General features: G+C 53.2%; 17 long non-coding RNA genes across 30 annotated transcripts; 10 read left to right on the top strand and 7 right to left on the bottom strand.

Moving 5' to 3' along the window:
- Positions 1-11,732: 11,732 nt before the first annotated feature.
- Positions 11,733-12,620, top strand: LOC136305109 (uncharacterized). Its single transcript, XR_010725050.1, has 3 exons — positions 11,733-11,799; positions 11,910-12,054; positions 12,463-12,620. It is a non-coding gene; the product is annotated as an uncharacterized lncRNA (long non-coding RNA).
- Positions 12,621-15,579: 2,959 nt separating this feature from the next.
- On the bottom strand, positions 15,580-23,144 carry LOC136305103 (uncharacterized). Of its 2 annotated transcripts, XR_010725038.1 has the most exons (14): positions 23,062-23,144; positions 21,789-22,984; positions 21,559-21,698; positions 21,372-21,450; positions 20,217-21,294; positions 20,099-20,140; positions 19,869-20,008; positions 19,682-19,760; positions 18,409-19,604; positions 18,179-18,318; positions 17,992-18,070; positions 16,820-17,914; positions 15,985-16,207; positions 15,580-15,823 (listed from the first exon to the last, which is right to left on the bottom strand). It is a non-coding gene; the product is annotated as an uncharacterized lncRNA (long non-coding RNA). The 2 variants fall into 2 exon arrangements; XR_010725037.1 differs by having other exon boundaries at positions 20,099-21,294.
- Positions 23,145-23,289: 145 nt separating this feature from the next.
- Positions 23,290-24,834, bottom strand: LOC136305102 (uncharacterized). Its single transcript, XR_010725036.1, has 3 exons — positions 24,752-24,834; positions 23,479-24,674; positions 23,290-23,388 (listed from the first exon to the last, which is right to left on the bottom strand). It is a non-coding gene; the product is annotated as an uncharacterized lncRNA (long non-coding RNA).
- Positions 24,835-25,192: 358 nt separating this feature from the next.
- Positions 25,193-29,172, bottom strand: LOC136305100 (uncharacterized). The gene is made up of 7 exons (XR_010725034.1): positions 28,549-29,172; positions 28,319-28,458; positions 28,132-28,210; positions 26,859-28,054; positions 26,629-26,768; positions 26,442-26,520; positions 25,193-26,364 (listed from the first exon to the last, which is right to left on the bottom strand). It is a non-coding gene; the product is annotated as an uncharacterized lncRNA (long non-coding RNA).
- A 31-nt stretch (positions 29,173-29,203) lies between these two features.
- Positions 29,204-30,109, bottom strand: LOC136305099 (uncharacterized). The gene is made up of 3 exons (XR_010725033.1): positions 30,009-30,109; positions 29,822-29,900; positions 29,204-29,744 (listed from the first exon to the last, which is right to left on the bottom strand). It is a non-coding gene; the product is annotated as an uncharacterized lncRNA (long non-coding RNA).
- On the bottom strand, positions 30,104-32,552 carry LOC136305098 (uncharacterized). Its single transcript, XR_010725032.1, has 5 exons — positions 31,929-32,552; positions 31,699-31,838; positions 31,512-31,590; positions 30,239-31,434; positions 30,104-30,148 (listed from the first exon to the last, which is right to left on the bottom strand). It is a non-coding gene; the product is annotated as an uncharacterized lncRNA (long non-coding RNA).
- Positions 32,553-32,583: 31 nt separating this feature from the next.
- Positions 32,584-33,489, bottom strand: LOC136305096 (uncharacterized). Its single transcript, XR_010725030.1, has 3 exons — positions 33,389-33,489; positions 33,202-33,280; positions 32,584-33,124 (listed from the first exon to the last, which is right to left on the bottom strand). It is a non-coding gene; the product is annotated as an uncharacterized lncRNA (long non-coding RNA).
- A 2,165-nt stretch (positions 33,490-35,654) lies between these two features.
- LOC136305097 (uncharacterized) lies at positions 35,655-36,850 on the bottom strand. The gene is made up of 3 exons (XR_010725031.1): positions 36,696-36,850; positions 36,521-36,597; positions 35,655-36,360 (listed from the first exon to the last, which is right to left on the bottom strand). It is a non-coding gene; the product is annotated as an uncharacterized lncRNA (long non-coding RNA).
- Positions 36,851-40,377: 3,527 nt separating this feature from the next.
- Positions 40,378-45,616, top strand: LOC136305106 (uncharacterized). The gene is made up of 5 exons (XR_010725047.1): positions 40,378-40,425; positions 44,238-44,377; positions 44,635-44,821; positions 45,117-45,392; positions 45,534-45,616. It is a non-coding gene; the product is annotated as an uncharacterized lncRNA (long non-coding RNA).
- A 918-nt stretch (positions 45,617-46,534) lies between these two features.
- LOC136305104 (uncharacterized) lies at positions 46,535-49,366 on the top strand. 4 transcript variants are annotated; one of them, XR_010725042.1, is made up of 4 exons: positions 46,535-47,211; positions 47,713-47,841; positions 47,937-48,144; positions 48,307-49,366. It is a non-coding gene; the product is annotated as an uncharacterized lncRNA (long non-coding RNA). The 4 variants fall into 4 exon arrangements; XR_010725041.1 differs by having other exon boundaries at positions 47,546-47,841; XR_010725040.1 differs by having other exon boundaries at positions 46,535-47,618.
- Positions 49,367-49,642: 276 nt separating this feature from the next.
- LOC136305107 (uncharacterized) lies at positions 49,643-50,622 on the top strand. The gene is made up of 3 exons (XR_010725048.1): positions 49,643-49,823; positions 50,119-50,394; positions 50,536-50,622. It is a non-coding gene; the product is annotated as an uncharacterized lncRNA (long non-coding RNA).
- A 914-nt stretch (positions 50,623-51,536) lies between these two features.
- LOC136305105 (uncharacterized) lies at positions 51,537-53,481 on the top strand. Of its 4 annotated transcripts, none has more exons than XR_010725046.1 (4): positions 51,537-52,213; positions 52,715-52,843; positions 52,939-53,146; positions 53,309-53,481. It is a non-coding gene; the product is annotated as an uncharacterized lncRNA (long non-coding RNA). The 4 variants fall into 4 exon arrangements; XR_010725045.1 differs by having other exon boundaries at positions 52,548-52,843; XR_010725044.1 differs by having other exon boundaries at positions 51,537-52,620.
- Positions 53,482-54,068: 587 nt separating this feature from the next.
- Positions 54,069-55,620, top strand: LOC136305092 (uncharacterized). Its single transcript, XR_010725023.1, has 4 exons — positions 54,069-54,381; positions 54,639-54,825; positions 55,121-55,396; positions 55,538-55,620. It is a non-coding gene; the product is annotated as an uncharacterized lncRNA (long non-coding RNA).
- Positions 55,621-56,538: 918 nt separating this feature from the next.
- On the top strand, positions 56,539-58,483 carry LOC136305090 (uncharacterized). Of its 4 annotated transcripts, none has more exons than XR_010725022.1 (4): positions 56,539-57,215; positions 57,717-57,845; positions 57,941-58,148; positions 58,311-58,483. It is a non-coding gene; the product is annotated as an uncharacterized lncRNA (long non-coding RNA). The 4 variants fall into 4 exon arrangements; XR_010725021.1 differs by having other exon boundaries at positions 57,550-57,845; XR_010725020.1 differs by having other exon boundaries at positions 56,539-57,622.
- A 587-nt stretch (positions 58,484-59,070) lies between these two features.
- LOC136305094 (uncharacterized) lies at positions 59,071-60,622 on the top strand. Its single transcript, XR_010725028.1, has 4 exons — positions 59,071-59,383; positions 59,641-59,827; positions 60,123-60,398; positions 60,540-60,622. It is a non-coding gene; the product is annotated as an uncharacterized lncRNA (long non-coding RNA).
- A 918-nt stretch (positions 60,623-61,540) lies between these two features.
- LOC136305093 (uncharacterized) lies at positions 61,541-63,485 on the top strand. Of its 4 annotated transcripts, none has more exons than XR_010725027.1 (4): positions 61,541-62,217; positions 62,719-62,847; positions 62,943-63,150; positions 63,313-63,485. It is a non-coding gene; the product is annotated as an uncharacterized lncRNA (long non-coding RNA). The 4 variants fall into 4 exon arrangements; XR_010725026.1 differs by having other exon boundaries at positions 62,552-62,847; XR_010725025.1 differs by having other exon boundaries at positions 61,541-62,624.
- Positions 63,486-64,078: 593 nt separating this feature from the next.
- On the top strand, positions 64,079-65,638 carry LOC136305101 (uncharacterized). The gene is made up of 4 exons (XR_010725035.1): positions 64,079-64,385; positions 64,643-64,829; positions 65,125-65,400; positions 65,542-65,638. It is a non-coding gene; the product is annotated as an uncharacterized lncRNA (long non-coding RNA).
- The last annotated feature ends 893 nt before the right edge of the window (positions 65,639-66,531 follow it).

Raw genomic sequence — 66,531 nt, 5'->3', positions numbered from 1 at the left:
ATAGCTTTCCACAGAAGAGAGCCACTCTTCCTGCACAGAGCTCTGTGCCCGGGAGTGGGCTTCTGCCACTTAGAATTCTGAACAGTGTACTTACTCCCACAACCAAGCTGCCATGGAGCTGAAACCCTAGCTGCCCTTCGACTGCCAAACACCCCCTGCAAACTGACATCAGGAACTTGGAGGGGTGAGTTTAGCTTTCCACAGAAAAGACCCACCGTTCCTGCACAGAACTCTCGGCCACGGAGTGGGCTGCTAACTGATAAAAATAAGTTCAGCACAGGACTTCTGCCAGATCCAAGCATCCAGAAGCTGGAACCCTTACTGTCCTGCGAGTGCCAAATCTCTCCTACAGCCTGACATCAGGAACCTGCTGGGGTGAGTTTAGTTTCCCACAGAAAAGACGCACCGTTCCTGCACAGAGCTCTGTGCCCTGGAGTGGGCTTCTGCCACTTAGAATTCTAAACACTGCTGCACTTCTCCCATAGCCAAGCTCCCAGAAGCTGGAACCCTAACTGTCCTGCGAGTGCCAAATGTCTCCTACAACCTGACATTAGGAACTTCGGGGGGTGAGTATAGCTTCCCACAGAAGAGAGCCACAGTTCCTGCACAGAGCTCTGTGCCCCGGAGTGGGCTTCTGCCACTTAGAATTCTGAACAGTGTACTTACTCCCACAACCAAGCTGCCATGAAGCTGAAACCCTAGCTGCCCTTAGACTGCCAAACATCCCCTGCAAACTGACATCAGGAACTTGGAGGGGTGAGTTTAGCTTTCCACAGAAAAGACCCACCGTTCCTGCACAGAACTCTCGGCCACGGAGTGGGCTGCTAACTGATAAACATAAGTTCAGCACAGGACTTCTGCCAGATCCAAGCATGCAGAAGCTGGAACCCTAACTGTCCTGCGAGTGCCAAATGTCTCCTACAGCCTGACATCAGGAATCTGCTGGGGTGAGTTTAGTTTCCCACAGGAAAGACCCACAGTTCCTGCACAGAACTCTGTGCCCGGGAGTGGGCTTCTGCCACTTAGAATTCTGAACACTGCTGCACTTCTCCCATATCCAAGCTGCCATGAAGCTGGAACCCTAACTGTCCTTGGAGTGCCCAATGTCTCCTACAACCTGACATTAGGAACTTCGGGGGGTGAGTTTAGCTTCCCACAGAAGAGAGCCACTCTTCCTGCACAGAGCTCTGTGCCTGGGAGTGGGCTTCTGCCACTTAGAATTCTGAACAGTGTACTTACTCCCACAACCAAGCTGCCATGAAGCTGGAACCCTTACTGTCCTTGGAGTGCCAAATGTCTCCTACAGCCTGACATCAGGAACCTGCTGGGGTGAGTTTAGTTTCCCACAGAAAAGACCCACCGTTCCTGCACAGAGCTCTCTGCCTCGGAGTGGGCTTCTGCCACTTAGAATTCTGAACAGTGCACATTACTCCCAGAACCAAGCTGTCAGAAGCTGGAACCCTAACTGTCCTGCGAGTGCCAAATGTCTCCTACAGCCTGACATCAGGAACTTCAGGGGGTGAGTTTAGCTTCCCACAGAAGAGAGCCACTGTTCCTGCACAGAGCTCTGTGCCCGGGAATGGGCTTCTGCCACTTAGAATTCTGAACACTGCTGCACTTCTCCCATATCCAAGCTCCCAGAAGCTGGAACCCTAACTGTCCTTGGAGTGTCAAATGTCTCCTACAACCTGACATTAGGAACCTGATGCAGTGAGTCCAGATCCCACAGAAAAGGGGCGACGCTTCCTGCACAGAGCCCTCTGACCCAGAGAGGGCTACTGCCTGCTGAAAAAAAATTCAGCGCAGGATATCTGTCAGATCCAAGCTCACAGAAACTGGAACACTTACTATCCTGCGAGTGCCAAATCTATCCTATAAACTGACATCAGGAGCCTGATGGGGGGAGTTTAGGTTCCCAAGAAAGACAGCCACCGTTCCTGCACAGAGCTCTGTGCCCCGGAGTGGGCTTCTGCCACTTAGAATTCTGAACACTGCTGCACTTCTCCCGTATCCAAGCTCCCAGAAGCTGGAACCCTAACTGTCCTGCGAGTGCCAAATGTCTCCTACAGCCTGACATCAGGAACCTGCTGGGGTGAGTTTAGTTTCCCACAGAAAAGACCCACAGTTCCTGCACAGAGCTCTGTGCCCCGGAGTGGGCTTCTGCCACTTAGAATTCTGAACACTGCTGCACTTCTTCCATAGCCAAGCTCCCAGAAGCTGGAAACCTAACTGTCCTTGGAGTGCCAAATGTCTCCTACAACCTGACATTAGGAACCTGATGCGGTGAGTCCAGATTCCCACAGAAAAGGAGCAACGCTTCCTGCACAGAGCCCTCTGACCCAGAGAGGGCGACTGCCTGCTAAAAATAAATTCAGCACAGGATATCTGCCAGATCCAAGCTCCCAGAAGCTGGAACCCTAACTGTCCTGCCAGTGCCAAATGTCTCCTACGACCTGACATTAGGAACTTCGGGGGGTGAGTTTAGCTTCCCACAGAAGAGAGCCACAGTTCCTGCACAGAGCTCTGTGCCCTGGAGTGGGCTTCTGCCACTTAGAATTCTGAACACTGCTGCACTTCTCCCATATCCAAGCTCCCAGAAGCTGGAACCCTAACTGTCCTTGGAGTGCCCAATGTCTCCTACAACCTGACATTAGGAACTTAGTCGGTGAGTTTAGCTTCCCACAGAAGAGAGCCACTGTTCCTGCACAGAGCTCTGTGCCCCGGAGTGGGCTTCTGCCACTTAGAATTCTGAACAGTGTACTTACTCCCACAACCAAGCTGCCATGAAGCTGAAACCCTAGCTGCCCTTAGACTGCCAAACATCCCCTGCAAACTGACATCAGGAACTTGGAGGGGTGAGTTTAGCTTTCCACAGAAAAGACCCACCGTTCCTGCACAGAACTCTCGGCCACGGAGTGGGCTGCTAACTGATAAACATAAGTTCAGCACAGGACTTCTGCCAGATCCAAGCATGCTGAAGCTGGAACCCTAACTGTCCTGCGAGTGCCAAATGTCTCCTACAGCCTGACATCAGGAACCTGCTGGGGTGAGTTTAGTTTCCCACAGAAAAGACCCACCGTTCCTGCACAGAGCTCTCTGCCTCGGAGTGGGCTTCTGCCACTTAGAATTCTGAACAGTGCACATTACTCCCAGAACCAAGCTGTCAGAAGCTGGAACCCTAACTGTCCTGCGAGTGCCAAATGTCTCCTACAGCCTGACATCAGGAACTTCAGGGGGTGAGTTTAGCTTCCCACAGAAGAGAGCCACTGTTCCTGCACAGAGCTCTGTGCCAGGGAATGGGCTTCTGCCACTTAGAATTCTGAACACTGCTGCACTTCTCCCATATCCAAGCTCCCAGAAGCTGGAACCCTAACTGTCCTTGGAGTGTCAAATGTCTCCTACAACCTGACATTAGGAACCTGATGCAGTGAGTCCAGATCCCACAGAAAAGGGGCGACGCTTCCTGCACAGAGCCCTCTGACCCAGAGAGGGCTACTGCCTGATGAAAAAAAATTCAGCGCAGGATATCTGTCAGATCCAAGCTCACAGAAACTGGAACCCTTACTATCCTGCGAGTGCCAAATCTATCCTATAAACTGACATCAGGAGCCTGATGGGGGGAGTTTAGGTTCCCAAGAAAGACAGCCACCGTTCCTGCACAGAGCTCTGTGCCCCGGAGTGGGCTTCTGCCACTTAGAATTCTGAACACTGCTGCACTTCTCCCATATCCAAGCTCCCAGAAGCTGGAACCCTAACTGTCCTGCGAGTGCCAAATGTCTCCGACGACCTGACATTAGGAACTTCGGGGGGTGAGTTTAGCTTCCCACAGAAGAGACCCACAGTTCCTGCACAGAGCCCTGTGCCCTGGAGTGGGCTTCTGCCACTTAGAATTCTGAACAGTGTACTTACTCCCACAACCAAGCTGCCATGAAGCTGAAACCCTAGCTGCCCTTAGACTGCCAAACATCCCCTGCAAACTGACATCAGGAACTTGGAGGGGTGAGTTTAGCTTTCCACAGAAAAGACCCACCGTTCCTGCAGAGAACTCTCGGCCACGGAGTGGGCTGCTAACTGATAAAAATAAGTTCAGCACAGGACTTCTGCCAGATCCAAGCATCCAGAAGCTGGAACCCTTACTGTCCTTGGAGTGCCAAATGTCTCCTACAGCCTGACATCAGGAACCTGCTGGGGTGAGTTTAGTTTCCCACAGAAAAGACCCACAGTTCCTGCACAGAGCTCTCTGCCTCGGAGTGGGCTTCTGCCACTTAGAATTCTGAACAGTGCACATTACTCCCAGAACCAAGCTGTCAGAAGCTGGAACCCTAACTGTCCTGCGAGTGCCAAATGTCTCCTACAGCCTGACATCAGGAACTTCAGGGGGTGAGTTTAGCTTCCCACAGAAGAGAGCCACTGTTCCTGCACAGAGCTCTGTGCCCGGGAATGGGCTTCTGCCACTTAGAATTCTGAACACTGCTGCACTTCTCCCATATCCAAGCTCCCAGAAGCTGGAACCCTAACTGTCCTTGGAGTGTCAAATGTCTCCTACAACCTGACATTAGGAACCTGATGCAGTGAGTCCAGATCCCACAGAAAAGGGGCGACGCTTCCTGCACAGAGCCCTCTGACCCAGAGAGGGCTACTGCCTGATGAAAAAAAATTCAGCACAGGATATCTGTCAGATCCAAGCTCACAGAAACTGGAACCCTTACTATCCTGCGAGTGCCAAATCTATCCTATAAACTGACATCAGGAGCCTGATGGGGGGAGTTTAGGTTCCCAAGAAAGACAGCCACCGTTCCTGCACAGAGCTCTGTGCCGGGGAGTGGGCTTCTGCCACTTAGAATTCTGAACACTGCTGCACTTCTCCCATAGCCAAGCTCCCAGAAGCTGGAACCCTAACTGTCCTGCGAGTGCCAAATGTCTCCTACAACCTGACATTAGGAACTTCGGGGGGTGAGTTTAGCTTCCCACAGAAGAGACCCACCGTTCCTGCACAGAGCTCTGTGCCCGGGAGTGGGCTTCTGCCACTTAGAATTCTGAACAGTGTACTTACTCCCACAACCAAGCTGCCATGAAGCTGAAACCCTAGCTGCCCTTAGACTGCCAAACACCCCCTGCAAACTGACATCAGGAACTTGGAGGGGTGAGTTTAGCTTTCCACAGAAAAGACCCACCGTTCCTGCAGAGAACTCTCGGCCACGGAGTGGGCTGCTAACTGATAAACATAAGTTCAGCACAGGACTTCTGCCAGATCCAAGCATGCAGAAGCTGGAACCCTAACTGTCCTGCGAGTGCCAAATGTCTCCTACAGCCTGACATCAGGAACCTGCTGGGGTGAGTTTAGTTTCCCACAGAAAAGACCCACCGTTCCTGCACAGAGCTCTCTGCCTCGGAGTGGGCTTCTGCCACTTAGAATTCTGAACAGTGCACATTACTCCCAGAACCAAGCTGTCAGAAGCTGGAACCCTAACTGTCCTTGGAGTGCCCAATGTCTCCTACAGCCTGACATCAGGAACTTCAGGGGGTGAGTTTAGCTTCCCACAGAAGAGAGCCACTGTTCCTGCACAGAGCTCTGTGCCCGGGAATGGGCTTCTGCCACTTAGAATTCTGAACACTGCTGCACTTCTCCCATATCCAAGCTCCCAGAAGCTGGAACCCTAACTGTCCTTGGAGTGTCAAATGTCTCCTACAACCTGACATTAGGAACCTGATGCAGTGAGTCCAGATCCCACAGAAAAGGGGCGACGCTTCCTGCACAGAGCCCTCTGACCCAGAGAGGGCTACTGCCTGCTGAAAAAAAATTCAGCACAGGATATCTGTCAGATCCAAGCTCACAGAAACTGGAACCCTTACTATCCTGCGAGTGCCAAATCTATCCTATAAACTGACATCAGGAGCCTGATGGGGGGAGTTTAGGTTCCCAAGAAAGACAGCCACCGTTCCTGCACATAGCTCTGTGCCCCGGAGTGGGCTTCTGCCACTTAGAATTCTGAACACTGCTGCACTTCTCCCATATCTAAGCTCCCAGAAGCTGGAACCCTAACTGTCCTGCGAGTGCCAAATGTCTCCGACGACCTGACATTAGGAACTTCGGGGGGTGAGTATAGCTTCCCACAGAAGAGACCCACAGTTCCTGCACAGAGCCCTGTGCCCTGGAGTGGGCTTCTGCCACTTAGAATTCTGAACAGTGCACATTACTCCCAGAACCAAGCTGTCAGAAGCTGGAACCCTAACTGTCCTTCGAGTGCCCAATGTCTCCTACAACCTGACATTAGGAACTTCGGGGGGTGAGTTTAGCTTCCCACAGAAGAGACCCATAGTTCCTGCACAGAGCTCTGTGCCCGGGAGTGGGCTTCTGCCACTTAGAATTCTGAACAGTGTACTTACTCCCACAACCAAGCTGCCATGAAGCTGAAACCCTAGCTGCCCTTAGACTGCCAAACATCCCCTGCAAACTGACATCAGGAACTTGGAGGGGTGAGTTTAGCTTTCCACAGAAAAGACCCACCGTTCCTGCACAGAACTCTCGGCCACGGAGTGGGCTGCTAACTGATAAAAATAAGTTCAGCACAGGACTTCTACCAGATCCAAGCATCCAGAAGCTGGAACCCTTACTGTCCTTGGAGTGCCAAATGTCTCCTACAGCCTGACATCAGGAACCTGCTGGGGTGAGTTTAGTTTCCCACAGAAAAGACCCACCGTTCCTGCACAGAGCTCTGTGCCCCGGAGTGGGCTTCTGCCACTTAGAATTCTGAACACTGCTGCACTTCTCCCGTAGCCAAGCTCCCAGAAGCTGGAACCCTAACTGTCCTGCGAGTGCCAAATGTCTCCTACAACCTGACATTAGGAACTTCGGGGGGTGAGTTTAGCTTCCCACAGAAGAGAGCCACTCTTCCTGCACAGAGCTCTGTGCCCGGGAGTGGGCTTCTGCCACTTAGAATTCTGAACAGTGTACTTACTCCCACAACCAAGCTGCCATGAAGCTGGAACCCTTACTGTCCTTGGAGTGCCAAATGTCTCCTACAGCCTGACATCAGGAACCTGCTGGGGTGAGTTTAGTTTCCCACAGAAAAGACCCACCGTTCCTGCATAGAGCTCTCTGCCTCGGAGTGGGCTTCTGCCACTTAGAATTCTGAACAGTGCACATTACTCCCAGAACCAAGCTGTCAGAAGCTGGAACCCTAACTGTCCTTGGAGTGCCCAATGTCTCCTACAGCCTGACATCAGGAACTTCAGGGGGTGAGTTTAGCTTCCCACAGAAGAGAGCCACTGTTCCTGCACAGAGCTCTGTGCCCGGGAATGGGCTTCTGCCACTTAGAATTCTGAACACTGCTGCACTTCTCCCATATCCAAGCTCCCAGAAGCTGGAACCCTAACTGTCCTTGGAGTGTCAAATGTCTCCTACAACCTGACATTAGGAACCTGATGCAGTGAGTCCAGATCCCACAGAAAAGGGGCGACGCTTCCTGCACAGAGCCCTCTGACCCAGAGAGGGCTACTGCCTGCTGAAAAAAAATTCAGCACAGGATATCTGTCAGATCCAAGCTCACAGAAACTGGAACCCTTACTATCCTGCGAGTGCCAAATCTATCCTATAAACTGACATCAGGAGCCTGATGGGGGGAGTTTAGGTTCCCAAGAAAGACAGCCACCGTTCCTGCACAGAGCTCTGTGCCCCGGAGTGGGCTTCTGCCACTTAGAATTCTGAACACTGCTGCACTTCTCCCATATCCAAGCTCCCAGAAGCTGGAACCCTAACTGTCCTGCGAGTGCCAAATGTCTCCTACAACCTGACATTAGGAACTTCGGGGGGTGAGTTTAGCTTCCCACAGAAGAGACCCACAGTTCCTGCACAGAGCTCTGTGCCCCGGAGTGGGCTTCTGCCACTTAGAATTCTGAACACTGCTGCACTTCTCCCATATCCAAGCTCCCAGAAGCTGGAAACCTAACTGTCCTTGGAGTGCCAAATGTCTCCTACAACCTGACATTAGGAACCTGATGCAGTGAGTCCAGATTCCCACAGAAAAGGAGCAACGCTTCCTGCACAGAGCCCTCTGACCCAGAGAGGGCGACTGCCTGCTAAAAATAAATTCAGCACAGGATATCTGCCAGATCCAAGCTCCCAGAAGCTGGAACCCTAACTGTCCTTGGAGTGCCCAATGTCTCCTACAACCTGACATTAGGAACTTAGTCGGTGAGTATAGCTTTCCACAGAAGAGAGCCACTGTTCCTGCACAGAGCTCTGTGCCCGGGAGTGGGCTTCTGCCACTTAGAATTCTGAACAGTGTACTTACTCCCACAACCAAGCTGCCATGAAGCTGAAACCCTAGCTGCCCTTCGACTGCCAAACACCCCCTGCAAACTGACATCAGGAACTTGGAGGGGTGAGTTTAGCTTTCCACAGAAAAGACCCACCGTTCCACTCGGCCACGGAGTGGGCTGCTAACTGATAAAAATAAGTTCAGCACAGGACTTCTGCCAGATCCAAGCATCCAGAAGCTGGAACCCTAACTGTCCTTGGAGTGCCAAATGTCTCCTACAGCCTGACATCAGGAACCTGCTGGGGTGAGTTTAGTTTCCCACAGAAAAGACCCACCATTCCTGCACAGAGCTCTGTGCCCGGGAGTGGGCGTCTGCCACTTAGAATTCTGAACACTGCTGCACTTCTCCCATATCCAAGCTCCCAGAAGCTGGAACCCTAACTGTCCTGCGAGTGCCAAATGTCTCCTACGACCTGACATTAGGAACTTCGGGGGGTGAGTTTCGCTTCCCACAGAAGAGACCCACAGTTCCTGCACAGAACTCTCGGCCACGGAGTGGGCTTCTGCCACTTAGAATTCTGAACAGTGCACATTACTCCCAGAACCAAGCTGTCAGAAGCTGGAACCCTAACTGTCCTTGGAGTGCCCAATGTCTCCTACAACCTGACATTAGGAACTTCGGGGGGTGAGTTTAGCTTCCCACAGAAGAGACCCACCATTCCTGCACAGAGCTCTGTGCCCCGGAGTGGGCTTCTGCCACTTAGAATTCTGAACACTGCTGCACTTCTCCCATATCCAAGCTGCCATGAAGCTGGAACCCTAACTGTCCTTGGAGTGCCCAATGTCTCCTACAACCTGACATTAGGAACTTAGTCGGTGAGTATAGCTTCCCACAGAAGAGAGCCACTGTTCCTGCACAGAGCTCTGTGCCCCGGAGTGGGCTTCTGCCACTTAGAATTCTGAACAGTGTACTTACTCCCACAACCAAGCTGCCATGAAGCTGAAACCCTAGCTGCCCTTAGACTGCCAAACATCCCCTGCAAACTGACATCAGGAACTTGGAGGGGTGAGTTTAGCTTTCCACAGAAAAGACCCACCGTTCCTGCACAGAGCTCTCTGCCTCGGAGTGGGCTTCTGCCACTTAGAATTCTGAACAGTGCACATTACTCCCAGAACCAAGCTGTCAGAAGCTGGAACCCTAACTGTCCTGCGAGTGCCAAATGTCTCCTACAGCCTGACATCAGGAACTTCAGGGGGTGAGTTTAGCTTCCCACAGAAGAGAGCCACTGTTCCTGCACAGAGCTCTGTGCCCGGGAATGGGCTTCTGCCACTTAGAATTCTGAACACTGCTGCACTTCTCCCATATCCAAGCTCCCAGAAGCTGGAACCCTAACTGTCCTTGGAGTGTCAAATGTCTCCTACAACCTGACATTAGGAACCTGATGCAGTGAGTCCAGATCCCACAGAAAAGGGGCGACGCTTCCTGCACAGAGCCCTCTGACCCAGAGAGGGCTACTGCCTGCTGAAAAAAAATTCAGCACAGGATATCTGTCAGATCCAAGCTCACAGAAACTGGAACCCTTACTATCCTGCGAGTGCCAAATCTATCCTATAAACTGACATCAGGAGCCTGATGGGGGGAGTTTAGGTTCCCAAGAAAGACAGCCACCGTTCCTGCACAGAGCTCTGTGCCGGGGAGTGGGCTTCTGCCACTTAGAATTCTGAACACTGCTGCACTTCTCCCATATCCAAGCTCCCAGAAGCTGGAACCCTAACTGTCCTGCGAGTGCCAAAAGTCTCCTACAACCTGACATTAGGAACTTCGGGGGGTGAGTTTAGCTTCCCACAGAAGAGACCCACAGTTCCTGCACAGAGCTCTGTGCCCTGGAGTGGGCTTCTGCCACTTAGAATTCTGAACAGTGCACATTACTCCCAGAACTAAGCTGTCAGAAGCTGGAACCCTAACTGTCCTTGGAGTGCCCAATGTCTCCTACAACCTGACATTAGGAACTTCGGGGGGTGAGTTTAGCTTCCCACAGAAGAGAGCCACTGTTCCTGCACAGAGCTCTGTGCCCCGGAGTGGGCTTCTGCCACTTAGAATTCTGAACAGTGTACTTACTCCCACAACCAAGCTGCCATGAAGCTGAAACCCTAGCTGCCCTTAGACTGCCAAACACCCCCTGCAAACTCACATCAGGAACTTGGAGGGGTGAGTTTAGCTTTCCACAGAAAAGACCCACCGTTCCTGCACAGAACTCTCGGCCACGGAGTGGGCTGCTAACTGATAAAAATAAGTTCAGCACAGGACTTCTGCCAGATCCAAGCATCCAGAAGCTGGAACCCTAACTGTCCTTGGAGTGCCCAATGTCTCCTACAACCTGACATCAGGAACTTGGAGGGGTGAGTTTAGGTTCCCACAGAAGAGAGCCACTGTTCCTGCACAGAGCTCTGTGCCCGGGAGTGGGCTTCTGCCACTTAGAATTCTGAACAGTGCACATTACTCCCAGAACCAAGCTGTCAGAAGCTGGAACCCTAACTGTCCTTGGAGTGCCAAATGTCTCCTACAACCTGACATTAGGAACCTGATGCGGTGAGTCCAGATCCCACAGAAAAGGGGCGACGCTTCCTGCACAGAGCATTCTGACCCAGAGAGGGCTACTGCCTGCTAAAAAAAAATTCAGCACAGGATATCTGCCAGATCCAAGCTCCCAGAAGCTGGAACCCTTACTGTCCTGCGAGTGCCAAATCTATCCTATAAACTGACATCAGGAGCCTGATGGGGGGAGTTTAGGTTCCCAAGAAAGACAGCCACCGTTCCTGCACAGAGCTCTGTGCCAGGGAGTGGGCTTCTGCCTGCTGAAAATAAGTCCAGCACAGGATATCTGCCAGATCCAAGCTGCCAGAAGCTGAAACACTAACTGTCCTTGGAGTGCCCAATGTCTCCTACAACCTGACATTAGGAACTTCGGGGGGTGAGTTTAGCTTCCCACAGAAGAGACCCACAGTTCCTGCACAGAGCTCTGTGCCCCGGAGTGGGCTTCTGCCACTTAGAATTCTGAACAGTGCACATTACTCCCAGAACCGAGCTGTCAGAAGCTGGAACCCTAACTGTCCTTGGAGTGCCAAATGTCTCCTACAACCTGACATTAGGAACTTCGGGGGGTGAGTTTAGCTTCCCACAGAAGAGACCCACTGTTCCTGCACAGAGCTGTGTGCCCCGGAGTGGGCTTCTGCCACTTAGAATTCTGAACAGTGCACATTACTCCCAGATCCACGCTGTCAGTAGCTGGAAGCCTGGCTCCCCTTAGACTGCCAAATGGCTCCTTAGAACTGACAATCGGATCCAGGGAGGTGTGTTTAGTTTCCCCAGAAAAGGGGTCCCCGTTCCTGCACAGAGGTCTGTGCCCCGGAGTGAGCTTCTGCCACTTACAATTCTGAACAGTGCACATTACTCCCATAACCAAGCTGCCAGAAGCTGAAACCCTGGCTGCCCTTAGACTGCCAAACACCTGCAAACTGACATCAGGAACTTGGAGGGGTGAGTTTAGCTTCCCACAGAAGAGACCCACCGTTCCTGCACAGAGCTCTGTGCCCCAGAGTGGGCTTCTGCCACTTTCAATTCTGAACACTGCCGCACTTTACTCCCAGGTCCAAGCTGTCAGTAGCTGCAACCTTGACTCCCCTTAGACTGCAAAATGACTGCAACCGATTTGCACATAGTGAACAGCACAGAAAAATGAAACAACACGGATGTGAACGTCCAGAAAATCTAACTGTTAAGTAAGAACCATCTGTAAGCATCACTGTTTATTAACTATCGCTACCATTGTCTGTATACAGCTGTATGTTGCTTCTATAAAGACATAAGTGTGTGGAATGTATGTGTTCCTAGAGTTAGAATTCAATTTGTTTTGGTAAGTTTATGATATGGGGATAAGACATAGAATGCCCTAGGGTGAGTTTATGCCGCTTGTATCCCCAGTCGCTTGTTCTGGACCTTTAAGACTGATTTTGAGAGCTAAGCAAGGAAAGAAAATGGGTGCAGTTTGTTTTAAGAAAACGACTTTCACTCCTCTGAATACCCTCTCCCATATATTCAGCTCAAGCACAGACAGACTGCAGCACAAAGATGTGCTTTGCTCTTAGTTTCAGCTAGTTAGGGCAGAGAAGTTCCCTCGCTATTTGTTTTCCTTTTTCTTAGGACTGTTTAAACCTGCTGCAGACTGAAAAACCCAGAGCAGCGCCGAGAGCTGGCACCTGCAGCCCACGGGGCCTGCACCTGAGCATTTTATCAACACCAGAACAGCTGATAAGAGACCAAAAGAGCTCAGCTACAGCCCACAGCAAAGACTTTCTGAAGTTACCATCTCGCTTCAAAATAACAAAAAGTGTTATTATTTCATATTATTCATTCTTTATGCTTGCGACCACTTTGTTTGTTAAACAAATAGTTTTTCCCACTTTTCTCCAAAGAAATTCTTTGCAAAAGCAGTTTAAAAGAAAGAGACTGTTTAGGTTTACTTTCCAGAAGAACCCCATTCAAAGGTTTTCTCTCAAATTTACCCTAAACCCCGACAGCAACAAACAAATCAAACTACACAACAAAGAAGTCACAAATAAATTTCAATTAAAAACACCAAAACAAATCATTCCTAACTCAAGAAACCCATAAACCTCAAACCATCAAAACAAAAATACCACTTATAAATACACACAAAACCAAAAAAATCAATGTAACTATAAACAATACCTTTCAAATGATCCATAAGTATAAAACATATACTGCAATCAAACAAGCCAAATAAATTAACCCCTATACTATAATAAACAATAATCCAATTACAAATATTAGGAAACACAAAAAATTACCTACATTCCACTACCTCAACCCACCAAAACAAACACTACATACTCACCATGATAAAAGCCACCGCTAAATAAATAACCTCCCCTATACCTCACCCTACAGCCACTTCCACCATTGTAAACCTTAAAAAACATTTCCTTTAAAAATACAATATCTCACCAAAAAAAAATATTTCAACAATAAAACTCAGTTCAAAAACAATCTGATCGACATGTAAACCAAGAAACCTACCACCAAATAAATAGACCGTATCCCTTAGCATACACCATCTACAAACAAAATAAAACTACACAAAAAAATATTGAAAACCACCTTAAAACAACTAAACAGAAAAAAACTTTTAAAAATATTAAAATTGCATCTAACAAAACCTCCACCGGCCAGGCTGGCCCTAGGTAATCTGAATCCCTACATACAATAAACAAAAACAAAACCCCAATCGCACGTATCAGAAGCCTATTTAAAAAAAAAAAAAAGTTACTTAAATTAATTCTACCTCAAATACAAACAAACCCATCCATACAGTTACCTTCGCTCAAAAACCAAATTACAGGCAATAAATAATACCAAAAAATAAAACAAAACACTATGTACCACCAAAGAATGCAATATTGAATAAAAGCACCATATAAGTAATAAAGTAATACAAGCACCGCATAGAAGTACCACTATTTATTAAAATCCCAGGTGAAGGGGGATTCCCCCAGTTTGAACACAGACAATAAAAGGAGTTTCTTTCCTCAATTTAAACTCTTTTGTCCTCAAAACCCCCTTTTTTTTTTTCTAGGGACGCCAGGGAAGGATTGGGAAGACAAAATTGAAAGGGAAAAGGAGAAAAGTCCCCCCTACAAATCCACACCGGCTCACCTGCTCCTGCTGCCCGGCACAAAGGTTTGTCCCTCGGCATCTCCTGAAGCAATACTCCATATCCGAGGGTTCCCCCAAACTCTGTAAGACGAGCTCGCCATCATCCCGTAAGACACTCCAGAGAGCCTCGCAGAAGCTGCTCCCTCCGGCAGCTCCACGCTAGAGTGAGCTGAGGCTCCCCGCGTAAGCAGCTCGGGCAGGAGCCACCTGCCCCTCATTATCCTTTACAGCTCACGCCTGCGGCTGCTCTGTCCCCTCGTTATCCTAACAGCTCACGCCTGCAGCTGCTGCCAGCCCGAGGGTGAGGGCGGGGCAGAGGGAACTTGCTGCAGACATTTCACTGTTTGCACCGACACACTGCGGCACCGGGCTTTGCTTGCTAGGGATAAGCAAAAATTAAAGAGTTGACTTTTCTTGTTGTCATCATCCTTGAAGAAAGGAAAAATATATCAGGACTCGTGTGACTTCTCTGTGAACACAAAGTGCAAGGAACTTGGGAGGGGGAGGTCTTAAAACAACACCGGTTTCCTATAGCAGCAGCTGCTTTTGGTGCACACTGAAGCTTCTCTAGGCTTGTTTCAACGCTCTGCAGCAGTTAAGAGAGTACCACCTATTTAGGGGATACTGTAAAAGCTTTAGCTTTTCTAGAGATTTTCTCACCCCTTAAAACTGTATTTTATATTTCTATTTTTGTTACTTATATTTTTCTATTTTTGTATTTATTTAATTCGCGTTGATTTGTTTATTTTTTTAAACTATATGAATTCATTTACCTAACACATCAGAACCACAATGAATTAAAATTAAATTAGCCTCGTTTTCTAAGGGGTAAAGATTTAATTTTTATTTAATAATGTTGGTATGTTTTCTCTATCATTGTTTTTTCTTGGGGGGCAGTGTTTGTAGGGGCTTTTGTTTTGGTTTTTGTTTTTCTGTTTGCTTTGTTTTGGAGTTCTTTGTTAATAAACAAAGAGGTTCAGAGAGGCACAAAATAAAATGTCAACTTTGTTTTATTGCTACCTCTGAAATACAACTCGACACCAAGTTATTGCTGGTAATACTGTGCATGGGTAGAATGAGACCTGTTAGGGGGTTGAAAGGAAAAAAGTGGCAGCATGGTGCTGAATAGCTCCTGCTTTACCAACATGAATTTGGTAAATTTCCTTGGAAATGTGCCCTACAAGGTACAAAAACTCCAATTAGGATGGAAAACTGGAAAAAAAAATATATTCTCTTACTAGAATCAGAGAGAGAAAAAACATCAAATAAAAGGAAGAAATAACATCTAAATCCCAGCTTGCCTGGAAAACAAGCTTAGGCATTTCTAACACTGCAAACTTTTGGAACAGTCATCAAGTTGGTGGAAGTTCATGGAACAAATTTAAATCTGCTTCCTCTGCTCTAATTTTAAAGGGAAGTGGAAATTCAACAGGTCCAGCTACTCCTATCCAAGAATGATCTGTGTTTTGTGGGAGTAACAATGCAAAGAAACTCGAATCTTACTTGTATTTGACATCGGAAACTCTCAGCAGAGTTGGGAAGTTTCAGTGGAACAAAAGTACCACACTTCCTGCAATAACAAAATTGGACTCGGCAAGTCAGGAATTTTATTTACACATCCACGGACGAGGAGGGGGATGACACCAGGAATACACTCCAGCTGAAAGCAATGATTTATTGGAAAAGGAAGGAAATCAAACTGACAGTCTCTGTCCAGTTATGGCCAGGCAATTATCCAGGAGTCAGAAAGAAAAGTGGGAACCTTGGACTGGGATAAGGCCTTCCAGTGGCTTCACTTCCTACTGGCTCTCTCCTTTTTGCCCACAACCTGCAAGAGGAAAAACAACAGGAATAAAGTCTCAAACAGGATGGCCTTGGTCCAGGCAGACTGAAATGCAGCTCCCAGGGAGGGAGGCCAGGCTGTGCCTCGGGGAGCTCCGGGAATCTGGGATTGCCCGTGGGATTCAAGGGCTGGAAAAGCACACCCACCTGCCAGGTTCAGTGCTGGGACAGAGCAAGGCCGGGGCTCGGGGGCAGCAGTCAGAGCTGGGACTGCAGGAGAACACCCCAAACCCGGGTTAAACATCCGGCACGACACGCAGCACGCTCCGGGAGAAACTCGGGTGGGAGAAGCCCCGGGATGCTCCACGTTCCTTGCCCTTGGCAGCTGTGCCAGGGCCTCCCTCAGAATGCTGACCTCACCGTGCAGCTCCTACAAAATAGGAGAACTTATGGGAATCGCCCAGAATCCCTGGACTTCCAGTTATTAAGAACCACAGCTGCAGCGAAAGGTGTACAAACTCTACTGCAAACCAGCAGGGCTGAGGAGACGCAGGGATTTATTCCAGAGGTGGCACACTGGTGTTACTGCTTTAAGCTCCTGACACTAGAGCATATTTGTACAATAAATTCATTATTGAGGCAGCTAAATTGAAATTAGAGTTTTTACAGTAAAGTCAGCCAAAAAAGAGAGTCTCAAAAATAAGATATAGGCCGCACAGTTATTTAAAAAAAAAGTTCTCATTCATGAGCATAACCTGCCAGCCTCTCATGTTTTCAGTCCTTACCATTTATTTTTACCAAGGTGATGATTAAAACCTTGTCAAAAGCTCAAAAAAAAAAAAAATCCAGGACAAGGCAGGTGTTTTCCCAAGCACCCTCAGTGTGGAGCTGTGTCAGCCACAAGTGTTTGCTCCCTCAGCCCAGCCCGGAGCAGGCTCCAGCTGCTGCCCAGGAGGGTTACCAAGGGACTCACTTGTTTCAAGCTGTAAACGCAGGTGGCCTGCACTGGAGTGCCAATAAATGTGAAATGTGTGACTCTCACCTTGAATAGCGATCGATCTTCTCAGGGGAGCCCCTCACCCAGGATGGGGGGCTCTGCCACGGATTTCATCTCTCCGCATCTGAAACAAAGTCAGGACAACAGTCAGAGTGCTGCAGGATACCTTGACAGCTCCAGACATCTTGTGGCAATCTAGACATATCCTCTACAGTCTAACCACACCCCACATCACAAATTTCAAGCCCCCAGCACTATTACCCTCGTACCCCTACACCCAGACTGAGCAGCAAGGCAGAGCAGCTCCGGGCCAAACACACACCAACACCCGTGACACAGCACAGGACAAACGAGGGGACACAACAGGGACAGAAAACTCTGGCCAGAAAAATGACCCTGAGGGTCCAGAGAACTCAGGATGAGATGACCGAGGTGAGACTGAAGGTGAGCTGGCCAGGCTCAGAGAACCCTGCAGGAACAAGATGCCATCGGGATGACTTATGCCAAGAAACGCAGACATGGATGTCCGAGAATCCTACGGTCAGAATCCTCTACCTGTCTTTGCATTCTCACAAGACCTAACCCGCCGGAATGGATCGGGGCGGTGCACGGCTGTCAGTACAGCTCAGAACAAGACCTGAAGAGGCATCGGCCTGGATGGTGCTGAAGACAGATGGATTCTGATGTGTGTCCGAGCACCAAAGACAAAAGCACCTGGCCCAGGAACACAGAGATCAAAGATGCTAAGATCGATGCCTGGAGTTTTGAGAGGCCCCAGGAAGGGCTACAGCAAAAGACACAAAAGACAAGAAGCACAAAAGACACAGAGTGCACAACGGACACAACACACCCTGGGACTGCTCTGCCCTGCACGCCTCAGCACTGTGATCCAGAATGAGACTCTCCCTGGATGTAGCCTAAGGGGTCACATCTTGGACATCCCCGTCTCCAAACCTGACTCAAAAAATCCCTCCCGGTGGCCCCTGATCCCACACCCCGCCTTCATCCCCTCTGTGGGGCTCCAAGCCCTCCACTTATCTCTCAGACGTCCAGGGAGGCAAATCTGTGCCGGGTCCTAAAGAAGGCCGCCTCTCCCCCAGGGAAATTCCAGCTCTCGCCGGGCTGGTGTCTCCTAGCCAGCTACAATAAAGAAAACCAAACATCAAAGCATAATCTTAGCAGCACATCAGCCAAAAACCAGCAGCTCTGCTACTCACCGTCTCTTCAGCAGGCCCGGGTCCTCGGCCCCGTGCTTCAGCTGCGCTCAGAGGCCAACGCCGGCCTCGCAGGGTCGGCCTGGGTTAAGAGCAGACAAGGTGACGTGGCAGCGCTGGAACTCGGGGGGACCCTCCCTCCTTCTCCTCCCTGACTCACCTCAACTCCCCGGCCGTTAGCCAAGCCTACCTGGATGGGGCCTTCACAAGGAGAAGATCAAGGCTCCATCACAGACTCCTGGAATGCTCCCGGAGGGCTCACGGGTGAGGTGACCCGGGTCTGTCGTCCGGTTGGTGAGACGGGAGCTCGGCCTCCTGCGCGTGGACTCCCTAAAACGCACAGTAACGGAGGCTTAGAGCTGCACCAGCGAGTGAGGCTTGAGCAAGAGCAACGGCGCCTGTCCACCCGTCACTGCTCACCTCGCCCACGTCAGCTTGACTGCTGAGATCCGGCTTCACCTCCTAAAAACAAAGAAAGAACAGAGCTGTAACATGGCCACCGTTTACACCTCCCCTGCAAATCAAAACAGTGACTGACCTTCTGGGGGAGCCCCCGCACCTGGAATGGGGGCCTCTGCCACAGATTTCATCCATCTGCATCTGAAAGAAAGTTAGGACAACAGTCAGAGTGCTGCAGGATACCTTGACAGCCCCAGACATCTTGTGGCAATCTAGACATATCCTCTACAGCCCTACTACACCCCACATCACAAACTTCAAGCCCGTGGGACTCTTACCCTATTACCCCTACACCCAGACTGAGACGCAAGGCAGAGCAGCTCCGGGCCAAACACACACCAACACCCGTGACACAGCACAGGACAAACGAGGGGACACAACAGGGACAGAAAACTCTGGCCAGAAAAATGACCCTGAGGGTCCAGAGAACTCAGGATGAGATGACCGAGGTGAGACTGAAGGTGAGCTGGCCAGGCTCAGAGAACCCTGCAGGAACAAGATGCCATCGGGATGACTTATGCCAAGAAACGCAGACATGGATGTCCGAGAATCCTACGGTCAGAATCCTCTACCTGTCTTTGCATTCTCACAAGACCTAACCCGCCGGAATGGATCGGGGCGGTGCACGGCTGTCAGTACAGCTCAGAACAAGACCTGAAGAGGCATCGGCCTGGATGGTGCTGAAGACAGATGGATTCTGATGTGTGTCCGAGCACCAAAGACAAAAGCACCTGGCCCAGGAAAACAGAGATCAAAGATGCTAAGATCGATGCCTGGAGTTTTGAGAGGCCCCAGGAAGGGCTACAGCAAAAGACACAAAAGACAAGAAGCACAAAAGACACAGAGTGCACAACGGACACAACACACCCTGGGACTGCTCTGCCCTGCACGCCTCAGCACTGTGATCCAGAATGAGACTCTCCCTGGATGTAGCCTAAGGGGTCACATCTTGGACATCCCCGTCTCCAAACCTGACTCAAAAAATCCCTCCCGGTGGCCCCTGATCCCACACCCCGCCTTCATCCCCTCTGTGGGGCTCCAAGCCCTCCACTTATCTCTCAGACGTCCAGGGAGGCAAATCTGTGCCGGGTCCTAAAGAAGGCCGCCTCTCCCCCAGGGAAATTCCAGCTCTCGCCGGGCTGGTGTCTCCTAGCCAGCTACAACAAAGAAAACCAAACATCAAAGCATAATCTTAGCAGCACATCAGCCAAAAACCAGCAGCTCTGCTACTCACCGTCTCTTCAGCAGGCCCGGGTCCTCGGCCCCGTGCTTCAGCTGCGCTCAGAGGCCAACGCCGGCGTCGCAGGGTCGGCCTGGGTTAAGAGCAGACAAGGTGACGTGGCAGCGCTGGAACTCGGGGGGACCCTCCCTCCTTCTCCTCCCTGACTCACCTCAACTCCCCGGCCGTTAGCCAAGCCTACCTGGATGGGGCCTTCACAAGGAGAAGATCAAGGCTCCATCACAGACTCCTGGAATGCTCCCGGAGGGCTCACGGGTGAGGTGACCCGGGTCTGTCGTCCGGTTGGTGAGACGGGAGCTCGGCCTCCTGCGCGTGGACTCCCTAAAACGCACAGTAACGGAGGCTTAGAGCTGCACCAGCGAGTGAGGCTTGAGCAAGAGCAACGGCGCCTGTCCACCCGTCACTGCTCACCTCGCCCACGTCAGCTTGACTGCTGAGATCCGGCTTCACCTCCTAAAAACAAAGAAAGAACAGAGCTGTAACATGGCCACCGTTTACACCTCCCCTGCAAATCAAAACAGTGACTGACCTTCTGGGGGAGCCCCCGCACCTGGAATGGGGGCCTCTGCCACAGATTTCATCCATCTGCATCTGAAAGAAAGTTAGGACAACAGTCAGAGTGCTGCAGGATACCTTGACAGCCCCAGACATCTTGTGGCAATCTAGACATATCCTCTACAGCCCTACTACACCCCACATCACAAACTTCAAGCCCGTGGGACTCTTACCCTATTACCCCTACACCCAGACTGAGACGCAAGGCAGAGCAGCTCCGGGCCAAACACACACCAACACCCGTGACACAGCACAGGACAAACGAGGGGACACAACAGGGACAGAAAACTCTGGCCAGAAAAATGACCCTGAGGGTCCAGAGAACTCAGGATGAGATGACCGAGGTGAGACTGAAGGTGAGCTGGCCAGGCTCAGAGAACCCTGCAGGAACAAGATGCCATCGGGATGACTTATGCCAAGAAACGCAGACATGGATGTCCGAGAATCCTACGGTCAGAATCCTCTACCTGTCTTTGCATTCTCACAAGACCTAACCCGCCGGAATGGATCGGGGCGGTGCACGGCTGTCAGTACAGCTCAGAACAAGACCTGAAGAGGCATCGGCCTGGATGGTGCTGAAGACAGATGGATTCTGATGTGTGTCCGAGCACCAAAGACAAAAGCACCTGGCCCAGGAAAACAGAGATCAAAGATGCTAAGATCGATGCCTGGAGTTTTGAGAGGCCCCAGGAAGGGCTACAGCAAAAGACACAAAAGACAAGAAGCACAAAAGACACAGAGTGCACAACGGACACAACACACCCTGGGACTGCTCTGCCCTGCACGCCTCAGCACTGTGATCCAGAATGAGACTCTCCCTGGATGTAGCCTAAGGGGTCACATCTTGGACATCCCTGTCTCCAAACCTGACTCAAAAAATCCCTCCCGGTGGCCCCTGATCCCACACCCCGCCTTCATCCCCTCTGTGGGGCTCCAAGCCCTCCACTTATCTCTCAGACGTCCAGGGAGGCAAATCTGTGCCGGGTCCTAAAGAAGGCCGCCTCTCCCCCAGGGAAATTCCAGCTCTCGCCGGGCTGGTGTCTCCTAGCCAGCTACAATAAAGAAAACCAAACATCAAAGCATAATCTTAGCAGCACATCAGCCAAAAACCAGCAGCTCTGCTACTCACCGTCTCTTCAGCAGGCCCGGGTCCTCGGCCCCGTGCTTCAGCTGCGCTCAGAGGCCAACGCCGGCCTCGCAGGGTCGGCCTGGGTTAAGAGCAGACAAGGTGACGTGGCAGCGCTGGAACTCGGGGGGACCCTCCCTCCTTCTCCTCCCTGACTCACCTCAACTCCCCGGCCGTTAGCCAAGCCTACCTGGATGGGGCCTTCACAAGGAGAAGATCAAGGCTCCATCACAGACTCCTGGAATGCTCCCGGAGGGCTCACGGGTGAGGTGACCCGGGTCTGTCGTCCGGTTGGTGAGACGGGAGCTCGGCCTCCTGCGCGTGGACTCCCTAAAACGCACAGTAACGGAGGCTTAGAGCTGCACCAGCGAGTGAGGCTTGAGCAAGAGCAACGGCGCCTGTCCACCCGTCACTGCTCACCTCGCCCACGTCAGCTTGACTGCTGAGATCCGGCTTCACCTCCTAAAAACAAAGAAAGAACAGAGCTGTAACATGGCCACCGTTTACACCTCCCCTGCAAATCAAAACAGTGACTGACCTTCTGGGGGAGCCCCCGCACCTGGAATGGGGGCCTCTGCCACAGATTTCATCCATCTGCATCTGAAAGAAAGTTAGGACAACAGTCAGAGTGCTGCAGGATACCTTGACAGCCCCAGACATCTTGTGGCAATCTAGACATATCCTCTACAGCCCTACTACACCCCACATCACAAACTTCAAGCCCGTGGGACTCTTACCCTATTACCCCTACACCCAGACTGAGACGCAAGGCAGAGCAGCTCCGGGCCAAACACACACCAACACCCGTGACACAGCACAGGACAAACGAGGGGACACAACAGGGACAGAAAACTCTGGCCAGAAAAATGACCCTCAGGGTCCAGAGAACTCAGGATGAGATGACCGAGGTGAGACTGAAGGTGAGCTGGCCAGGCTCAGAGAACCCTGCAGGAACAAGATGCCATCGGGATGACTTATGCCAAGAAACGCAGACATGGATGTCCGAGAATCCTACGGTCAGAATCCTCTACCTGTCTTTGCATTCTCACAAGACCTAACCCGCCGGAATGGATCGGGGCGGTGCACGGCTGTCAGTACAGCTCAGAACAAGACCTGAAGAGGCATCGGCCTGGATGGTGCTGAAGACAGATGGATTCTGATGTGTGTCCGAGCACCAAAGACAAAAGCACCTGGCCCAGGAAAACAGAGATCAAAGATGCTAAGATCGATGCCTGGAGTTTTGAGAGGCCCCAGGAAGGGCTACAGCAAAAGACACAAAAGACAAGAAGCACAAAAGACACAGAGTGCACAACGGACACAACACACCCTGGGACTGCTCTGCCCTGCACGCCTCAGCACTGTGATCCAGAATGAGACTCTCCCTGGATGTAGCCTAAGGGGTCACATCTTGGACATCCCTGTCTCCAAACCTGACTCAAAAAATCCCTCCCGGTGGCCCCTGATCCCACACCCCGCCTTCATCCCCTCTGTGGGGCTCCAAGCCCTCCACTTATCTCTCAGACGTCCAGGGAGGCAAATCTGTGCCGGGTCCTAAAGAAGGCCGCCTCTCCCCCAGGGAAATTCCAGCTCTCGCCGGGCTGGTGTCTCCTAGCCAGCTACAATAAAGAAAACCAAACATCAAAGCATAATCTTAGCAGCACATCAGCCAAAAACCAGCAGCTCTGCTACTCACCGTCTCTTCAGCAGGCCCGGGTCCTCGGCCCCGTGCTTCAGCTGCGCTCAGAGGCCAACGCCGGCGTCGCAGGGTCGGCCTGGGTTAAGAGCAGACAAGGTGATGTGGCAGCGCTGGAACTCGGGGGGACCCTCCCTCCTTCTCCTCCCTGACTCACCTCAACTCCCCGGCCGTTAGCCAAGCCTACCTGGATGGGGCCTTCACAAGGAGAAGGTCAAGGCTCCATCACAGACTCCTGGAATGCTCCCGGAGGGCTCACGGGTGAGGTGACCCGGGTCTGTCGTCCGGTTGGTGAGACGGGAGCTCGGCCTCCTGCGCGTGGACTCCCTAAAACGCACAGTAACGGAGGCTTAGAGCTGCACCAGCGAGTGAGGCTTGAGCAAGAGCAACGGCTTCTGTCCACCCGTCACTGCTCACCTCGCCCACGTCAGCTTGACTGCTGAGATCCGGCTTCACCTCCTAAAAACAAAGAAAGAACAGAGCTGTAACATGGCCACCGTTTACACCTCCCCTGCAAATCAAAACAGTGACTGACCTTCTAGGGGAGCCCCCGCACCTGGAATGGGGGCCTCTGCCACAGATTTCATCCATCTGCATCTGAAAGAAAGTTAGGACAACAGTCAGAGTGCTGCAGGATACCTTGACAGCCCCAGACATCTTGTGGCAATCTAGACATATCCTCTACAGCCCTACTACACCCCACATCACAAACTTCAAGCCCGTGGGACTCTTACCCTATTACCCCTACACCCAGACTGAGACGCAAGGCAGAGCAGCTCCGGGCCAAACACACACCAACACCCGTGACACAGCACAGGACAAACGAGGGGACACAACAGGGACAGAAAACTCTGGCCAGAAAAATGACCCTCAGGGTCCAGAGAACTCAGGATGAGATGACCGAGGTGAGACTGAAGGTGAGCTGGCCAGGCTCAGAGACCCCTGCAGGAACAAGATGCCATCGGGATGACTTATGCCAAGAAACGCAGACATGGATGTCCGAGAATCCTACGGTCAGAATCCTCTACCTGTCTTTGCATTCTCACAAGACCTAACCCGCCGGAATGGATCGGGGCGGTGCACGGCTGTCAGTACAGCTCAGAACAAGACCTGAAGAGGCATCGGCCTGGATGGTGCTGAAGACAGATGGATTCTGATGTGTGTCCGAGCACCAAAGACAAAAGCACCTGGCCCAGGAAAACAGAGATCAAAGATGCTAAGATCGATGCCTGGAGTTTTGAGAGGCCCCAGGAAGGGCTACAGCAAAAGACACAAAAGACAAGAAGCACAAAAGACACAGAGTGCACAACGGACACAACACACCCTGGGACTGCTCTGCCCTGCACGCCTCAGCACTGTGATCCAGAATGAGACTCTCCCTGGATGTAGCCTAAGGGGTCACATCTTGGACATCCCTGTCTCCAAACCTGACTCAAAAAATCCCTCCCAGTGGCCCCTGATCCCACACCCCGCCTTCATCCCCTCTGTGGGGCTCCAAGCCCTCCACTTATCTCTCAGACGTCCAGGGAGGCAAATCTGTGCCGGGTCCTAAAGAAGGCCGCCTCTCCCCCAGGGAAATTCCAGCTCTCGCCGGGCTGGTGTCTCCTAGCCAGCTACAATAAAGAAAACCAAACATCAAAGCATAATCTTAGCAGCACATCAGCCAAAAACCAGCAGCTCTGCTACTCACCGTCTCTTCAGCAGGCCCGGGTCCTCGGCCCCGTGCTTCAGCTGCGCTCAGAGGCCAACGCCGGCGTCGCAGGGTCGGCCTGGGTTAAGAGCAGACAAGGTGATGTGGCAGCGCTGGAACTCGGGGGGACCCTCCCTCCTTCTCCTCCCTGACTCACCTCAACTCCCCGGCCGTTAGCCAAGCCTACCTGGATGGGGCCTTCACAAGGAGAAGGTCAAGGCTCCATCACAGACTCCTGGAATGCTCCCGGAGGGCTCACGGGTGAGGTGACCCGGGTCTGTCGTCCGGTTGGTGAGAGGGGAGCTCGGCCTCCTGCGCGTGGACTCCCTAAAACGCACAGTAACGGAGGCTTAGAGCTGCACCAGCGAGTGAGGCTTGAGCAAGAGCAACGGCTTCTGTCCACCCGTCACTGCTCACCTCGCCCACGTCAGCTTGACTGCTGAGATCCGGCTTCACCTCCTAAAAACAAAGAAAGAACAGAGCTGTAACATGGCCACCGTTTACACCTCCCCTGCAAATCAAAACAGTGACTGACCTTCTAGGGGAGCCCCCGCACCTGGAATGGGGGCCTCTGCCACAGATTTCATCCATCTGCATCTGAAAGAAAGTTAGGACAACAGTCAGAGTGCTGCAGGATACCTTGACAGCCCCAGACATCTTGTGGCAATCTAGACATATCCTCTACAGCCCTACTACACCCCACATCACAAACTTCAAGCCCGTGGGACTCTTACCCTATTACCCCTACACCCAGACTGAGACGCAAGGCAGAGCAGCTCCGGGCCAAACACACACCAACACCCGTGACACAGCACAGGACAAACGAGGGGACACAACAGGGACAGAAAACTCTGGCCAGAAAAATGACCCTCAGGGTCCAGAGAACTCAGGATGAGATGACCGAGGTGAGACTGAAGGTGAGCTGGCCAGGCTCAGAGACCCCTGCAGGAACAAGATGCCATCGGGATGACTTATGCCAAGAAACGCAGACATGGATGTCCGAGAATCCTACGGTCAGAATCCTCTACCTGTCTTTGCATTCTCACAAGACCTAACCCGCCGGAATGGATCGGGGCGGTGCACGGCTGTCAGTACAGCTCAGAACAAGACCTGAAGAGGCATCGGCCTGGATGGTGCTGAAGACAGATGGATTCTGATGTGTGTCCGAGCACCAAAGACAAAAGCACCTGGCCCAGGAAAACAGAGATCAAAGATGCTAAGATCGATGCCTGGAGTTTTGAGAGGCCCCAGGAAGGGCTACAGCAAAAGACACAAAAGACAAGAAGCACAAAAGACACAGAGTGCACAACGGACACAACACACCCTGGGACTGCTCTGCCCTGCACGCCTCAGCACTGTGATCCAGAATGAGACTCTCCCTGGATGTAGCCTAAGGGGTCACATCTTGGACATCCCTGTCTCCAAACCTGACTCAAAAAATCCCTCCCGGTGGCCCCTGATCCCACACCCCGCCTTCATCCCCTCTGTGGGGCTCCAAGCCCTCCACTTATCTCTCAGACGTCCAGGGAGGCAAATCTGTGCCGGGTCCTAAAGAAGGCCGCCTCTCCCCCAGGGAAATTCCAGCTCTCGCCGGGCTGGTGTCTCCTAGCCAGCTACAATAAAGAAAACCAAACATCAAAGCATAATCTTAGCAGCACATCAGCCAAAAACCAGCAGCTCTGCTACTCACCGTCTCTTCAGCAGGCCCGGGTCCTCGGCCCCGTGCTTCAGCTGCGCTCAGAGGCCAACGCCGGCCTCGCAGGGTCGGCCTGGGTTAAGAGCAGACAAGGTGATGTGGCAGCGCTGGAACTCGAGGGGACCCTCCCTCCTTCTCCTCCCTGACTCACCTCAACTCCCCGGCCGTTAGCCAAGCCTACCTGGATGGGGCCTTCACAAGGAGAAGATCAAGGCTCCATCACAGACTCCTGGAATGCTCCCGGAGGGCTCACGGGTGAGGTGACCCGGGTCTGTCGTCCGGTTGGTGAGACGGGAGCTCGGCCTCCTGCGCGTGGACTCCCTAAAACGCACTGTAACGGAGGCTTAGAGCTGCACCAGCGAGTGAGGCTTGAGCAAGAGCAACGGCTTCTGTCCACCCGTCACTGCTCACCTCGCCCACGTCAGCTTGACTGCTGAGATCCGGCTTCACCTCCTAAAAACAAAGAAAGAACAGAGCTGTAACATGGCCACCGTTTACACCTCCCCTGCAAATCAAAACAGTGACTGACCTTCTGGGGGAGCCCCCGCACCTGGAATGGGGGCCTCTGCCACAGATTTCATCCATCTGCATCTGAAAGAAAGTTAGGACAACAGTCAGAGTGCTGCAGGATACCTTGACAGCCCCAGACATCTTGTGGCAATCTAGACATATCCTCTACAGCCCTACTACACCCCACATCACAAACTTCAAGCCCGTGGGACTCTTACCCTATTACCCCTACACCCAGACTGAGACGCAAGGCAGAGCAGCTCCGGGCCAAACACACACCAACACCCGTGACACAGCACAGGACAAACGAGGGGACACAACAGGGACAGAAAACTCTGGCCAGAAAAATGACCCTCAGGGTCCAGAGAACTCAGGATGAGATGACCGAGGTGAGACTGAAGGTGAGCTGGCCAGGCTCAGAGACCCCTGCAGGAACAAGATGCCATCGGGATGACTTATGCCAAGAAACGCAGACATGGATGTCCGAGAATCCTACGGTCAGAATCCTCTACCTGTCTTTGCATTCTCACAAGACCTAACCCGCCGGAATGGATCGGGGCGGTGCACGGCTGTCAGTACAGCTCAGAACAAGACCTGAAGAGGCATCGGCCTGGATGGTGCTGAAGACAGATGGATTCTGATGTGTGTCCGAGCACCAAAGACAAAAGCACCTGGCCCAGGAACACAGAGATCAAAGATGCTAAGATCGATGCCTGGAGTTTTGAGAGGCCCCAGGAAGGGCTACAGCAAAAGACACAAAAGACAAGAAGCACAAAAGACACAGAGTGCACAACGGACACAACACACCCTGGGACTGCTCTGCCCTGCACGCCTCAGCACTGTGATCCAGAATGAGACTCTCCCTGGATGTAGCCTAAGGGGTCACATCTTGGACATCCCTGTCTCCAAACCTGACTCAAAAAATCCCTCCCGGTGGCCCCTGATCCCACACCCCGCCTTCATCCCCTCTGTGGGGCTCCAAGCCCTCCACTTATCTCTCAGACGTCCAGGGAGGCAAATCTGTGCCGGGTCCTAAAGAAGGCCGCCTCTCCCCCAGGGAAATTCCAGCTCTCGCCGGGCTGGTGTCTCCTAGCCAGCTACAATAAAGAAAACCAAACATCAAAGCATAATCTTAGCAGCACATCAGCCAAAAACCAGCAGCTCTGCTACTCACCGTCTCTTCAGCAGGCCCGGGTCCTCGGCCCCGTGCTTCAGCTGCGCTCAGAGGCCAACGCCGGCCTCGCAGGGTCGGCCTGGGTTAAGAGCAGACAAGGTGACGTGGCAGCGCTGGAACTCGAGGGGACCCTCCCTCCTTCTCCTCCCTGACTCACCTCAGCTCCCCGGCCGTTAGCCAAGCCTACCTGGATGGGGCCTTCACAAGGAGAAGATCAAGGCTCCATCACAGACTCCTGGAATGCTCCCGGAGGGCTCACGGGTGAGGTGACCCGGGTCTGTCGTCCGGTTGGTGAGACGGGAGCTCGGCCTCCTGCGCGTGGACTCCCTAAAACGCACAGTAACGGAGGCTTAGAGCTGCACCAGCGAGTGAGGCTTGAGCAAGAGCAACGGCGCCTGTCCACCCGTCACTGCTCACCTCGCCCACGTCAGCTTGACTGCTGAGATCCGGCTTCACCTCCTAAAAACAAAGAAAGAACAGAGCTGTAACATGGCCACCGTTTACACCTCCCCTGCAAATCAAAACAGTGACTGACCTTCTGGGGGAGCCCCCGCACCTGGAATGGGGGCCTCTGCCACAGATTTCATCCATCTGCATCTGAAAGAAAGTTAGGACAACAGTCAGAGTGCTGCAGGATACCTTGACAGCCCCAGACATCTTGTGGCAATCTAGACATATCCTCTACAGCCCTACTACACCCCACATCACAAACTTCAAGCCCGTGGGACTCTTACCCTATTACCCCTACAGCCAGACTGAGACGCAAGGCAGAGCAGCTCCGGGCCAAACACACACCAACACCCGTGACACAGCACAGGACAAACGAGGGGACACAACAGGGACAGAAAACTCTGGCCAGAAAAATGACCCTCAGGGTCCAGAGAACTCAGGATGAGATGACCGAGGTGAGACTGAAGGTGAGCTGGCCAGGCTCAGAGAACCCTGCAGGAACAAGATGCCATCGGGATGACTTATGCCAAGAAACGCAGACATGGATGTCCGAGAATCCTACGGTCAGAATCCTCTACCTGTCTTTGCATTCTCACAAGACCTAACCCCCCGGAATGGATCGGGGCGGTGCACGGCTGTCAGTACAGCTCAGAACAAGACCTGAAGAGGCATCGGCCTGGATGGTGCTGAAGACAGATGGATTCTGATGTGTGTCCGAGCACCAAAGACAAAAGCACCTGGCCCAGGAACACAGAGATCAAAGATGCTAAGATCGATGCCTGGAGTTTTGAGAGGCCCCAGGAAGGGCTACAGCAAAAGACACAAAAGACAAGAAGCACAAAAGACACAGAGTGCACAACGGACACAACACACCCTGGGACTGCTCTGCCCTGCACGCCTCAGCACTGTGATCCAGAATGAGACTCTCCCTGGATGTAGCCTAAGGGGTCACATCTTGGACATCCCTGTCTCCAAACCTGACTCAAAAAATCCCTCCCGGTGGCCCCTGATCCCACACCCCGCCTTCATCCCCTCTGTGGGGCTCCAAGCCCTCCACTTATCTCTCAGACGTCCAGGGAGGCAAATCTGTGCCGGGTCCTCAAGAAGGCCGCCTCTCCCCCAGGGAAATTCCAGCTCTCGCCGGGCTGGTGTCTCCTAGCCAGCTACAATAAAGAAAACCAAACATCAAAGCATAATCTTAGCAGCACATCAGCCAAAAACCAGCAGCTCTGCTACTCACCGTCTCTTCAGCAGGCCCGGGTCCTCGGCCCCGTGCTTCAGCTGCGCTCAGAGGCCAACGCCGGCCTCGCAGGGTCGGCCTGGGTTAAGAGCAGACAAGGTGACGTGGCAGCGCTGGAACTCGGGGGGACCCTCCCTCCTTCTCCTCCCTGACTCACCTCAACTCCCCGGCCGTTAGCCAAGCCTACCTGGATGGGGCCTTCACAAGGAGAAGATCAAGGCTCCATCACAGACTCCTGGAATGCTCCCGGAGGGCTCACGGGTGAGGTGACCCGGGTCTGTCGTCCGGTTGGTGAGAGGGGAGCTCGGCCTCCTGCGCGTGGACTCCCTAAAACGCACAGTAACGGAGGCTTAGAGCTGCACCAGCGAGTGAGGCTTGAGCAAGAGCAACGGCTTCTGTCCACCCGTCACTGCTCACCTCGCCCACGTCAGCTTGACTGCTGAGATCCGGCTTCACCTCCTAAAAACAAAGAAAGAACAGAGCTGTAACATGGCCACCGTTTACACCTCCCCTGCAAATCAAAACAGTGACTGACCTTCTGGGGGAGCCCCCGCACCTGGAATGGGGGCCTCTGCCACAGATTTCATCCATCTGCATCTGAAAGAAAGTTAGGACAACAGTCAGAGTGCTGCAGGATACCTTGACAGCCCCAGACATCTTGTGGCAATCTAGACATATCCTCTACAGCCCTACTACACCCCACATCACAAACTTCAAGCCCGTGGGACTCTTACCCTATTACCCCTACACCCAGACTGAGACGCAAGGCAGAGCAGCTCCGGGCCAAACACACACCAACACCCGTGACACAGCACAGGACAAACGAGGGGACACAACAGGGACAGAAAACTCTGGCCAGAAAAATGACCCTCAGGGTCCAGAGAACTCAGGATGAGATGACCGAGGTGAGACTGAAGGTGAGCTGGCCAGGCTCAGAGACCCCTGCAGGAACAAGATGCCATCGGGATGACTTATGCCAAGAAACGCAGACATGGATGTCCGAGAATCCTACGGTCAGAATCCTCTACCTGTCTTTGCATTCTCACAAGACCTAACCCGCCGGAATGGATCGGGGCGGTGCACGGCTGTCAGTACAGCTCAGAACAAGACCTGAAGAGGCATCGGCCTGGATGGTGCTGAAGACAGATGGATTCTGATGTGTGTCCGAGCACCAAAGACAAAAGCACCTGGCCCAGGAACACAGAGATCAAAGATGCTAAGATCGATGCCTGGAGTTTTGAGAGGCCCCAGGAAGGGCTACAGCAAAAGACACAAAAGACAAGAAGCACAAAAGACACAGAGTGCACAACGGACACAACACACCCTGGGACTGCTCTGCCCTGCACGCCTCAGCACTGTGATCCAGAATGAGACTCTCCCTGGATGTAGCCTAAGGGGTCACATCTTGGACATCCCTGTCTCCAAACCTGACTCAAAAAATCCCTCCCGGTGGCCCCTGATCCCACACCCCGCCTTCATCCCCTCTGTGGGGCTCCAAGCCCTCCACTTATCTCTCAGACGTCCAGGGAGGCAAATCTGTGCCGGGTCCTAAAGAAGGCCGCCTCTCCCCCAGGGAAATTCCAGCTCTCGCCGGGCTGGTGTCTCCTAGCCAGCTACAATAAAGAAAACCAAACATCAAAGCATAATCTTAGCAGCACATCAGCCAAAAACCAGCAGCTCTGCTACTCACCGTCTCTTCAGCAGGCCCGGGTCCTCGGCCCCGTGCTTCAGCTGCGCTCAGAGGCCAACGCCGGCCTCGCAGGGTCGGCCTGGGTTAAGAGCAGACAAGGTGACGTGGCAGCGCTGGAACTCGAGGGGACCCTCCCTCCTTCTCCTCCCTGACTCACCTCAGCTCCCCGGCCGTTAGCCAAGCCTACCTGGATGGGGCCTTCACAAGGAGAAGATCAAGGCTCCATCACAGACTCCTGGAATGCTCCCGGAGGGCTCACGGGTGAGGTGACCCGGGTCTGTCGTCCGGTTGGTGAGACGGGAGCTCGGCCTCCTGCGCGTGGACTCCCTAAAACGCACAGTAACGGAGGCTTAGAGCTGCACCAGCGAGTGAGGCTTGAGCAAGAGCAACGGCGCCTGTCCACCCGTCACTGCTCACCTCGCCCACGTCAGCTTGACTGCTGAGATCCGGCTTCACCTCCTAAAAACAAAGAAAGAACAGAGCTGTAACATGGCCACCGTTTACACCTCCCCTGCAAATCAAAACAGTGACTGACCTTCTGGGGGAGCCCCCGCACCTGGAATGGGGGCCTCTGCCACAGATTTCATCCATCTGCATCTGAAAGAAAGTTAGGACAACAGTCAGAGTGCTGCAGGATACCTTGACAGCCCCAGACATCTTGTGGCAATCTAGACATATCCTCTACAGCCCTACTACACCCCACATCACAAACTTCAAGCCCGTGGGACTCTTACCCTATTACCCCTACAGCCAGACTGAGACGCAAGGCAGAGCAGCTCCGGGCCAAACACACACCAACACCCGTGACACAGCACAGGACAAACGAGGGGACACAACAGGGACAGAAAACTCTGGCCAGAAAAATGACCCTCAGGGTCCAGAGAACTCAGGATGAGATGACCGAGGTGAGACTGAAGGTGAGCTGGCCAGGCTCAGAGAACCCTGCAGGAACAAGATGCCATCGGGATGACTTATGCCAAGAAACGCAGACATGGATGTCCGAGAATCCTACGGTCAGAATCCTCTACCTGTCTTTGCATTCTCACAAGACCTAACCCCCCGGAATGGATCGGGGCGGTGCACGGCTGTCAGTACAGCTCAGAACAAGACCTGAAGAGGCATCGGCCTGGATGGTGCTGAAGACAGATGGATTCTGATGTGTGTCCGAGCACCAAAGACAAAAGCACCTGGCCCAGGAACACAGAGATCAAAGATGCTAAGATCGATGCCTGGAGTTTTGAGAGGCCCCAGGAAGGGCTACAGCAAAAGACACAAAAGACAAGAAGCACAAAAGACACAGAGTGCACAACGGACACAACACACCCTGGGACTGCTCTGCCCTGCACGCCTCAGCACTGTGATCCAGAATGAGACTCTCCCTGGATGTAGCCTAAGGGGTCACATCTTGGACATCCCTGTCTCCAAACCTGACTCAAAAAATCCCTCCCGGTGGCCCCTGATCCCACACCCCGCCTTCATCCCCTCTGTGGGGCTCCAAGCCCTCCACTTATCTCTCAGACGTCCAGGGAGGCAAATCTGTGCCGGGTCCTCAAGAAGGCCGCCTCTCCCCCAGGGAAATTCCAGCTCTCGCCGGGCTGGTGTCTCCTAGCCAGCTACAATAAAGAAAACCAAACATCAAAGCATAATCTTAGCAGCACATCAGCCAAAAACCAGCAGCTCTGCTACTCACCGTCTCTTCAGCAGGCCCGGGTCCTCGGCCCCGTGCTTCAGCTGCGCTCAGAGGCCAACGCCGGCCTCGCAGGGTCGGCCTGGGTTAAGAGCAGACAAGGTGACGTGGCAGCGCTGGAACTCGGGGGGACCCTCCCTCCTTCTCCTCCCTGACTCACCTCAACTCCCCGGCCGTTAGCCAAGCCTACCTGGATGGGGCCTTCACAAGGAGAAGATCAAGGCTCCATCACAGACTCCTGGAATGCTCCCGGAGGGCTCACGGGTGAGGTGACCCGGGTCTGTCGTCCGGTTGGTGAGAGGGGAGCTCGGCCTCCTGCGCGTGGACTCCCTAAAACGCACAGTAACGGAGGCTTAGAGCTGCACCAGCGAGTGAGGCTTGAGCAAGAGCAACGGCTTCTGTCCACCCGTCACTGCTCACCTCGCCCACGTCAGCTTGACTGCTGAGATCCGGCTTCACCTCCTAAAAACAAAGAAAGAACAGAGCTGTAACATGGCCACCGTTTACACCTCCCCTGCAAATCAAAACAGTGACTGACCTTCTGGGGGAGCCCCCGCACCTGGAATGGGGGCCTCTGCCACAGATTTCATCCATCTGCATCTGAAAGAAAGTTAGGACAACAGTCAGAGTGCTGCAGGATACCTTGACAGCCCCAGACATCTTGTGGCAATCTAGACATATCCTCTACAGCCCTACTACACCCCACATCACAAACTTCAAGCCCGTGGGACTCTTACCCTATTACCCCTACACCCAGACTGAGACGCAAGGCAGAGCAGCTCCGGGCCAAACACACACCAACACCCGTGACACAGCACAGGACAAACGAGGGGACACAACAGGGACAGAAAACTCTGGCCAGAAAAATGACCCTCAGGGTCCAGAGAACTCAGGATGAGATGACCGAGGTGAGACTGAAGGTGAGCTGGCCAGGCTCAGAGACCCCTGCAGGAACAAGATGCCATCGGGATGACTTATGCCAAGAAACGCAGACATGGATGTCCGAGAATCCTACGGTCAGAATCCTCTACCTGTCTTTGCATTCTCACAAGACCTAACCCGCCGGAATGGATCGGGGCGGTGCACGGCTGTCAGTACAGCTCAGAACAAGACCTGAAGAGGCATCGGCCTGGATGGTGCTGAAGACAGATGGATTCTGATGTGTGTCCGAGCACCAAAGACAAAAGCACCTGGCCCAGGAACACAGAGATCAAAGATGCTAAGACTGATGACAGGATTTTTGATACCCCCCTCAAAGGGCTAAGGGAAAAGGCACGAAGCACAAGATGCCCAAAAGACAGAGTGCACAACAGATACAACACACCTTGGGACTGCTCTGCCCTACACACCTCAGCACTGTGACCCAAAATGAAACTTTCCCTTTTTCTAGCCTAAGGGATCACATCTTGCATCCCCCCATCTCCAAGCCTAACACAAAAAATCCCTCCCGGTGACCCCTGCCTGGCCCCCCTCTTTCATCCCCTCTATGGCTCCGAGCCCTCCACTTATCTCTCAGATGTCTGGGGAGGTTAATCCACGCTGAGTCCCAAAGAAGGCCGCCTCTTCCTCAGGGAAATTCCTGCTGTCACCAGGCTGTTGTTTCCTAGTCAGCTGCAATAAAGAAAACTAAACATCAAAGCATAAGCTTAGCAGCACATCAGCCAAAAACCAGCAGCTCTGCTACTCACCGTCGCCTTGGCATACCCGGGTCCTCAGGCCCCGTGTGTGCTTCAGCTGAGCTCGGAGGCCGACGCTCGCAGCGCCAAAGCCTTAGAGGCATTACTGGCACCGAGCCCACCCACCGTGGCCTCCATTAGGGCTGTGAGCATCCCCGGTTAGAGCAGGACAGGAACGCAGGGTGGACATCCCCGGTGAACCTCAACCCTGTGGACTCTGCCCCATCACTGTCACTTCCTGCCTGGCCCTAGCTTAGGGCTACTGCCTGCACCTCTCAGGACTTCTGGCCTTGTCTTGCGTTAGGATTGCTGCCGGCACCTGCTCTCAGGGAAACAGTGTTGGCAGCAGCGCTGTGAGGGCCGGGATGCCTGTACTCTGACTTGTATCCTAGGCTGTACCCCTGATTTTCACTGTGTGTTCTCTAGTCCTTGAGTCCTTTGCCTCAGCCCCTGTGTGTATCACTGTAACCTCCCCCCTTCTGAACCCTGCTTCTTCAGAGCCCTAGACCTTGCAGCCGGGGACGCTCTGCACCGTTAGGGTCCCAAGAGCTGTCCCGCACGCAGGACAGGTACATCCACAGTTGTTCCCTGCCTACCCTAAGAAACGTGGCCCTGAGACAGGGCAGAGGCTGACAGAGCCGAACTCTTTGCGGTGGCAAAAGGCACGAAGCCTTACCAACCGCCGCCTCGAGAGGGAAATCAGGAGCACTTCCACCGGCTGCGGAGAGACAGGGAATCCCAGGGTGGGTGGGGCGGGAAACCCCCGTTATCCCCAGCCCTGTTGGATCCTGCTCCCCACTATCGCTTCCTGCCTGGTCCTAGCCTGACAGGGTCTGCACACGTAAGAGCTTCTGGTACATTCCTGCATTAGGACTGTTGCCTGCACCTGCTCTCAGGGAAAGCGTGTTGGTAGCAGTGCTGTGAGGGCCGGTACACCTGTACTCTGGCTTGTATCCTTGCCTGTACCTCTGATTTTCACTGTGTCCTTTACCTCTCAAGCCCTCCTTCAGCCTCTGTGTGTCACTGCAAACTCCCCCTGCGGAACCCTACAAACCCTACACCTTGCAACTGGCATTGTTCCTAATCAGGACACTCCTGGGCCAGGAATCCCCCACTGTACCCTAACCCTGTGGACTTTAAAAGAAGGCCAAAAATGTGAAGCTCCCTAGAACATAGAGATGGGTCAGAACTGCCCTGCCAGGCAAAGGCTGTGGTGCTGCTGAGGAGAAACCCTCTCCCTTTACTTCTGAGGGGACCACCCCACTAGGGCCCTCTCCTCTAAGATAACTTTAAATCACCTCCCGGGAATGAAAAGGTTTTTCCCCTTCTCCGAATCTCCAGCCCCAACACTTAGCTTTAGGAACACAAGGTGAAAATCCATCCTCAACAGAAACGAATGTCTCAGCACCGTGGATGTCAAGATGTTCTCTATGTCCACTTCAGGGCTGCCATATCCAGACTTTGCCTCCGCATCCCCTCACACTACCTAGGACCACAAAACAGAAAATGTGACTGTCCCCCTCCAGAAGAGTAATCCCCAGGGCTCCTCTGCACCGCTGTCCCAGCTCCCCCTCAAATCTTCACTCCACTCCAGAGGCTGCCCGGAGCATACCCAGCAAAAGGAAAACACTTAGCACATTGCTCACCTATGGGTCACCCTGCCTAAAGGCTAACTCCCCGGCTCCCTCTAATCCTTAGCACGTGCCTAGGACAGCAGCAGCACCTACAAAGAAACAAACAAACAAAGAAAAAAAAAAAAGTATGCTGAGTTACTGTGAAACAGCAACCTCCCCGGTCTGACTGAAGCAGCCACAAGTATACCTTAATGCTGCACCCATCTGGCCTCTGGAGCCAGCACATCTGGCAAGGAGACAACCTAAAAAAAAAAAAAAAATGAACAGTGAATGCTTAGAGTTGCACCAGAAAGTCAGACTTGAGCAATAGCAACTACTTTTGTCCACCAGTCACTACTCACCTTGCCCACTCCACCTCGACTGGTGAGACCCAACTCTGCCTCCTAAAACTAAAGACAAAGAACAGCACTGTAACACGGCCACCATTTACACCTTCCCTGCAAACACAAACAGTGACTGCCCTTATTGGGGGAGCCCCCTCACCAGGGATGGGGCGCTCAGCCACGGATTTAATCCATCTGCATCTGAAAGAGAGGACAAAAGTCAAAGGGCAGCAGGATAACTTGACAGCCCCAGACATCTTGTGGCAATCTAGACATATCCTCTACAGCCCTACTACACCCCACATCACAAATTTCAAGCCCTGGGGCTGTTACCCTATTACCCCTACACCCAGACTGAGCAGCAAGGCAGAGCAGCTCCCGGCCAAACACACACCAACACCCGTGACACAGCACAGGACAAACGAGGGGACACAATAGGGACAGAAAACTCTGGCCAGAAGAATGACCCTGAGGGTCCAGAGAACTCAGGATGAGATGACCGAGGTGAGACTGAAGGTGAGCTGGCCAGCCTCAGAGAACCTTGCAGGAACAAGATTCCAACGGGATGACTTGTCCCAGAGACGGATGTCCGAGAATCCTACAGTCAGAATCCTCTACCTGTCTTTGCATTCTTACAGGAGCTAACCCACTGGAATGGATCAGGGCAGTGCACGGCTGTCAATACAGCTCAGAACAAGACCTGAAAAGGCATTGGACCGGATGCTTGTGAAGAGAGATGGATTCTGATGTGTGTCCAAGCACAAGGTTCAACGGCATCAGCACCTGGCCAAGGAACAAGGAGATGTTAAGAACGATGCCTGGCATTTCCTACAGGCCCCTTAAAGGGCCAAGGCAAAGCACACACCACACAAGACACCCAGAAGACACAGAGTGCACAACAGGCAAGTGACACAACATGCCCTGGGACTGCTCTGCCCCGTGCACCACAGCACTGTGAGATCTTCCCTTTATGCAGCCTAAGGGGTCACATCTTGGACATCCCCATCTGCAATTCTGACTGAAAAACCCCTCCCAGTGACCCCTACCCCGGCACCCCCCTTTCATCCCCTCTGTGGCCCAGAGCCCTTCACTTATCTTTGGGATGTTCAGGGATGAGGTGAAGCCCCATCATATGCCAAAGAAGGCCACCTCTGCCTCTCGGAATTCCCTGCTGTCTTTTAGTCAGGTACCATAAAGAAAACCAAACGCTGATGTACAATCTCAGCAGATCTGTTAGCCGGTCAGTGAGGAGGTCTCAATGTAATACCAGTGGACCACCTAAAACACACAACCAGCAATGGATGCTTAGAGCTGCACCAGAGACACCACTACCCTGACCACACAAATACATGAACTCTAGAAAAGAAAACACAAGAAACAGCCCACCAAAAAAAAGCCAGCTATTATTTCTCTTAGTACAAATACAATAAAAATAACTCCTGTGTCCAATCCCCTCAAAAAAACTCCAAAATATATACCCAGAACCCCCCCATCCTAAAAGTAAAAGATCCATTCAACTATAAACAATATCTCCCAAATTATCCTTAACTATAGAACACACACTATAGCCAAACAAGCTAAATAAATAAACCCCTCCAACACAATAAACAGTAATCTGATTATAAATATTAGGAAACCCTAAAAAATGAACTCCAGCACCTTACCTCAAACCCACCAAAAAAACACTACACACCATGGTAAAAGCAACCACTAAATAAATAAAAACCTGCCCTATACCTCACACTACAACCAATTACACCACTGTAAACCTCAGGAAACAGATCCTTGGAAAACATAATACCCCACCAAAAGAAACTTCAACAACAAAACTCAGTTCAGAAACAACCTAATCCGCATATAAACTAGGATACCTAACATGAAAGAGACCATATGCCTCATCATATACCATCTCCTAGTAAAATAAAGCTACACAATAAGTTATTAACAGCCACTTTAAAACCATCATATAGAAAAAAATCAAAAGAAAATTAAAAGCTGCATCTAACAAAACACCTAAAGTTCAACCAGCCAAGGTAGCCCTACCCAATCTGAATCCTTTAACACAATGAACAAAACCCCAATAACACATATCAGAAGCCTATCAAAGAAAGCTATTTAATTCTGCCTCAAATACAAACCCACCCATAAAGTTATCTTCACTCAAAAACCAAATTACATGTAAGAAATAACACCAAAAAAATCAAACAAAAGACCCCATATCATCAAAGAACGTAAGAGTGAATAAAAACCATATACAAGTACCCCAACTCATTAAAAATCGAGGTGAAAAGAAATCCCTCTCAGTTTGAACATAGACAGCAACAGAAGAGAAGTTTTGTCACTCAATTTGAACTCCTTTTGCTTCCATAACCCCGTTTTCTTCTAGGAGCACTAGGAAGAGACCAACAAAACAAAGCCAAAAAGGAGAAAAATCTGCCCTAAAACCCAATACTGGCTTACCTGCTGCTGTCTGGCATAAAGAAACATTCCACATCCACGTGCTCCTGCAGGCAGCGCAAGAGGTTTTCCCCACTGCTGTAAAAACCACGCTTAGAAACTCAACACGAGTTCCTCACCCTCCGCAGCTCAATGGAAAACTGAGTTAAGGCTCCCCTGTTAAACCGCCCCCGGCGGGAACCGACCCCTCATCATTGTAACAACTCACACCTGCAGCTGGTTTGCTCCCTCCTCACCCAGACAACTCACACCTGCAGCTGGTGTGCTCCCTCATTACCCTGACAGCTCACACCTGTGGCGGCTCTGTTCTCCCTCATCGTTTACATCTCACACCTGGGGATGCTCTGGCCCCTCACCATCCTCTGACAGCTACTGCCACTCCGAGTCAGGGCAGGGGGAGAGGGGACTTCCTGCTCATCCCCCTGACGGTTCATGGTCCGTACCTGACACGCTGGGGCTCCGGGCCCTCCTTGCGATGGGTAGGGATCCCTCTGCTCCCAAGGTGCCCAAGGCTGAAACTGGGATTCCACCTCCAAAAGTCCATATGCCTGAGATCCATAATTCCTAAGGAAATTCCTCAGCAATCACTACCCTTCGGCGGGGCCGAGGGTGATCGGGGCCGGGGCCGGGGCCGGGGAATCGGGGCCGAGGGATCGGTGCCGGGGGACCCGGGGAGCGGGCGCACCCCCGGGCCCTCAGCGCGGAGCGGGGCCGGGGGTGATCGGGGCCGGCGGCGGGGCCGGGGGGGACCCGAGGAGCGGGCAGACCCCCGGGCCCTCAGAGCGGGGCCGGGGGTGATCGGGGCCGGCGGCGGGGCCGGGGGGGACCCGAGGAGCGGGCAGACCCCCGGGCCCTCAGAGCGGGGCCGAGCGTTACCGGGGGATCGGGGCCGAGGGGGACCGGGGCCGGTGCTGAGGGCGGGGCGGAGCTCCCGGGCCCTCAGCGCGGGCTGGGCGGGGCCGGGGCCGGGACGGTTCCCGGGGCCCGCTGTCCAATCAGCGCTGCCGATGCCTCAGCGAGCCCGCCAATCGCGAGCCGGGCGGGGGTTCAAAAGGGCCCCGGAAGACGCTGTGGGCTCTGTGGGTTGGTGTGGAACTCTGTGGTCGGTCTGTGGCTTCTCCAGGCTGTTTTAGTGCAGTGAGAACATGTTCCTTTTTTTTTTTTTTTTTTTTCCTATAAGCTGTGGTGCGTGGGATTGTATTTAGGGTTTTTTTTTTTGAGGTGGGTGGTGATAGGTGGGGCTGAGGGGGTGTTGTTTTGTGTCTGTTGGAGTTTGCCTCAGTATCCCAAGACCTTTTCTTGTGTGGGGTGGGGAGGTAAACTGCTTTAATTTAGCTTGTTTTTGGTCTCTTTGGGTGCTGATTTGGGGGAGGGGGGGTTGTGTGTTCTGTATTAGTTTTCTTTCTTGTTTGAGTTTTCTTATAGTTCTGGTAGAGAGACCGTGGGGAGTTTTATGTTGCTGGAGGATGTTCTTGGTAAGTTCTTCTATAAATCAAAGTTATGCTGAGCCTTGGTGTTTTTGTAAGTGGGGACAGGATATGTATACCTGGGGTGTGTTGTTTGGAGAAGGTACAGAAGTTTTCCTGCCTTTGTTTTTTTTCCTTTAATGTTTTGTGGTGTGTGTGCCTAGCTGGTGTCTGGTAATGAAGGTTTTAATTAACCTTTAACTTGGAAAGAGCATGGTTGGAACAAACAAGCTCTTCAGTTTTGTGTTCTTGCTTGATAAGCTATTTTAGTAATAAAATTTCTGTGGAGGTTGCCATCAAGTTTCTAAGAGCTACTTATAAGAAGTAGAGGCAGCTTTTGAGTGATGTGAGTTATTTCTGCTAGTTTAATCTTTCTTTTTCAGGGCGTACAGATTTTTTCAGCCCCAGGCTGAGCAATAGTGCCGGAGGGGGGAGGGAAGCAGGGGCAGAGGGGTTGGGAAAGGTGTGTGAGACCTTCCTTGGGTGTCTCTAGTCTGGGAAGGGGCTGAACATCAAATGGAACTCAGGACACCTGGGGTTTGTTTGGGTTGGTTTGTTTGCTTTTGGGTCGGAGGTATGTTTGGGGGGCTTTTATAGTGGGGGTAAAGGGCATTTGTTTTGTCTGGAGGAGCTTTTTTCCTTGGTTCAGCTTTGTCATGAAGTGTGAAGGTTTTGCACCTAAAACTCTGTGTGCTGGGTCAAGTCATTGGGGCTTTTTTGTGAGTATTTCCTACTGAAAGTGACTTTTGGAGTTTTCTGGAGGTATGTTCAAAGGTACACAAGAGTTTCCTAGTCTATGGAATTTTCTTATGGTTATTCTTTCTGTTTGGTTTTCTTTATGGAACAGGGCTGGGTTTTGTACTTATGCTCTAGCTTAGCATATACAGGAGGTGAATTGATCCCCCAAGCCAAGTAGTGCAAGTATACACTGGTTAATTGGATTAATTGTTGTCTGAGTAGTAATGGATGCAGTCTGTTCCACTTTCTTTTGCTATCCTCTGAGAATGTGGTGTTCCTGTGTACATGGGGTTTTAGGCACTGAAATTAATTTAATTAACCTTGGGGAGATGTGAAATCAGCACTTGGGTTACACTGGTTACCTGATGGAAAGTGTGTGTGTGGGGCAGCTCACTGTGGATAAACTGCTCTGGTTACCTGATGGGAAATGTGTGTTTGGGGAACTGCTCCACGGATGAACTGCTCTGGTTACCTGATGGGAAATGTGTGTTTGGGGAACTGCTCCACGGATGAACTGCTCTGGCTACCTGATGGGAAATGTGTGTTTGGGGAACTGCTCCACGGATGAACTGCTCTGGTTACCTGATAGGAAATGTGTGTTTGGGGAACTGCTCCACGGATGAACTGCTCTGGTTACCTGATGGGAAATGTGTGTTTGGGGAACTGCTCCACGGATGAACTGCTCTGGTTACCTGATGGGAAATGTGTGTTTGGGGAACTGCTCCACGGATGAACTGCTCTGGTTACCTGATGGGAAATGTGTGTTTGGGGAACTGCTCCACGGATGAACTGCTCTGGTTACCTGATGGGAAATGTGTGTTTGAGGCAGCTCCCTGTGGATAAACTGCTCTTCTGTTGCAGATCTCTAGCAGTGCTGGGTTTGGCAGCGTGGCTGAAGGGTTTGTGAGAGCAGAGCAGACAAGGGACCCATCAGCTCCAGCAGGGTGAGGAGTGTCTGCTTCTGTTTCCATGAGGCTGAACTCAAAGCCCATTGCCCTAATGGACAGTACTAATTGCACCTTTTTTTCTCTCGAGGTTCTTGGCAAGTGTTGGACACTTCTTGGTCCCTGGCAGAGAGAGAAGCAGCACACGAAGTTGGGGGAGTTTCTGCAAGTCCTAGCTTAAAAAGTCCCTGTTTGTGAGGCTTGTTTGGTGTTTCTCTCTTTGTTTCTCTTTATGGCGTTTTTGAGGCTGCTGTAATTAATGGTTCTGTCAGTTTTAGACTGAACTGCTTAGTTTTCAGTCTTACAGGAAAGGTGGGCAGGAATGTGACAATTTGCAGGACATGTTCCCAGAGCTGTTTGCTTGCGTCAGTGCTCTGCTGTCTTTTTGTGCTGCTTTTCTTGGTAGGGGTGGGACTTGTTTATTTGGGTTTGTCTTTGTGATCCCTGGGGACTGAGGTGGTTTAGGCTCAACCCAAAGGAGAATTCCCAATGGAGTTTTAGCAGGAGCTGCTATTGGATGTCTCAGAGTGGTTTGTTTAGTGTTGATTTTATGCAGTAAACAGTTGAACTTGATTTTCTCCTAGGATTTTCCCAGGAAAATGAGGAAAAGCCCCCTACCAAAGCCGTTTCCTTGCTTTATTATTGGGAAGGTTTTGTTCCGGCTCCCTCATTAGCTGGGGACTCCAAGGGACCCCGTGCTGTGGTCTGGCATTGCCAGTGGTGGGGTTTCCTTTAGGAAAGCAGCTCCTTTAGGATGTGCTTCAGTCAGAATATTTCCTTGAGCTGGATGTCTGGGAGAGGTGTTGGGATGCCAGTCTCAGTAGCTTTTTGTGGTTACCAGGCTGTTTCACCTGGTTCCTTCTAGGCCATTTCAGAGTGTGATGCAGAGCAGAATTGCTGCAGTTGGACTGTAAATAGAGTTCAGCAGAGTGGGTCCATGAACTTTAGCTTTAGAAGAGTAAGTGCTTGGGCATGTGGGACTTTGCTGTGACTTGTGAAGTGCCAAGGCCTGAACAGCAGGTCCTGGGCTCAAGCTGACCTGGAGATGAAGGTTTAAACCAGATGTTGTGTTTGTATCCTCTCAGTAGTGCAATAGCCAGGATCATCAGTGTTCAGGGCTGGGTCAGTGCTCATCAGTGAAACATGGCTTGACCTTTCTGTGTTCAGAGGCCGGACAGGGCCCTGAGATGAGTCCTGTGGCCTTGTTGGGAGGAGCGGGGCCAAAGGCAGCTCCTGCATTGCTCCTGAAGCCCTGGCCCGGCTTTGGGGCGACGCCGGAGGAGGCTGAGCCCAGCTGTTCCCGCCGTGGGAGTTGTGTGCGCCTGTTTATTGCAGCAGTTGCCCGACCTGGGCCCTGTCCCGGCACAGCCGGAGCCTCTTGGCCTGCGGGCGGACGCACCCGCGGGAATTGCCAGTTCTGGGGGGGCTCTCCAGGGCTGGGCTGTGACGGGGGATTCCCAGCTGCTGGGGGTAAGGCTCAGGGTCCCTGGTGCTGGATCTCAGTCCCTGTAGGCCACCTTGGGTAGCAGTGCTGGGGGGCATTGCGGAGCTTCTCCCTGGGAGGTTCTTGGCTGCTCTGAGCTGTCGCCAATGACCCTGAGCTCCTGAGGTTGGTGTCTGTGTCTTTGGTGCTGACCCTGCCCCCTGGCCAAGCTACTTTGGAGGGTTTGAAGGGTCTAGGGCTGAGCGCCCTTTGGGCAGTTTGCTGCCAGCCTGGTGTGCTCCTGGAAGTGCCGCTGACCTGCCAGGACTGAGGAGCTGCTGGCTTGGGTGCTGGTTCTGTGGTTCTGTTCTCTTCCAGGGCTCTGTGGCCAGGATTGGGTCTCTCCCTGCTGGAATTACCCACGGCCCAGGATCTCTCCCGGACTGGATCCCTGGAAGGCCCAGGGTCCTGGAACCCCCAGGTTCTCCCTGTCTGTTCGCAGGAGGGTTCGAGTTAAGGTTAGTAGGGTTGAGTAGGGAGATGCACATTTTCATCTAGCCGCGGACTGCTTGGGCAAACAAACAGGGCCCTGGAAGGTCCTCGAATGTGTGGGGGCCTTTTGTTCTAATCCCGGTTTAGGAGCACCTTCTGTCCGAAAGGAAACAAGCAGCACTTGCTGCAGCGGGGAGACTTCAGTTCCTTTCCTTCAGAATGTTTAGAGAGCCCTATGGCCGACGTGCTGCTATTGACACGCGCGTGGTTCTTGTCTTTGCAGTGTATTTCATGGTTATTCCCCCTGGGATCGAATGTCCCTGCAGTGGTGATATGTGACCTGCCGGAGTGTTTTTTGGACCCAGTGCTCTCACTCGGGGCTCGAGGTTCCCACCCGGAATGACGCTGGCAGCTCCGGGGGACTGGGAGCCTTGTGGTTGTTGTGCCCTTCTGACTGCGGAGCGCCTTGGGTGAGTCGGAGCCTGGGAGATCTCCGTGGCCTTTGCCCGTGCCAGGTAACAGGCATGAGCTGCATTCATTGCAGCTGTCAGCTGCATTCGCTGACAGCTTCAGCCGTGCTGTTGCTCATCTAAAGCAATCGAGTGTTTTGTGGTCAAATAAGTCTCTCCTCTCTTCTGTTAGGCTTTCTTGGTGCTGTTAGCACCCTGCTGTAACCAACTGAGCTAGTCCCTGGGTGATTCTGGCGTTATCCGTCAGAAATTCATCTTGAGTTGTTTAAATTGGAACTTCATTTGAAATCTACAGGGAAGAAAATGGAGTCACGGTCAAAACACTGAAGCGCTTGGGAGAGGCAAAGCAGAGCTTTTATTTGCCAGGCTCTTGAAAGAAAAATGCCAGCTGACTTAAGTACCAGCCTCAGAAATGGTTCCAATTTGTTTTCTAATAATGGTGCAATGGAAATAAAGGTAAGGGTTTGATATAACTTGGAGATGTTTTTTAGGATGGAGAAACTGCCCAAGATTATCTCAGGCAGATGGAAGAAACGATGGCTTTTTTCCTCCAGTCCCACTTTTGGGCAAGGTGAATTTTTTGGGCAGTTATTCAGTGGGAGTGGTAATAGGAGTTTCCCAGGTGAGCTGAGATCTGCTGGGAGTGTTGGTAGCTCCCGCTGCCTCCAAAATGACAAGCTGCTGTTTAACTCTTGCGTTTCTGTTTTCTTAGGGGAGAAATGCCCTGAGGTTGTTCTTGCCTCTGGCCCTTGCGGGGCGGGCTTGGATCTCTGCTCCGGCTGTACTGGTCCGTAGGATGGTGGGTTTCCAGGGACGTAAATGGTTGTGATTCCAGCCGGGAGTACTAGTCTGGCTGTGCTGCAGGGGTGTAGCAGCCTGCTGGGCTCTTCCTCGGCTTCTGTCCCAGTGCAGACCTGTCCTGCCCTGTCCAGCAGCCCTTCCTTTCTTGGGAAGCCGGTCCGTCCTGTGCTCGGTGGGGAGATCCTGGTTGGTGCTGTGTTCTGCCTGCCTGGACTGGCAAACGCTGCTGGTGCGGTTGGACCATTGCCGTGGAGGTGCTGCGGACAGGCGGCAATCCTCCTTCCCCTTGCAGGTGGGTCTGTGCTGCCCTGGGAGGCTCTGGTTTGCCCTGGGCTCCCAGAGAGCATCTCCCAGTGAGGGGCTGAGGCCTGAAGAGCAGCCTGAGCCTGAGGTGACTTCCCAGATGAACCTTGAGCATGATGCTGTTAATGCCATCGAGACACTTTAGTTAAAAGCAGGTGATCTAAACATCAGTGTTAGTTGTTCTCAATGCCAAGCTGTCTGTTGTGGAGTTGTTTGTGTCCCTTTGTGCGGAGCATATGCAGAAATCCTCCCTACAGGTATCCCTGGAGACTTGTCAGGAGAATATTGCGGGCAAAACCCTCCCGGCTGTGGCCTGGGCTCTGGCCAAGCCCTGGCTCCAGCTGGTTGGCAAGTGGGCCGTCAGAACCAGGCGTTTCCTGCGCAAAAAGCTGACCGAGTCGTTTGGGCTTGTCAGTTTGGGCCTCTGAGGCTGGACCCCTTTCTGGGCGCCCTGGAGATCCCCGCTACGGGTGGACGCACCGCGTAGGTTCTCCCCATTGCCGGGAAGGGTTCTCCAGGTCCTGGCTGCGGAACGGGGCTCCCCGGCCCCTGCAGGCTCTGGCCGACGGTGGGGTGTTCAGGCCATTGGTGACGGGTGTCAGGCACCGTTCTCTCTTTCCCGCTCCTGTAGGAATGGTCAGAGGCATTCCCTTGCTTATTTTGTCTCGCCGCTGAAGCCAAGTGAGTGATAGGCTCATTGTTTTACCAAATGTGTCCTTTTGCCCCTGTTTTGCCTTGGCACTGATAGTAAACTAGGACCATTCTTCCTCTTGGCGTCTGTGTCCATTCTCCTGCTGCCGTGGAGTGGCAAAACACCTGGTCACTGCCCGGGGCGGTGCAAGGAGAGAGCCCAGGGCAGCCACCGAGTCTCCATTTGTTCCTTTTCCCTGCTGAGTACCTTGGGGTGAGTGCAGTGATCCCTATGGATGGAGAAGGGCTTGGGAGGAAAAGACTTGGCAAAACCATTTTCCAGCAGGGTGTGAGTCTGCAGGTCTGTCCACTCGCAGGTGCTTTTGTCTAGCTCATGTGTTTTCTCTTTTTAATGGTTGTTTTAAGCTGCAGGATGCTAAATTCAGGATGAAGAAGGTGTTTCTAGGGTATGGCAGAATTTTTTATGATTTTTTTATTCTTTTTTTGTTTTGTGGAAAGAATTAATGTTGTCTTTGTGTTTTGTCCTTCAGTATACCCAGGAGCTCAGCGGATCCTCCCACACCGAGCAGTGCCAGTGCCCGGCAGTGAACTGGAGCAGTTGTTGCCTGAATGGGTGGAACCTGCTGGTGCTCTTGGTACACCGTGAGGATTTGATGTTCCTGTGCACCTGGGGGGGGCCTTGGCCGTGCTTGGGGAGATGTAAAATAAGCGCTGGGGCTGCTCTGGACCCGTGATGGGAAATGTGTGTTTGGGGCAGCCCCCCGTGGATAAAGTGCTGTTGTGTTGCAGATCTGCAGCAGTGCTGGGTTTGGCAGCGGGGCTGAAGGGTTTGTGAGAGCAGAGCGGGGCATGGACCCATCAGCTCCAGCAGGGGGAGGAGTGTCTGCTTCTGCTTTTAACTTGTGCGAAGTTGAAAGCCTGTGGCTGTAAAATTAGCAGCAATACTGGTGCCTTCTTTTATCGCTCAAGGTCACTGGCCAGCAGGGAACAAGAAGCAACCCAGGACTTGTTGGTGCCCTGGCAGAGAGAGAAGCAGCAAATGGTGCTGAGAGAATTTCTGGGAGTACGTGTGAGATCTTGGCATTCCTGACAGCTGAAGAAATGATCTGAGGAGGAAAATCTGTTTCTTTTTACAGGAGAGTCTGATGTGAAGGATGTGACTAGGGTGACTTGATGTCACTTCTTGAAACCTCGAAGTAAAGCGATGTTCATCTTTTTGGCTAGAGGCAAAGTGTCTGCGAACCCTTGGAAGAAGCCTATGCCAGGTAGGTGAGGACACGAACAGGAAAAGACCTGGGGGCTGTGATGTGATTTCATGGAGGGTTATGGATTCCTGTCTCAAATGTCCATGTGTCAGTAGGGCTGGATCCAAGTGCCCCGGTGGAGAGGCAGGGTTGTCCTGCGTTCCAGCTTTTTAGTGGCTGGAGTTTTGCCCAAGGAAGAGCAGCATCCTGATTTTGCTGCCGTGTTCAGCCAGCACGGAGCTGTTGGGTGCCTCCGTCCAGGAGCAGCGGGAGCCTGGATTTCTGTCCCTGGGATTGCCTTGCTGTCCAAGACAAGGGCTGAAGGTGAGGGGCAGGGCAGGCCTGGGGGCTCTGGGAGTCAGGAGTGCCAGGCCTTTCATCTCCTGGTGCTGCTCAGGTGTTCACCAGAGGGTTTTTTGACGGCCTTTGGCTTTCTGGATGGAAGCAAAAGGGTCCTTTCCCCTCCCTGCCTTCTGTCATTCCCAGGTCAGCCCCTGCTCTTTGCTGGCAGGCTAAATAGCCTCGGGAGTGGGCAGAGGAAGTGCTGCCTGAAGTGTGGTTCCACCGGAGATGGCAACAGGCTTTCTGCGGAGGTCCGAACGGCTTGGGACTTATTGAAGCACTGAGGCCTGAACCGGAGTCTTGAGCCAAAGCTGATCTCTGGGTGAGCCTTCAACCCGGGTGTTGTCTTTGTATCCTCTCAGTAGTGCAATAGCTGGGATCATCAGTGTTCAGGGCTGGGTCAGTGCTCATCAGTGAAACATGGCTTGACCTTTCTGTGTTCAGAGGCCGGACAGGGCCCTGAGATGAGTCCTGTGGCCTTGTTGGGAGGAGCGGGGCCAAAGGCAGCTCCTGCATTGCTCCTGAAGCCCTGGCCCGGCTTTGGGGCGACGCCGGAGGAGGCTGAGCCCAGCTGTTCCCGCCGTGGGAGTTGTGTGCGCCTGTTTATTGCAGCAGTTGCCCGACCTGGGCCCTGTCCCGGCACAGCCGGAGCCTCTTGGCCTGCGGGCGGACGCACCCGCGGGAATTGCCAGTTCTGGGGGGGCTCTCCAGGGCTGGGCTGTGACGGGGGATTCCCAGCTGCTGGGGGTAAGGCTCAGGGTCCCTGGTGCTGGATCTCAGTCCCTGTAGGCCACCTTGGGTAGCAGTGCTGGGGAGCATTGCTGAGCTTCTCCTTGGGAGGTTCTTGGCTGCTCTGAGCTGTCGCCAATGACCCTGAGCTCCTGAGGTTGGTGTCTGTGTCTTTGGTGCTGACCCTGCCCCCTGGCCAAGCTACTTTGGAGGGTTTGAAGGGTCTAGGGCTGAGCGCCCTTTGGGCAGTTTGCTGCCAGCCTGGTGTGCTCCTGGAAGTGCCGCTGACCTGCCAGGACTGAGGAGCTGCTGGCTGGGTGCTGGTTCTGTGGTTCTGTTCTCTTCCAGGGCTCTGTGGCCAGGATTGGGTCTCTCCCTGCTGGAATTACCCACGGCCCAGGATCTCTCCCGGACTGGATCCCTGGAAGGCCCAGGGTCCTGGAACCCCCAGGTTCTCCCTGTCTGTTCGCCGGAGGGTTCGAGTTAAGGTTAGTAGGGTTGAATAGGGAGATGCACATTTTCATCTAGCCGCGGACTGCTTGGGCAAACAAACAGGGCCCTGGAAGGTCCTCGAATGTGTGGGGGCCTTTTGTTCTAATCCCGGTTTAGGAGCACCTTCTGTCCGAAAGGAAACAAGCAGCACTTGCTGCAGCGGGGAGACTTCAGTTCCTTTCCTTCAGAATGTTTAGAGAGCCCTATGGCCGACGTGCTGCTATTGACACGCGCGTGGTTCTTGTCTTTGCAGTGTATTTCATGGTTATTCCCCCTGGGATCGAATGTCCCTGCAGTGGTGATATGTGACCTGCCGGAGTGTTTTTTGGACCCAGTGCTCTCACTCGGGGCTCGAGGTTCCCACCCGGAATGACGCTGGCAGCTCCGGGGGACTGGGAGCCTTGTGGTTGTTGTGCCCTTCTGACTGCGGAGCGCCTTGGGTGAGTCGGAGCCTGGGAGATCTCCGTGGCCTTTGCCCGTGCCAGGTAACAGGCATGAGCTGCATTCATTGCAGCTGTCAGCTGCATTCGCTGACAGCTTCAGCCGTGCTGTTGCTCATCTAAAGCAATCGAGTGTTTTGTGGTCAAATAAGTCTCTCCTCTCTTCTGTTAGGCTTTCTTGGTGCTGTTAGCACCCTGCTGTAACCAACTGAGCTAGTCCCTGGGTGATTCTGGCGTTATCCGTCAGAAATTCATCTTGAGTTGTTTAAATTGGAACTTCATTTGAAATCTACAGGGAAGAAAATGGAGTCACGGTCAAAACACTGAAGCGCTTGGGAGAGGCAAAGCAGAGCTTTTATTTGCCAGGCTCTTGAAAGAAAAATGCCAGCTGACTTAAGTACCAGCCTCAGAAATGGTTCCAATTTGTTTTCTAATAATGGTGCAATGGAAATAAAGGTAAGGGTTTGATATAACTTGGAGATGTTTTTTAGGATGGAGAAACTGCCCAAGATTATCTCAGGCAGATGGAAGAAACGATGGCTTTTTTCCTCCAGTCCCACTTTTGGGCAAGGTGAATTTTTTGGGCAGTTTTTCAGTGGGAGTGGTAATGGGAGTTTCCCAGGTGAGCTGAGATCTGCTGGGAGTGTTGGTAGCTCCCGCTGCCTCCAAAATGACAAGCTGCTGTTTAACTCTTGCGTTTCTGTTTTCTTAGGGGAGAAATGCCCTGAGGTTGTTCTTGCCTCTGGCCCTTGCGGGGCGGGCTTGGATCTCTGCTCCGGCTGTACTGGTCCGTAGGATGGTGGGTTTCCAGGGACGTAAATGGTTGTGATTCCAGCCGGGAGTACTAGTCTGGCTGTGCTGCAGGGGTGTAGCAGCCTGCTGGGCTCTTCCTCGGCTTCTGTCCCAGTGCAGACCTGTCCTGCCCTGTCCAGCAGCCCTTCCTTTCTTGGGAAGCCGGTCCGTCCTGTGCTCGGTGGGGAGATCCTGGTTGGTGCTGTGTTCTGCCTGCCTGGACTGGCAAACGCTGCTGGTGCGGTTGGACCATTGCCGTGGAGGTGCTGCGGACAGGCGGCAATCCTCCTTCCCCTTGCAGGTGGGTCTGTGCTGCCCTGGGAGGCTCTGGTTTGCCCTGGGCTCCCAGAGAGCATCTCCCAGTGAGGGGCTGAGGCCTGAAGAGCAGCCTGAGCCTGAGGTGACTTCCCAGATGAACCTTGAGCATGAAGCTGTTAATGCCATCGAGACACTTTAGTTAAAAGCAGGTGATCTAAACATCAGTGTTAGTTGTTCTCAATGCCAAGCTGTCTGTTGTGGAGTTGTTTGTGTCCCTTTGTGCGGAGCATATGCAGAAATCCTCCCTACAGGTATCCCTGGAGACTTGTCAGGAGAATATTGCGGGCAAAACCCTCCCGGCTGTGGCCTGGGCTCTGGCCAAGCCCTGGCTCCAGCTGGTTGGCAAGTGGGCCGTCAGAACCAGGCGTTTCCTGCGCAAAAAGCTGACCGAGTCGTTTGGGCTTGTCAGTTTGGGCCTCTGAGGCTGGACCCCTTTCTGGGCGCCCTGGAGATCCCCGCTACGGGTGGACGCACCGCGTAGGTTCTCCCCATTGCCGGGAAGGGTTCTCCAGGTCCTGGCTGCGGAACGGGGCTCCCCGGCCCCTGCAGGCTCTGGCCGACGGTGGGGTGTTCAGGCCATTGGTGACGGGTGTCAGGCACCGTTCTCTCTTTCCCGCTCCTGTAGGAATGGTCAGAGGCATTCCCTTGCTTATTTTGTCTCGCCGCTGAAGCCAAGTGAGTGATAGGCTCATTGTTTTACCAAATGTGTCCTTTTGCCCCTGTTTTGCCTTGGCACTGATAGTAAACTAGGACCATTCTTCCTCTTGGCGTCTGTGTCCATTCTCCTGCTGCCGTGGAGTGGCAAAACACCTGGTCACTGCCCGGGGCGGTGCAAGGAGAGAGCCCAGGGCAGCCACCGAGTCTCCATTTGTTCCTTTTCCCTGCTGAGTACCTTGGGGTGAGTGCAGTGATCCCTATGGATGGAGAAGGGCTTGGGAGGAAAAGACTTGGCAAAACCATTTTCCAGCAGGGTGTGAGTCTGCAGGTCTGTCCACTCGCAGGTGCTTTTGTCTAGCTCATGTGTTTTCTCTTTTTAATGGTTGTTTTAAGCTGCAGGATGCTAAATTCAGGATGAAGAAGGTGTTTCTAGGGTATGGCAGAATTTTTTATGATTTTTTTATTCTTTTTTTGTTTTGTGGAAAGAATTAATGTTGTCTTTGTGTTTTGTCCTTCAGTATACCCAGGAGCTCAGCGGATCCTCCCACACCGAGCAGTGCCAGTGCCCGGCAGTGAACTGGAGCAGTTGTTGCCTGAATGGGTGGAACCTGCTGGTGCTCTTGGTACACCGTGAGGATTTGATGTTCCTGTGCACCTGGGGGGGGCCTTGGCCGTGCTTGGGGAGATGTAAAATAAGCGCTGGGGCTGCTCTGGACCCGTGATGGGAAATGTGTGTTTGGGGCAGCCCCCCGTGGATAAAGTGCTGTTGTGTTGCAGATCTGCAGCAGTGCTGGGTTTGGCAGCGGGGCTGAAGGGTTTGTGAGAGCAGAGCGGGGCATGGACCCATCAGCTCCAGCAGGGGGAGGAGTGTCTGCTTCTGCTTTTAACTTGTGCGAAGTTGAAAGCCTGTGGCTGTAAAATTAGCAGCAATACTGGTGCCTTCTTTTATCGCTCAAGGTCACTGGCCAGCAGGGAACAAGAAGCAACCCAGGACTTGTTGGTGCCCTGGCAGAGAGAGAAGCAGCAAATGGTGCTGAGAGAATTTCTGGGAGTACGTGTGAGATCTTGGCATTCCTGACAGCTGAAGAAATGATCTGAGGAGGAAAATCTGTTTCTTTTTACAGGAGAGTCTGATGTGAAGGATGTGACTAGGGTGACTTGATGTCACTTCTTGAAACCTCGAAGTAAAGCGATGTTCATCTTTTTGGCTAGAGGCAAAGTGTCTGCGAACCCTTGGAAGAAGCCTATGCCAGGTAGGTGAGGACACAAACAGGAAAAGACCTGGGGGCTGTGATGTGATTTCACGGAGGGTTATGGATTCCTGTCTCAAATGTCCATGTGTCAGTAGGGCTGGATCCAAGTGCCCCGGTGGAGAGGCAGGGTTGTCCTGCGTTCCAGCTTTTTAGTGGCTGGAGTTTTGCCCAAGGAAGAGCAGCATCCTGATTTTGCTGCCGTGTTCAGCCAGCACGGAGCTGTTGGGTGCCTCCGTCCAGGAGCAGCGGGAGCCTGGATTTCTGTCCCTGGGATTGCCTTGCTGTCCAAGACAAGGGCTGAAGGTGAGGGGCAAGGCAGGCCTGGGAGCTCTGGGAGTCAGGAGTGCCAGGCCTTTCATCTCCTGGTGCTGCTCAGGTGTTCACCAGAGGGTTTTTTGACGGCCTTTGGCTTTCTGGATGGAAGCAAAAGGGTCCTTTCCCCTCCCTGCCTTCTGTCATTCCCAGGTCAGCCCCTGCTCTTTGCTGGCAGGCTAAATAGCCTCGGGAGTGGGCAGAGGAAGTGCTGCCTGAAGTGTGGTTCCACCGGAGATGGCAACAGGCTTTCTGCGGAGGTCCGAACGGCTTGGGACTTATTGAAGCACTGAGGCCTGAACCGGAGTCTTGAGCCAAAGCTGATCTCTGGGTGAGCCTTCAACCCGGGTGTTGTCTTTGTATCCCCTCAGTAGTGTAATAGCTGGGATCATCAGTGTTCAGGGCTGGGTCAGTGCTCATCAGTGAAACATGGCTTGACCTTTCTGTGTTCAGAGGCCGGACAGGGCCCTGAGATGAGTCCTGTGGCCTTGTTGGGAGGAGCGGGGCCAAAGGCAGCTCCTGCATTGCTCCTGAAGCCCTGGCCCGGCTTTGGGGCGACGCCGGAGGAGGCTGAGCCCAGCTGTTCCCGCCGTGGGAGTTGTGTGCGCCTGTTTATTGCAGCAGTTGCCCGACCTGGGCCCTGTCCCGGCACAGCCGGAGCCTCTTGGCCTACGGGCGGACGCACCCGCGGGAATTGCCAGTTCTGGGGGGGCTCTCCAGGGCTGGGCTGTGACGGGGGATTCCCAGCTGCTGGGGGTAAGGCTCAGGGTCCCTGGTGCTGGATCTCAGTCCCTGTAGGCCACCTTGGGTAGCAGTGCTGGGGGGCATTGCGGAGCTTCTCCCTGGGAGGTTCTTGGCTGCTCTGAGCTGTCGCCAATGACCCTGAGCTCCTGAGGTTGGTGTCTGTGTCTTTGGTGCTGACCCTGCCCCCTGGCCAAGCTACTTTGGAGGGTTTGAAGGGTCTAGGGCTGAGCGCCCTTTGGGCAGTTTGCTGCCAGCCTGGTGTGCTCCTGGAAGTGCCGCTGACCTGCCAGGACTGAGGAGCTGCTGGCTGGGTGCTGGTTCTGTGGTTCTGTTCTCTTCCAGGGCTCTGTGGCCAGGATTGGGTCTCTCCCTGCTGGAATTACCCACGGCCCAGGATCTCTCCCGGACTGGATCCCTGGAAGGCCCAGGGTCCTGGAACCCCCAGGTTCTCCCTGTCTGTTCGCAGGAGGGTTCGAGTTAAGGTTAGTAGGGTTGAGTAGGGAGATGCACATTTTCATCTAGCCGCGGACTGCTTGGGCAAACAAACAGGGCCCTGGAAGGTCCTCGAATGTGTGGGGGCCTTTTGTTCTAATCCCGGTTTAGGAGCACCTTCTGTCCGAAAGGAAACAAGCAGCACTTGCTGCAGCGGGGAGACTTCAGTTCCTTTCCTTCAGAATGTTTAGAGAGCCCTATGGCCGACGTGCTGCTATTGACACGCGCGTGGTTCTTGTCTTTGCAGTGTATTTCATGGTTATTCCCCCTGGGATCGAATGTCCCTGCAGTGGTGATATGTGACCTGCCGGAGTGTTTTTTGGACCCAGTGCTCTCACTCGGGGCTCGAGGTTCCCACCCGGAATGACGCTGGCAGCTCCGGGGGACTGGGAGCCTTGTGGTTGTTGTGCCCTTCTGACTGCGGAGCGCCTTGGGTGAGTCGGAGCCTGGGAGATCTCCGTGGCCTTTGCCCGTGCCAGGTAACAGGCATGAGCTGCATTCATTGCAGCTGTCAGCTGCATTCGCTGACAGCTTCAGCCGTGCTGTTGCTCATCTAAAGCAATCGAGTGTTTTGTGGTCAAATAAGTCTCTCCTCTCTTCTGTTAGGCTTTCTTGGTGCTGTTAGCACCCTGCTGTAACCAACTGAGCTAGTCCCTGGGTGATTCTGGCGTTATCCGTCAGAAATTCATCTTGAGTTGTTTAAATTGGAACTTCATTTGAAATCTACAGGGAAGAAAATGGAGTCACGGTCAAAACACTGAAGCGCTTGGGAGAGGCAAAGCAGAGCTTTTATTTGCCAGGCTCTTGAAAGAAAAATGCCAGCTGACTTAAGTACCAGCCTCAGAAATGGTTCCAATTTGTTTTCTAATAATGGTGCAATGGAAATAAAGGTAAGGGTTTGATATAACTTGGAGATGTTTTTTAGGATGGAGAAACTGCCCAAGATTATCTCAGGCAGATGGAAGAAACGATGGCTTTTTTCCTCCAGTCCCACTTTTGGGCAAGGTGAATTTTTTGGGCAGTTTTTCAGTGGGAGTGGTAATGGGAGTTTCCCAGGTGAGCTGAGATCTGCTGGGAGTGTTGGTAGCTCCCGCTGCCTCCAAAATGACAAGCTGCTGTTTAACTCTTGCGTTTCTGTTTTCTTAGGGGAGAAATGCCCTGAGGTTGTTCTTGCCTCTGGCCCTTGCGGGGCGGGCTTGGATCTCTGCTCCGGCTGTACTGGTCCGTAGGATGGTGGGTTTCCAGGGACGTAAATGGTTGTGATTCCAGCCGGGAGTACTAGTCTGGCTGTGCTGCAGGGGTGTAGCAGCCTGCTGGGCTCTTCCTCGGCTTCTGTCCCAGTGCAGACCTGTCCTGCCCTGTCCAGCAGCCCTTCCTTTCTTGGGAAGCCGGTCCGTCCTGTGCTCGGTGGGGAGATCCTGGTTGGTGCTGTGTTCTGCCTGCCTGGACTGGCAAACGCTGCTGGTGCGGTTGGACCATTGCCGTGGAGGTGCTGCGGACAGGCGGCAATCCTCCTTCCCCTTGCAGGTGGGTCTGTGCTGCCCTGGGAGGCTCTGGTTTGCCCTGGGCTCCCAGAGAGCATCTCCCAGTGAGGGGCTGAGGCCTGAAGAGCAGCCTGAGCCTGAGGTGACTTCCCAGATGAACCTTGAGCATGATGCTGTTAATGCCATCGAGACACTTTAGTTAAAAGCAGGTGATCTAAACATCAGTGTTAGTTGTTCTCAATGCCAAGCTGTCTGTTGTGGAGTTGTTTGTGTCCCTTTGTGCGGAGCATATGCAGAAATCCTCCCTACAGGTATCCCTGGAGACTTGTCAGGAGAATATTGCGGGCAAAACCCTCCCGGCTGTGGCCTGGGCTCTGGCCAAGCCCTGGCTCCAGCTGGTTGGCAAGTGGGCCGTCAGAACCAGGCGTTTCCTGCGCAAAAAGCTGACCGAGTCGTTTGGGCTTGTCAGTTTGGGCCTCTGAGGCTGGACCCCTTTCTGGGCGCCCTGGAGATCCCCGCTACGGGTGGACGCACCGCGTAGGTTCTCCCCATTGCCGGGAAGGGTTCTCCAGGTCCTGGCTGCGGAACGGGGCTCCCCGGCCCCTGCAGGCTCTGGCCGACGGTGGGGTGTTCAGGCCATTGGTGACGGGTGTCAGGCACCGTTCTCTCTTTCCCGCTCCTGTAGGAATGGTCAGAGGCATTCCCTTGCTTATTTTGTCTCGCCGCTGAAGCCAAGTGAGTGATAGGCTCATTGTTTTACCAAATGTGTCCTTTTGCCCCTGTTTTGCCTTGGCACTGATAGTAAACTAGGACCATTCTTCCTCTTGGCGTCTGTGTCCATTCTCCTGCTGCCGTGGAGTGGCAAAACACCTGGTCACTGCCCGGGGCGGTGCAAGGAGAGAGCCCAGGGCAGCCACCGAGTCTCCATTTGTTCCTTTTCCCTGCTGAGTACCTTGGGGTGAGTGCAGTGATCCCTATGGATGGAGAAGGGCTTGGGAGGAAAAGACTTGGCAAAACCATTTTCCAGCAGGGTGTGAGTCTGCAGGTCTGTCCACTCGCAGGTGCTTTTGTCTAGCTCATGTGTTTTCTCTTTTTAATGGTTGTTTTAAGCTGCAGGATGCTAAATTCAGGATGAAGAAGGTGTTTCTAGGGTATGGCAGAATTTTTTATGATTTTTTTATTCTTTTTTTGTTTTGTGGAAAGAATTAATGTTGTCTTTGTGTTTTGTCCTTCAGTATACCCAGGAGCTCAGCGGATCCTCCCACACCGAGCAGTGCCAGTGCCCGGCAGTGAACTGGAGCAGTTGTTGCCTGAATGGGTGGAACCTGCTGGTGCTCTTGGTACACCGTGAGGATTTGATGTTCCTGTGCACCTGGGGGGGGCCTTGGCCGTGCTTGGGGAGATGTAAAATAAGCGCTGGGGCTGCTCTGGACCCGTGATGGGAAATGTGTGTTTGGGGCAGCCCCCCGTGGATAAAGTGCTGTTGTGTTGCAGATCTGCAGCAGTGCTGGGTTTGGCAGCGGGGCTGAAGGGTTTGTGAGAGCAGAGCGGGGCATGGACCCATCAGCTCCAGCAGGGGGAGGAGTGTCTGCTTCTGCTTTTAACTTGTGCGAAGTTGAAAGCCTGTGGCTGTAAAATTAGCAGCAATACTGGTGCCTTCTTTTATCGCTCAAGGTCACTGGCCAGCAGGGAACAAGAAGCAACCCAGGACTTGTTGGTGCCCTGGCAGAGAGAGAAGCAGCAAATGGTGCTGAGAGAATTTCTGGGAGTACGTGTGAGATCTTGGCATTCCTGACAGCTGAAGAAATGATCTGAGGAGGAAAATCTGTTTCTTTTTACAGGAGAGTCTGATGTGAAGGATGTGACTAGGGTGACTTGATGTCACTTCTTGAAACCTCGAAGTAAAGCGATGTTCATCTTTTTGGCTAGAGGCAAAGTGTCTGCGAACCCTTGGAAGAAGCCTATGCCAGGTAGGTGAGGACACGAACAGGAAAAGACCTGGGGGCTGTGATGTGATTTCACGGAGGGTTATGGATTCCTGTCTCAAATGTCCATGTGTCAGTAGGGCTGGATCCAAGTGCCCCGGTGGAGAGGCAGGGTTGTCCTGCGTTCCAGCTTTTTAGTGGCTGGAGTTTTGCCCAAGGAAGAGCAGCATCCTGATTTTGCTGCCGTGTTCAGCCAGCACGGAGCTGTTGGGTGCCTCCGTCCAGGAGCAGCGGGAGCCTGGATTTCTGTCCCTGGGATTGCCTTGCTGTCCAAGACAAGGGCTGAAGGTGAGGGGCAGGGCAGGCCTGGGGGCTCTGGGAGTCAGGAGTGCCAGGCCTTTCATCTCCTGGTGCTGCTCAGGTGTTCACCAGAGGGTTTTTTGACGGCCTTTGGCTTTCTGGATGGAAGCAAAAGGGTCCTTTCCCCTCCCTGCCTTCTGTCATTCCCAGGTCAGCCCCTGCTCTTTGCTGGCAGGCTAAATAGCCTCGGGAGTGGGCAGAGGAAGTGCTGCCTGAAGTGTGGTTCCACCGGAGATGGCAACAGGCTTTCTGCGGAGGTCCGAACGGCTTGGGACTTATTGAAGCACTGAGGCCTGAACCGGAGTCTTGAGCCAAAGCTGATCTCTGGGTGAGCCTTCAACCCGGGTGTTGTCTTTGTATCCCCTCAGTAGTGTAATAGCCGGGATCATCAGTGTTCAGGGCTGGGTCAGTGCTCATCAGTGAAACATGGCTTGACCTTTCTGTGTTCAGAGGCCGGACAGGGCCCTGAGATGAGTCCTGTGGCCTTGTTGGGAGGAGCGGGGCCAAAGGCAGCTCCTGCATTGCTCCTGAAGCCCTGGCCCGGCTTTGGGGCGACGCCGGAGGAGGCTGAGCCCAGCTGTTCCCGCCGTGGGAGTTGTGTGCGCCTGTTTATTGCAGCAGTTGCCCGACCTGGGCCCTGTCCCGGCACAGCCGGAGCCTCTTGGCCTACGGGCGGACGCACCCGCGGGAATTGCCAGTTCTGGGGGGGCTCTCCAGGGCTGGGCTGTGACGGGGGATTCCCAGCTGCTGGGGGTAAGGCTCAGGGTCCCTGGTGCTGGATCTCAGTCCCTGTAGGCCACCTTGGGTAGCAGTGCTGGGGGGCATTGCGGAGCTTCTCCCTGGGAGGTTCTTGGCTGCTCTGAGCTGTCGCCAATGACCCTGAGCTCCTGAGGTTGGTGTCTGTGTCTTTGGTGCTGACCCTGCCCCCTGGCCAAGCTACTTTGGAGGGTTTGAAGGGTCTAGGGCTGAGCGCCCTTTGGGCAGTTTGCTGCCAGCCTGGTGTGCTCCTGGAAGTGCCGCTGACCTGCCAGGACTGAGGAGCTGCTGGCTGGGTGCTGGTTCTGTGGTTCTGTTCTCTTCCAGGGCTCTGTGGCCAGGATTGGGTCTCTCCCTGCTGGAATTACCCACGGCCCAGGATCTCTCCCGGACTGGATCCCTGGAAGGCCCAGGGTCCTGGAACCCCCAGGTTCTCCCTGTCTGTTCGCAGGAGGGTTCGAGTTAAGGTTAGTAGGGTTGAGTAGGGAGATGCACATTTTCATCTAGCCGCGGACTGCTTGGGCAAACAAACAGGGCCCTGGAAGGTCCTCGAATGTGTGGGGGCCTTTTGTTCTAATCCCGGTTTAGGAGCACCTTCTGTCCGAAAGGAAACAAGCAGCACTTGCTGCAGCGGGGAGACTTCAGTTCCTTTCCTTCAGAATGTTTAGAGAGCCCTATGGCCGACGTGCTGCTATTGACACGCGCGTGGTTCTTGTCTTTGCAGTGTATTTCATGGTTATTCCCCCTGGGATCGAATGTCCCTGCAGTGGTGATATGTGACCTGCCGGAGTGTTTTTTGGACCCAGTGCTCTCACTCGGGGCTCGAGGTTCCCACCCGGAATGACGCTGGCAGCTCCGGGGGACTGGGAGCCTTGTGGTTGTTGTGCCCTTCTGACTGCGGAGCGCCTTGGGTGAGTCGGAGCCTGGGAGATCTCCGTGGCCTTTGCCCGTGCCAGGTAACAGGCATGAGCTGCATTCATTGCAGCTGTCAGCTGCATTCGCTGACAGCTTCAGCCGTGCTGTTGCTCATCTAAAGCAATCGAGTGTTTTGTGGTCAAATAAGTCTCTCCTCTCTTCTGTTAGGCTTTCTTGGTGCTGTTAGCACCCTGCTGTAACCAACTGAGCTAGTCCCTGGGTGATTCTGGCGTTATCCGTCAGAAATTCATCTTGAGTTGTTTAAATTGGAACTTCATTTGAAATCTACAGGGAAGAAAATGGAGTCACGGTCAAAACACTGAAGCGCTTGGGAGAGGCAAAGCAGAGCTTTTATTTGCCAGGCTCTTGAAAGAAAAATGCCAGCTGACTTAAGTACCAGCCTCAGAAATGGTTCCAATTTGTTTTCTAATAATGGTGCAATGGAAATAAAGGTAAGGGTTTGATATAACTTGGAGATGTTTTTTAGGATGGAGAAACTGCCCAAGATTATCTCAGGCAGATGGAAGAAACGATGGCTTTTTTCCTCCAGTCCCACTTTTGGGCAAGGTGAATTTTTTGGGCAGTTTTTCAGTGGGAGTGGTAATGGGAGTTTCCCAGGTGAGCTGAGATCTGCTGGGAGTGTTGGTAGCTCCCGCTGCCTCCAAAATGACAAGCTGCTGTTTAACTCTTGCGTTTCTGTTTTCTTAGGGGAGAAATGCCCTGAGGTTGTTCTTGCCTCTGGCCCTTGCGGGGCGGGCTTGGATCTCTGCTCCGGCTGTACTGGTCCGTAGGATGGTGGGTTTCCAGGGACGTAAATGGTTGTGATTCCAGCCGGGAGTACTAGTCTGGCTGTGCTGCAGGGGTGTAGCAGCCTGCTGGGCTCTTCCTCGGCTTCTGTCCCAGTGCAGACCTGTCCTGCCCTGTCCAGCAGCCCTTCCTTTCTTGGGAAGCCGGTCCGTCCTGTGCTCGGTGGGGAGATCCTGGTTGGTGCTGTGTTCTGCCTGCCTGGACTGGCAAACGCTGCTGGTGCGGTTGGACCATTGCCGTGGAGGTGCTGCGGACAGGCGGCAATCCTCCTTCCCCTTGCAGGTGGGTCTGTGCTGCCCTGGGAGGCTCTGGTTTGCCCTGGGCTCCCAGAGAGCATCTCCCAGTGAGGGGCTGAGGCCTGAAGAGCAGCCTGAGCCTGAGGTGACTTCCCAGATGAACCTTGAGCATGATGCTGTTAATGCCATCGAGACACTTTAGTTAAAAGCAGGTGATCTAAACATCAGTGTTAGTTGTTCTCAATGCCAAGCTGTCTGTTGTGGAGTTGTTTGTGTCCCTTTGTGCGGAGCATATGCAGAAATCCTCCCTACAGGTATCCCTGGAGACTTGTCAGGAGAATATTGCGGGCAAAACCCTCCCGGCTGTGGCCTGGGCTCTGGCCAAGCCCTGGCTCCAGCTGGTTGGCAAGTGGGCCGTCAGAACCAGGCGTTTCCTGCGCAAAAAGCTGACCGAGTCGTTTGGGCTTGTCAGTTTGGGCCTCTGAGGCTGGACCCCTTTCTGGGCGCCCTGGAGATCCCCGCTACGGGTGGACGCACCGCGTAGGTTCTCCCCATTGCCGGGAAGGGTTCTCCAGGTCCTGGCTGCGGAACGGGGCTCCCCGGCCCCTGCAGGCTCTGGCCGACGGTGGGGTGTTCAGGCCATTGGTGACGGGTGTCAGGCACCGTTCTCTCTTTCCCGCTCCTGTAGGAATGGTCAGAGGCATTCCCTTGCTTATTTTGTCTCGCCGCTGAAGCCAAGTGAGTGATAGGCTCATTGTTTTACCAAATGTGTCCTTTTGCCCCTGTTTTGCCTTGGCACTGATAGTAAACTAGGACCATTCTTCCTCTTGGCGTCTGTGTCCATTCTCCTGCTGCCGTGGAGTGGCAAAACACCTGGTCACTGCCCGGGGCGGTGCAAGGAGAGAGCCCAGGGCAGCCACCGAGTCTCCATTTGTTCCTTTTCCCTGCTGAGTACCTTGGGGTGAGTGCAGTGATCCCTATGGATGGAGAAGGGCTTGGGAGGAAAAGACTTGGCAAAACCATTTTCCAGCAGGGTGTGAGTCTGCAGGTCTGTCCACTCGCAGGTGCTTTTGTCTAGCTCATGTGTTTTCTCTTTTTAATGGTTGTTTTAAGCTGCAGGATGCTAAATTCAGGATGAAGAAGGTGTTTCTAGGGTATGGCAGAATTTTTTATGATTTTTTTATTCTTTTTTTGTTTTGTGGAAAGAATTAATGTTGTCTTTGTGTTTTGTCCTTCAGTATACCCAGGAGCTCAGCGGATCCTCCCACACCGAGCAGTGCCAGTGCCCGGCAGTGAACTGGAGCAGTTGTTGCCTGAATGGGTGGAACCTGCTGGTGCTCTTGGTACACCGTGAGGATTTGATGTTCCTGTGCACCTGGGGGGGGCCTTGGCCGTGCTTGGGGAGATGTAAAATAAGCGCTGGGGCTGCTCTGGACCCGTGATGGGAAATGTGTGTTTGGGGCAGCCCCCCGTGGATAAAGTGCTGTTGTGTTGCAGATCTGCAGCAGTGCTGGGTTTGGCAGCGGGGCTGAAGGGTTTGTGAGAGCAGAGCGGGGCATGGACCCATCAGCTCCAGCAGGGGGAGGAGTGTCTGCTTCTGCTTTTAACTTGTGCGAAGTTGAAAGCCTGTGGCTGTAAAATTAGCAGCAATACTGGTGCCTTCTTTTATCGCTCAAGGTCACTGGCCAGCAGGGAACAAGAAGCAACCCAGGACTTGTTGGTGCCCTGGCAGAGAGAGAAGCAGCAAATGGTGCTGAGAGAATTTCTGGGAGTACGTGTGAGATCTTGGCATTCCTGACAGCTGAAGAAATGATCTGAGGAGGAAAATCTGTTTCTTTTTACAGGAGAGTCTGATGTGAAGGATGTGACTAGGGTGACTTGATGTCACTTCTTGAAACCTCGAAGTAAAGCGATGTTCATCTTTTTGGCTAGAGGCAAAGTGTCTGCGAACCCTTGGAAGAAGCCTATGCCAGGTAGGTGAGGACACGAACAGGAAAAGACCTGGGGGCTGTGATGTGATTTCACGGAGGGTTATGGATTCCTGTCTCAAATGTCCATGTGTCAGTAGGGCTGGATCCAAGTGCCCCGGTGGAGAGGCAGGGTTGTCCTGCGTTCCAGCTTTTTAGTGGCTGGAGTTTTGCCCAAGGAAGAGCAGCATCCTGATTTTGCTGCCGTGTTCAGCCAGCACGGAGCTGTTGGGTGCCTCCGTCCAGGAGCAGCGGGAGCCTGGATTTCTGTCCCTGGGATTGCCTTGCTGTCCAAGACAAGGGCTGAAGGTGAGGGGCAGGGCAGGCCTGGGGGCTCTGGGAGTCAGGAGTGCCAGGCCTTTCATCTCCTGGTGCTGCTCAGGTGTTCACCAGAGGGTTTTTTGACGGCCTTTGGCTTTCTGGATGGAAGCAAAAGGGTCCTTTCCCCTCCCTGCCTTCTGTCATTCCCAGGTCAGCCCCTGCTCTTTGCTGGCAGGCTAAATAGCCTCGGGAGTGGGCAGAGGAAGTGCTGCCTGAAGTGTGGTTCCACCGGAGATGGCAACAGGCTTTCTGCGGAGGTCCGAACGGCTTGGGACTTATTGAAGCACTGAGGCCTGAACCGGAGTCTTGAGCCAAAGCTGATCTCTGGGTGAGCCTTCAACCCGGGTGTTGTCTTTGTATCCCCTCAGTAGTGTAATAGCCGGGATCATCAGTGTTCAGGGCTGGGTCAGTGCTCATCAGTGAAACATGGCTTGACCTTTCTGTGTTCAGAGGCCGGACAGGGCCCTGAGATGAGTCCTGTGGCCTTGTTGGGAGGAGCGGGGCCAAAGGCAGCTCCTGCATTGCTCCTGAAGCCCTGGCCCGGCTTTGGGGCGACGCCGGAGGAGGCTGAGCCCAGCTGTTCCCGCCGTGGGAGTTGTGTGCGCCTGTTTATTGCAGCAGTTGCCCGACCTGGGCCCTGTCCCGGCACAGCCGGAGCCTCTTGGCCTACGGGCGGACGCACCCGCGGGAATTGCCAGTTCTGGGGGGGCTCTCCAGGGCTGGGCTGTGACGGGGGATTCCCAGCTGCTGGGGGTAAGGCTCAGGGTCCCTGGTGCTGGATCTCAGTCCCTGTAGGCCACCTTGGGTAGCAGTGCTGGGGAGCATTGCGGAGCTTCTCCCTGGGAGGTTCTTGGCTGCTCTGAGCTGTCGCCAATGACCCTGAGCTCCTGAGGTTGGTGTCTGTGTCTTTGGTGCTGACCCTGCCCCCTGGCCAAGCTACTTTGGAGGGTTTGAAGGGTCTAGGGCTGAGCGCCCTTTGGGCAGTTTGCTGCCAGCCTGGTGTGCTCCTGGAAGTGCCGCTGACCTGCCAGGACTGAGGAGCTGCTGGCTGGGTGCTGGTTCTGTGGTTCTGTTCTCTTCCAGGGCTCTGTGGCCAGGATTGGGTCTCTCCCTGCTGGAATTACCCACGGCCCAGGATCTCTCCCGGACTGGATCCCTGGAAGGCCCAGGGTCCTGGAACCCCCAGGTTCTCCCTGTCTGTTCGCAGGAGGGTTCGAGTTAAGGTTAGTAGGGTTGAGTAGGGAGATGCACATTTTCATCTAGCCGCGGACTGCTTGGGCAAACAAACAGGGCCCTGGAAGGTCCTCGAATGTGTGGGGGCCTTTTGTTCTAATCCCGGTTTAGGAGCACCTTCTGTCCGAAAGGAAACAAGCAGCACTTGCTGCAGCGGGGAGACTTCAGTTCCTTTCCTTCAGAATGTTTAGAGAGCCCTATGGCCGACGTGCTGCTATTGACACGCGCGTGGTTCTTGTCTTTGCAGTGTATTTCATGGTTATTCCCCCTGGGATCGAATGTCCCTGCAGTGGTGATATGTGACCTGCCGGAGTGTTTTTTGGACCCAGTGCTCTCACTCGGGGCTCGAGGTTCCCACCCGGAATGACGCTGGCAGCTCCGGGGGACTGGGAGCCTTGTGGTTGTTGTGCCCTTCTGACTGCGGAGCGCCTTGGGTGAGTCGGAGCCTGGGAGATCTCCGTGGCCTTTGCCCGTGCCAGGTAACAGGCATGAGCTGCATTCATTGCAGCTGTCAGCTGCATTCGCTGACAGCTTCAGCCGTGCTGTTGCTCATCTAAAGCAATCGAGTGTTTTGTGGTCAAATAAGTCTCTCCTCTCTTCTGTTAGGCTTTCTTGGTGCTGTTAGCACCCTGCTGTAACCAACTGAGCTAGTCCCTGGGTGATTCTGGCGTTATCCGTCAGAAATTCATCTTGAGTTGTTTAAATTGGAACTTCATTTGAAATCTACAGGGAAGAAAATGGAGTCACGGTCAAAACACTGAAGCGCTTGGGAGAGGCAAAGCAGAGCTTTTATTTGCCAGGCTCTTGAAAGAAAAATGCCAGCTGACTTAAGTACCAGCCTCAGAAATGGTTCCAATTTGTTTTCTAATAATGGTGCAATGGAAATAAAGGTAAGGGTTTGATATAACTTGGAGATGTTTTTTAGGATGGAGAAACTGCCCAAGATTATCTCAGGCAGATGGAAGAAACGATGGCTTTTTTCCTCCAGTCCCACTTTTGGGCAAGGTGAATTTTTTGGGCAGTTTTTCAGTGGGAGTGGTAATGGGAGTTTCCCAGGTGAGCTGAGATCTGCTGGGAGTGTTGGTAGCTCCCGCTGCCTCCAAAATGACAAGCTGCTGTTTAACTCTTGCGTTTCTGTTTTCTTAGGGGAGAAATGCCCTGAGGTTGTTCTTGCCTCTGGCCCTTGCGGGGCGGGCTTGGATCTCTGCTCCGGCTGTACTGGTCCGTAGGATGGTGGGTTTCCAGGGACGTAAATGGTTGTGATTCCAGCCGGGAGTACTAGTCTGGCTGTGCTGCAGGGGTGTAGCAGCCTGCTGGGCTCTTCCTCGGCTTCTGTCCCAGTGCAGACCTGTCCTGCCCTGTCCAGCAGCCCTTCCTTTCTTGGGAAGCCGGTCCGTCCTGTGCTCGGTGGGGAGATCCTGGTTGGTGCTGTGTTCTGCCTGCCTGGACTGGCAAACGCTGCTGGTGCGGTTGGACCATTGCCGTGGAGGTGCTGCGGACAGGCGGCAATCCTCCTTCCCCTTGCAGGTGGGTCTGTGCTGCCCTGGGAGGCTCTGGTTTGCCCTGGGCTCCCAGAGAGCATCTCCCAGTGAGGGGCTGAGGCCTGAAGAGCAGCCTGAGCCTGAGGTGACTTCCCAGATGAACCTTGAGCATGATGCTGTTAATGCCATCGAGACACTTTAGTTAAAAGCAGGTGATCTAAACATCAGTGTTAGTTGTTCTCAATGCCAAGCTGTCTGTTGTGGAGTTGTTTGTGTCCCTTTGTGCGGAGCATATGCAGAAATCCTCCCTACAGGTATCCCTGGAGACTTGTCAGGAGAATATTGCGGGCAAAACCCTCCCGGCTGTGGCCTGGGCTCTGGCCAAGCCCTGGCTCCAGCTGGTTGGCAAGTGGGCCGTCAGAACCAGGCGTTTCCTGCGCAAAAAGCTGACCGAGTCGTTTGGGCTTGTCAGTTTGGGCCTCTGAGGCTGGACCCCTTTCTGGGCGCCCTGGAGATCCCCGCTACGGGTGGACGCACCGCGTAGGTTCTCCCCATTGCCGGGAAGGGTTCTCCAGGTCCTGGCTGCGGAACGGGGCTCCCCGGCCCCTGCAGGCTCTGGCCGACGGTGGGGTGTTCAGGCCATTGGTGACGGGTG

The sequence above is a fragment of the Chamaea fasciata genome, unplaced genomic scaffold, assembly GCF_029207755.1.
Source record: "Chamaea fasciata isolate MVZ Bird 193981 ecotype frontalis unplaced genomic scaffold, bChaFas1.0.hap1 SCAF_282, whole genome shotgun sequence".
Taxonomy (NCBI): domain Eukaryota; kingdom Metazoa; phylum Chordata; class Aves; order Passeriformes; family Sylviidae; genus Chamaea; species Chamaea fasciata.
This window is presented reverse-complemented; position numbering and strand designations above follow the sequence as displayed.